Source organism: Castor canadensis, chromosome 14 (assembly GCF_047511655.1).
Source record: "Castor canadensis chromosome 14, mCasCan1.hap1v2, whole genome shotgun sequence".
NCBI lineage: Eukaryota > Metazoa > Chordata > Mammalia > Rodentia > Castoridae > Castor > Castor canadensis.
In genome coordinates this window covers 30,158,813-30,230,901 of record NC_133399.1, presented here as the reverse complement: position 1 = coordinate 30,230,901, position 72,089 = coordinate 30,158,813, and the positions used below count along the sequence as shown (strand labels likewise).

At 35.9% G+C, this 72,089-nt stretch overlaps 1 protein-coding gene and 5 pseudogenes across 1 annotated transcript; 3 read left to right on the top strand and 3 right to left on the bottom strand.

The window, feature by feature from the left end:
- Positions 1 to 3,138: 3,138 nt before the first annotated feature.
- On the bottom strand, positions 3,139 to 12,139 carry LOC109680853 (olfactory receptor 7D4-like). The gene is made up of 2 exons (XM_074053294.1): positions 12,027 to 12,139; positions 3,139 to 3,808 (listed from the first exon to the last, which is right to left on the bottom strand). The coding sequence occupies exons 1-2, from the start codon at positions 12,137 to 12,139 to the stop codon at positions 3,139 to 3,141; spliced, it is 783 nt and encodes a 260-aa protein (XP_073909395.1).
- A 52-nt stretch (positions 12,140 to 12,191) lies between these two features.
- Positions 12,192 to 14,566, top strand: LOC109680849 (olfactory receptor 7D4-like; annotated as a pseudogene).
- A 1,234-nt stretch (positions 14,567 to 15,800) lies between these two features.
- Positions 15,801 to 17,611, bottom strand: LOC109680854 (activity-dependent neuroprotector homeobox protein pseudogene; annotated as a pseudogene).
- A 21,725-nt stretch (positions 17,612 to 39,336) lies between these two features.
- LOC141416214 (olfactory receptor 7D11-like) lies at positions 39,337 to 45,623 on the bottom strand (annotated as a pseudogene).
- Positions 45,624 to 47,249: 1,626 nt separating this feature from the next.
- LOC141416213 (olfactory receptor 7D4-like) lies at positions 47,250 to 61,734 on the top strand (annotated as a pseudogene).
- A 2,765-nt stretch (positions 61,735 to 64,499) lies between these two features.
- LOC109703090 (transcription factor E2F3 pseudogene) lies at positions 64,500 to 65,766 on the top strand (annotated as a pseudogene).
- The last annotated feature ends 6,323 nt before the right edge of the window (positions 65,767 to 72,089 follow it).

Below are 72,089 nucleotides of genomic sequence, written 5' to 3'. Positions count from 1 at the left end.
GTCACGTGAAACAAATTTTAGGCTATTGGAGCAGAAAAAAGTTATGTTGTCTGCCGGTAAATGGATGGAACAGAACATTGTGTTAAGTGAAGTAAGCCATGTTGAAGATGTCAGAAGTCAAATGCTTTCATCATATGTTGAAAGTACATCATAACATATGTTTTATATACATATATAATATGGTATTGTATAATGTATAATATTTAACACACATATATACACATATGTATATGTATACATGTATACACATATATGTATATACATGTATATATTTTATATTAGTGCATCTGTTTGAGTGGAATATGGGATGTGGTAAAGAGAAAGCATTCCATCTGTATATGAATATGTATAATATAATCCACTCTAAGCTATTGAATAATAGGGGAACACAGTGATAAAGAGTAAATAATACAGGGATTAATCTGATAAAATCATGATTTACACATGTCTGAAATCCAAAGGTGATCACCCCTTGGATTATTAATAAACATTTCTTAAATGAGGGACAGAAAGATAAAATAGATCTTTTACACAAGTGGGTACCAGTAGGAGGAAGAATGGCATAAGGAAAGGGTGAATGATTGTGAACATGGTGATGTATTCTGTATTCAAATTTGCAAATAGAATAATTTAATGTGTTGAAATTGCTTTAATAAGAGAAGATAGGAGATGTGGATAAATGATGTACTGTTTAAGCAATTAAGATGTATTTAAGTACATATATAAATATCACAATGTATCCACCTTTATAACTATTATATGCAAATAAAATGAACAAAATATATAAAGTTATTCTAAGCAATATATTTCACAATACGTATTTACCCTGAAAGGTACTATTATACACTGGAGTGTGATTTTAAGTCTATATGTGAAATATGTATATCAGCTTCAAATGATTTTATTGATCCAGTGAATTACCTGAAGGAGTATCATAATTCAATTTCACACTTATATTCAAGAATATCTGTTCAAATTTCTGGTGCCTCTCTCCCTATCACTCAAGTTTTTATTTCATGTATTATTTGGGTAGAGGCAACTTAACTTCCAAGTGCTGAAGTATATTCGGTTTTACTAATGTGTCTTTGTTCCCATACATAAGCAGTCATTATGAACACATCAACTTCTTCATAATATATTTCAACTAAATACTCTTGTATTTTGTCTGTGGACCATTCTGTTATGACAAATTACCAAACTCTTGCATTACATAAGAATTAATATTTCTATTTGACTCAACTGTAGAAGATTTTATAGCATAGGAATGAGGAAATAAACATTTTTGTCATGGGTCATGGATTTGCTATAATATATAGAATTCCTGTAAAGCTGTCCAAGTCTCTCAGCTATACATCTACTGATACAAATAATGTGTACCTCCATAACCCACATGGCACATAAGTGATATTCTCTCACTACACTCATCTTATTTTTTATGGTCTTTTCATCTTCAAAATGGGATAATTTTATTTCATCCTTTGCTATTTGTGTTCACTTTATTTCTTTCTTCTGTCTTATTGTGAAAGTATTCACAAACCAATGTATGGAATCAGCCTATATACACAATTTAATGTATATTATTGATCCATAAAGAACACAACTATAATGTTTATAGAAAAATGAATGGAAATGGAAGTGGAAATCACAGTGTTAAGGGTATTATTTCAGTTTCAGTAGAACCAATATTGTGTGTTTGCTATCATACATGGAATCTAGAATTAAAAAAAAATGAAAGTGGTAAAAGGACTGTAATTGGTGAGGCAAACTGAAAGGTGCAAATGTAAGAAGAGAAGGTGATAGGAGCTGAACATGTTTGAAGAAAAATGTATACACATATTAAAATGTCATCATGAAATACATTAGGTCATGCAATTCATATATGTCCATAAAATGAAATGAAATAAATAATTATATTTCCCTCAAACTTTAAAAAGCATAAATAATGGCTTTTATCTAAATTCATATCAGTTGAAGAAGACATACAATTGCCAACAATGTTTGTGAGGCTTATGGAAAATAACTCAGCAACACTAATGAGTACAAGAATGTAAATTAACACCACAATGACGCATCATATCACAACTGTAAGAATGGCTCTTATCATAAAGAATAATGATAATGAAGGTTGATAAGCACTGGAACAAATGGCATCACCTAGCCCTAGTAGTAGGAATATATATCAGTGCAATAATATAGTGTGGTGTTTATTCAAAAGTTAAAAATGGAAACACTGTATGATACAGTAACCCCACTATTGCATGTATGTATAAATGATGTGAAATTTGTTTGTCAAAAGTACCTGTACTCCCATTTTTTGAGAAAATTACCCACAAAACTCAAGATAAAGAACCAAACTAATTGTCCGTCCTGAGAGTCATATACAAAAATATGGCAAAAAATATACTGTAGAAAACTACTCGGGCATAAAAAGAAAAGAATCCTGTCATTTACTTTAGAACATGAATTAACCTGTAAAAAAATTTGTTGAGACATGGGGCAGGAATAATAGAACAAACATCAACTGACATCAATTATATGGGAAATGTTATTAGTTAAAATCATTTCAACAGAATGTAAGATGGTGACTATCCAAGGCTCTGAAGTGATGTGTTAGTCATGAATATTGTACAAGAACAAAAAGTTTCAAATACACAAGTGCAATAACTTTAAGAGATGTACTGTGCTTGATGATGAGTGCAGGTAATGACAATGAATTGCGTACCTAAAAATAGAATTTATCATTCCAAATGGAGAAAATATTTGCAGCACACATATAGAAAGAGGCAAGTATACAGAATAAGTATAGTATTTCCTTCAGAGAAAACAAATATGCAATCAAATTAAGAAGAACATTAAGCAGTAAGTTTAGTGGAATCCTTGTCAGTATGCAATATAATTGATTTCTGCCAAGACAGAAATCTATGAAAGCTTGTATGAAATCTCACCAAAAGTGGAATTTTATTGGCAATTTATAAGGAAAATAATTTTAAAAGGAATTAATGAGGGAGTTATAGGGAAGAAATAAAAATAAGCACATGAAAATTCTTACAAATTGTGGTAATAGAGAAATTTAACCATGACTTTTAGGAAGTAAAAGACCCAGGATATTGAAATTCATAACATTTGCCTTACAAATACCTACCAAATATTCAGTTCGGAGGTAAGTGTTCTAAGACAAGAAGATGCTGTGCTGAGCAGTCTTCCCAGAGCTCCTTTCACCTCCTTGTTCCTCAGGCTGTTGATGAAGGGGTTCAGCATCAGGGTCACCACATTGTACATCACTGAGGCAATTGTGTTTCTCTGGGAAGAATGAACCAGAGTAGAACTGAGGCAAAAACCAATTCTTGTGCTAAAATACAAAGAAACTACACAGATGTTAGACCCACAAGTGGAAAATGCTTTGTACTTGCTTGCAATGGAGGTCATCTTCATTACAGCGGATACAATTTGAGAATAAGATATGAGGATCCCTGTTACAGGAAATACACCCAGCAGGACACTGATGGCATAAACAAAGATGTTATTGATGAGAGTATCAGACTTGGACACCTTGAGAAGCTGATCCAGTTCACAAAAGAAATGTAGAATTTCAGTGCCTAAGGAGAACATCAGTTGCCTCATCGGTAGAATATGAATGAGTGAGACCCACATTATGATGAACCAAGACATCAGGACCAGAAGGATACAGAGCCTGAGGTTCATGAAGACTGTGTAATTTAAGGGGTGGCAGATGGCCACAAAATGGTCACAGGCCATTATAGTCAGTAGAAAGTTGTCTATTCCAATTAAAAATAATGAAAAAATAAGCCTGAGTAATACAGTTCACATAAGAGATACCTTTGTTCTGTATCTGGATGTTCAGCTGCATCTTCGGCACTGTGGTGGAGGTGAAACAGATATCAACAAAGGACAGGCTGGAGAGGAAGAAGTACATGGGGGTGTGCAGGTGGGAGTCAGTGAAGGTGACCAGGATAATGAGTAGGTTCCCTAACATAGTGACCAGGTACATGGACATGAATACACTAAAGAGAAGGAGTTGCATTTCAGGATCATCTGAGAGGCCCAAGAGGATGAATTGTGATTGGCTTGTATGGTTTTTTTGTTTCCATGTTTATAATAGATCCATTGGGGAAGAAAGGAAAGTCAACATTCAAAACCAGTCAAATGGAACTTCTGTTACTTGATACTTAATATATTATTATCTTTTGTTTGACAAAGCCCACACTTTATCATTTCCTAAGTAGTTGATTCTTTTAGTTGAAATCCTGTTTCCCTTTTTAGGCATACAATCAATCAGAATTTTTTCCAGTTTTTATTATTGTACTGGTTGGGTGTCCGTTGTGACATTTACAAAAGTTCTTATAATAAATCAGATGTATCATATTTGAATTCACCCTCTCACCATTCTCTATGATTCCTCCTACCCTCATTACTGGAATAGTAGCAGGTATCATTTTTCTATTTCTATGCATGTGTACACAGTATTTGCACTATATATTCCCACATCCTTTCCCTACCTCCTCCCCCATAACACTGATATGAACCCTCCCAGGCATGACCTGTTCCACCCTCCGGTCCTCTCAGTTACTACAATTATCTTAAGTTTGTCATTACCTCTGCTGTAATTTGCCTTTGAAAACTTATTAATCATTTTTTCTTTGCTATAGCTCATCCCAAAGAATTGATTGTATTTCACATAATTTCCTTGGTAATCTATATAAACCTGATGAAACAGAGATATTTATTTCAAACAACTATAATTATGGGACTAGTCATTTAATATTGTTTTGTTTTTTTCATCTAAATGTGGTTTTACTTGTTACCTTAATTAGGAGGCTTAAAAATGATTTTGTATTCAGAAGGGGTTTCAGTTTTGGGTACTATTCATTACTATGACTGCAATTTTAAAATCTCTTGAATATTTTAAATATAAATCTTCCATTTATGCAGTATGTAGAGGTGTTTAAGAAATATAACTCTTGAATTAAACATTCTTTAGTAGTTATTCAACATCCTTGTGACCTTGGCAAGGTTATTTACCATCTGTCATTTACAAGTACATAATCATTAGAATAAGAACACTAAGAACTCAACAGTTAATATGACTGGAGGTTAAAGTTTACATTGGTGTACATTTTCTACTGTGGTTAGTATTTCATACAATTGGAAATAAAAAATGTGACATTCTGGTTTGTTTTCTATTTCTTTTGTGTTTGTTTGTTTCTGCAAGGGTCAATCTATGTAGTCCAGGCTGGCCTAAAACACATGACCATCTTGCCTTTATATTCTGAGTGTTTGAATTACAGATACAGACAACCACACCTGAAAATTTTCTGTTCTTACCATCTCAATACATCTGATATTTAATGTTACAACTTTGCAATAGTCCTGTTTAACTGGGGAGCTGTATTGGATAGTGTACTTAATAATACAAACACAATTCTGTTATCACTTTGGACTGCTATAGAGCATTTCTAAATACTGAGAACCCTATAGCTCCTTTGTTTGGAAAATGCTTATAAGGAAATCATCCCACCAGAGGAAAATGTACACAGAATACATGGACAAGAGGAGAAAAAAAACATACTCTCATCACAATCAAATATAAGGCACATAGGAGAGTGTATGCTTCTTTATCCACACACTTCATTGGAGTGTTAATGCACAAAATATATAACTGATTCATTTTTAACATATTCAGCAATTATATAAACAATCATCCTAGAGAAAGTAAAAAGCAAATTTAATGTTGAAAATAGAAAATTGTAATTCCATTAGAGAAAAAGCAGTATTATGAATGCCTAGAGCATAAACTGTTGTTCAAAACAGAAAATATCATTGATGACCAATTTATTCTGTGAAGTGGGTAGGGTAGTTTATTCAGAAATACAAATATTTAAAAAAAAGAAAGAAAGCATGCATCATTGTGGATCAGAGAACAAATGGAATGGAAAATATTCTACACTGAGAAAAGAGAATGTATGTTTGTCTACAGTGAACTTAGTAGAGGAAGTAATTTGAGAAGCCAGTAATGGGCTGCAGACAATGACAGTGAAGCTTCCTGTGTTTGTCCTTGATGGTCCTGTTACATTGCAAATGTATCTTCATTTGTGTGTCTGTGCTGTTACAGTCTATCTCATCATTTGTCTTCCCAGTGACTTATATTGTGACTACCACATTGTAGGGGCCAATCTCATACAAGTGTGTGATCTCTAATAATTACTGAGACAAAATGTGTACTACACCACAAAAGAAACATTTGTTAAATTATCATATATCCAAAAACAGTCACAGAATTGAATAGTGAAGTCCATTAAAATATATTTCTCTCTATTTAAGAGAATAATACAGGATTAACAGGAAAGTGGTTCTGCAAATGAAGGCCAATTTGAGAAATTTATGTTTTTTAATATTATTCTTCACAAATTTAGCTCTATAGACTGAAAATATACTATTTATTTCAAAAAATTAAGAGCGTTTTTTTAGTAGAAGATGAAGATGTGGCTGTGACTACATTGAGAAGTGAAGGAAACTTCACTAACCAAATAAACAATTGTTGTTTGCAAACCACATCCAACAAGGAATGTTAGAGTATCTGTTAAATTTGTGAACATGCTAAAAAAGTCTCCACCAACTTCAACAATTTTATATTTACATGGATAGCAAAAGGAATTGGTGGGCTTGGAATACCAATCAGTGAGACAATGCTCATCTAGTATACAGATAACCCTTGCTTCAATCCCTAGCATTAAAAAAGAATTAAATGAGAATAAAAAATAATAGATTGTTAGAAGAGAAAAGGAAGCTAGGCAATTAAGAACCTACATCATATTGAAACAGGCTCTAGAGTTCAGAGTGAGAGAAGAAACCGCAGGAACTGAAAGAGACAAGTCTCAGTGGAGATTAAAGCTCCTTCAAATTACTGGGACTTCACCTTAACAGTGACTGGACACATTTACACCTACTATGGCTGTAACCAACTGAAGCCTGTTATCCACACTGTGTCACTGGGAAACACACTTGAGTATTCAAAGGAACTGAGGTCAGAAAAGTAAAAATGAGAGGCAGATGGAGCATTATTAAATGCTTGACTGTCTCAGGGCTTGAATTCTCAAAGCTCCTAATTGAATAAATTGTCTATTTTATTTTCACTCTACAAATAATTCAGATCCTTGCAGTACAAATAATATAATAGAGTGGAAACTTTTACCTATGTAGGTAGAAGCATGGAAGACAAATTCATTTCCTCCAAGAAAAATATTTTTTTCCCTTGATTGGTTTTAAAAGATGTAAGGTATTCCTTATGATTAATTTATACAAGTAAAATATCTCAGAAGCCATCTCTCTCTGGTATGTCATCTTTAACAGTCTTTGGATATTTTAAAACTCATTTAAGATCTACAATGTTAAAATGGTGGTTAACAAAACACAAAGCAGGTATGAGGATATGGCTCAAGTGGCAAAGCACCTGCCTATCATGAATGAAGATTTGAGTTGAAAACCTCTGTACCACCAAATAAAATTACAATGGATAATTGTTCATAAATTTGTAGAGAAATTAGAATAGCTTAAACTGTTGGTGGGAATATAAATTAGTATAAACAATATAGAAAAACATATTAAGGCCCTTATATCAAGGTGAAAATTACATAATGTATGAGCCAGTTATTCCACTGGGGGACACATATCAAGTAAATAATATTAGTACATTGAAAATATATTTTGTCGCCCAGGTATTGAGCACTTTTCACAATACTAACAATATGGAATCAAATTAAGTGTTTATTAAAGGATAGGAAGATAAAGAAAACATGGAATATATACATAAAATACAATTTAGGCTTTAATAATAAGAAAATGCAACCACATGGTTCAAAATGGGGAACATGTCATTAAAATAAGCCGTGCAGAATCACAAACATCACCTAATTTTTCTCTGTGTAAATTCAATGATTTGACACCATAGAAGAAGACAAGAGATCTGTGGTCATCATAGAATGGGGACAGTAGTTGGTAGTTTGTGGGGAAATATTGCTCAAAGGATACAAAGTTACATTTATATAGGAGGAAAGTTTTCTTCAACTTTTTCTTCACATCATGGCAAGTAAAGTTAGGGTACATTTTGTTCTAGAAACATGTTAAGCCGATGTCAAATAGTCTCACCACAAAATGAGAATGGGATATTGAACTTGTCAAACAACCAAAAACAAAAGCAAAAATAAAGGTAGATTGGTTGTAGTGAAAGCTGTGGGTGGAAGCAGAAAGGAGTAGTTGATGGGTATTTATTATAACCATATTATAACCTATGCACCTATGGAAATTGCAAAATTAAAACAATCATTGTAAAGAAAGGGAAAAATGGAGAAGATGAAGAAAGAGTAATACATAGGGTGAAGGTGACCAAAGTACATTATATGCATGACTGGTAAAATTGCAATGAAGCCCTTTGTAAAGTAATGTACATTAACACATTGCTTGATAGGACAATGTTCTGAGATTGACTTATGTGGAAAAACTCATAGATGGTATAATGTACTATACTATTAATAATAGACACATTAATTTACACATCTATATTTAATTTTATCTGTCAATTTAATTATGCAAATAATTAAATGAATAGAGTAATAAATTTGTAGAATAAACTATTAAGGAAAATAACCATGACATATTTCCTCCGTATCAATGTTGAGCCGACATGAATTCTAAAATATACAAATACTATTAAACAAGCAAAACATATTCCGGGGTTTTAGCATCTGTTATTCTAGAAATTAAACTTCACTCAGGGGAAAATTTATGACATTTAAGTAAAAGCTCTATAAATGAGCTTTGCATTGGAAGAAAGAATTTCATATCCATCTTCCACTACATACTTAGCACAAAATTAACTAAAAATGTTTACTCTGCCTTTTCATTTGTATCCCAAGAGAGAAGAATGAGGTGGAGTGTGAAATGAAAAGAGAACAATTTACTTAATGGAAGATCTGAGAATTCAGAACTATAGAAATTCTCTGGTCATATTCTTTATTAAAAGAAATGTGAACTTTCTGGGATGTATTGATTAGGAGAGAAAGCTTCACTGATAACCACTGGAGAGATTTAGCATGTCTCGAGGGCTGGTGGAGTAAGAAGAAAAAGGTGATGGCCAGTGGATACTGGGCTTTACTTCTAAAATACCAAGTATGACAATTCTCATATTTATTTGGTTGATAAAGATGACCAAATATACTAAAGGACTTTAGTATTTGTAGAATGCTTTTATTTCCAGAGACTATTTTATTTTCTGCTCTCCCTCTCAGAAATCTTGAGCCTTACTCCAAAAACAGTTTTTTTCTGGAGTGTCTCCAAATTTTTTCCATTATTTCATATAAATTCTATAGTCCTGATAAGTGGCCTGCATCCAATTTTATTCTTTATTAACTGCAGTTCTATTATGCAGGAGGTATTTTTATGTTGCTTTTTACATTTGGGTGGACTTTTTTTGTCACCTAACTAATTGTGCTGACATATTTAAATTAATGATAGCCCTTCTTAATTGAATATTACTGTAGGTGTCATTTCACCTTAGAGTCCACAGTAGCTTCTCCCACTACTAATGACACTCAACAGTCCAATCTTCTATGATCACTTTATGTATTCCTTTAAATTTCAGAGAAAATAAGATTGAAATAGGAATAGAGTGCTTGGGCATGTTCTTTAATGTAACATAAATATAGTTTTGTATGAATGTAAAAAAACTCCTATTCACTAAGGTTTGAAAACCACTTATTTTTGTTTAGAAAAATATTCATGGATTATTTAATTATAGATGCAGTCTCAGGCCTGGCTATTGACTTGCGTAATGGCTATTACATTTTTTAAATGCAGCATGTATATTATGTTTATGGGTATAGTTTCTATACATTGACTTGATTTTGTGATAAAATACATTTTATTAGCATATAATAGTCATACAGGGGGGGATTCGTTGTGGCATTTACATATGTGCTTACAACATATCATACCTAGATTTACTCCCCTCTGTAATTCTCCCTCATTCTTCTTTCCCTACTTCTTAGAACAATTTCAACAGGGGTCATTGTCCTATTTTCATAAATGATTACAAACTTTATACATCATGTTCACCATCTTTCACCCTTTCTTATGCCCTCACCCTCCCACTGGTACCCACCCAAAAGAACCTCTTTTACATTCCTGTCTTTCATTTTATAAGTGTGTATTGGTAATTCAAAGGGGTTTCATCTTGGTATTTCAGATATGTATATATGGTGCTTTAATGAAATTTACTCCATTATAACTTACTCTCTTTTAAATATATTTTAAAATTTTTGTCCTATAATTGTTGTACTGGGGATACATTGTGACATTTACAAAAGTGCTTACATTAGATCTTAGTTGAATTCACCCTCTCTATCATTCTTCTTTATCCTCTCTCTCCCTATTCTTAAATAGTTTCAACATGTACCATTTTTCCATTCTCATACATGAGTTCATAATATTTCTACTATCTTTACCATCTAATACCCTTTCCTCAACTTACTCTTTTTCTATCACACTGTTACACTATTATTCAAGAGCTTTCAATGCATTGAGTTCTACAATTATGTGCCAATAATTTTCCATCTGTAAAATGGTCTTTCCCTTTCCCACCTCCCTGAAGTCCTCTCAGACAAACCCACTAATACAATCTTCGTACAAGATCCAATGCGATAAATTATGTTTTAAAATACATCATCATGATAAACTGATTTCCATTCCAAAAGTGGATAATACTTGTTTATTACATGCTTTGTATTTGAAACAATATTTGAGTGGATTTTACTTAACTTTAATATTACTGTTCTTTGCCTATGTTCACAGATATAAAAAGGTTGAAATTTTGTCTTCTGTGTTATAGAAAACATTTTTGTCTCAATCTTTATTGTACACTTACAACTTGTAGTTTTCAACACTTACAATGTGACAAGATCAAGGAATATCCTTGGCAAGACAAATGGTTAGAAAAACTGTCACAAGAGACCCACAGATGAATGTGAATTAAATAATGTGAGTTGGAAAAATTATAGTAAGCTCTGCATTGGACATGACAGATACTGGTCCTCCTGATACCATTCTCATATTTCCATGATCCTACTTTGTTTGTAATTAATACCATGATTTTCAACTATTCTCCCACAAGATGCTTACCATGGACAGCCACACATTCTGTTCTCTCAGACTAGAACATTTCTTCTCTTCTTACAATTAGCAATGGACGAATTTCTTTCCCTGAGTTGAAACATTTCTATTTCCCAAAAAACTTCTCTAACATTCACAGATCAATTTTTCTTCAGTGGTGTTTTTCTATCTTTAATAACATTCTCTTTCTAACAATAGATCTATTTTAAACATAGTAAGTGAAAACATCAACTGGTAAAAAATGTGTCTTGTCTAGGATGAGTGGGTTGGCATGAGTTTTAATGTCAAAAATGAAGATTATTTTTATTAAAGTTTATATCTAATCAACATTAGGGGGCTATCATGTAAAGAAGTATGGTGAATATCAAGTAAGGAAAAATATGTAATCAATTCTTCTGGAAAGACACTATCCAGAAAAAATTAGCTCATGCCCATAAATTTTAAAATGGTAATTGAGACTACGTAGGCAAAGATAAAGAGTTAGATTTCTGCTAATTTAAGGAATGTTTGAGTAAGTATGAAATTTAAAAGTGAGGACAGTTGTAACTTGACTGAACAAATGAGTTATTGGCAGGAATCAATACAGGAGGGAAGACACAAAATCAAAGTGATATTTAAAGTAATGACTAAGCGACAGTTTAATTTATGTTCCATTGAACACTTGTTTCTACCCTTCAGGTAACATGGAAGCTAAGAACCAGACAGGCATATCACAGTTTCTGCTCATGGAATTCTCATCTGATCCTGAATTACAGCCCTTTCTCTTTTGGCTATTCCTGTCTATGTATCTAGTCACAGTCCTTGGGAACCTTCTCATAATTGTGGCCACAAGCATGGATTCTCACCTCCATATGCCCATGTACTTCTTCTTGTGCAACCTGTCCTTCGTTGACATCTGTTTCACTTCTACCACAGTACTAAAGATGCTGGTGAACACCCAGACACAGGACAAAGGCATCTCCTACATAGAATGCTTTACTCAGATGTATTTTTTTATTACATTCCTTGGAATGGATAATTTCCTATTGACTGTGATGGCTTATGAACATTTTGTGGCTATCTGTAATCCCCTAAACTACCAAGTTGTTATGAATTCCTGGTTCTGTGTCTTCCTGGTCCTGATATCTTGGAGCATCATGTGCTCAGTCTCCATCATTCATATTCTACTGATGATGCTATTAACCTTTTCTAGAGGAACTGAGATCCCACATTTCTTCTGTGAAATAAGTCTGCTGATAAATGTGGCCAGTTCTCATACCCTCATCAATAACAACTTTGTATATCTGACAACTGCTTTGCTAGGTGCAATTCCTGCCATTGGGATCCTCTTTTCTTACTCTCAGATTCTATACACCTTACTGAGGATGTCATCCCTTGAAAGCAAGTATAAAGCATTTTCAACCTGTGGGACTCATCTCAGTGTGGTCTCTTTGTTCTATGGAACAGGACTTGGGGTTTACCTCAGTTCTGCTGTGGCCCATTCTCCCAAAAGCATGATCACCTCAGTTATGTACACCATGTTAACCCCATGCTGAACCCATTCATCTGCAGCCTGAGGAATAAGGATGTAAAGGGATCCCTGAGAAAACACTTCAGCAGAGCAGCCTCTCATTCTTAGAGACCACTGGACATAGAACAAATGGGACATGGTATCTACTTAATCAAATGGGGTAAATTTTGCTATACTGTCACATTCATTCCTAAAACATGTTTCACTTCATCTACAAATAACCATTTTTCTACTAGGTATTGTTGTATTTATTTTTCTTTAAACCTCCTCAGTAACCCTTTTTACTATTTCTTTTCTAAATATGATGCATAAATTTCAAGTTTGGTACATTTTCCTGCAGATATTTCTGTGATCTCCAATTTGACATAAATTAAGTAAATAACTACCATGGTTTCCTCAGAAGATATGGCTTGAAAATCAGTATCTGTACCAGGATTTGCTTATTTTATTGTTTTTCCAGTAAGAAATGGAATGAAAATTATTAAAGAAATGTAAAAACACGACTTTGATTATCACTTTATTTGTATAATTTTATTCAGTAAAATGTTTCTTGGACATGTTTACCTCATTTACAAAAGGAAATCATTGAGATGGGATTGACCACAAATGGATTGTGAGAATATCACACTATTGCTTTTGTTTTTCTGTTTGTAATATCAACATTGATTTGACTGATTCAGAAAACAGGAATCAATGTTTGACAGAGGGTGTTTTAATAGAATTCACAGTAATAAAATGTGCATCCTAACTCTGAGATGTTTCTTTTTCTGTGATACTTGCTCTTTTCCTTTATTTCCTCTTTTCTTTCCACTTTTCTTCCTTGCTTTTTCATTATGCCCTTGGTTTTCTCCAGCTTTATTTTCTGTCTTATGTTGGTCAACATTACCTATGTCTAATCTTTATACTTTTCACTGTAAATATGCACAGCATGCTCTTTATTCATTCATCCATTGAGGGACTTGTGGGTAATTTCCATTTTATCAATTGTTAATAATTTTGCTATTCACTTGTAAGTACACTTTTAGACAACAATTATGTGCTGCTTTAATAATGTTTTTTGTAAATAAAAGACTGAGTACATGATGGTTGTCTTGTAACCTTGAGTTCACTAATGATGGCATAGTCATGAATGTATATAGGAGTCTGCTCTAAGGCTTTTGCACAATGATAAACTGCTTAACAATAAGTTTTTGAAAACCTTATTGGTAAGCATCAAATAACTAAATTTTTATTGGTTGTTATATACATATATACTGACACTAATTTTCCAACATTGTTCAAATCTAGTGCTTGTGAAGAGAGAAAGAAAAAAGAGTGATTTTGAGTCTTTCACTTTGCTCTGCTAGGTGACAGAATCTTTTTGAATGCAGTTTTGGACAGTGATGCATTTGATGCATAATTTACTGTTGTGATTCCCATCTAAGTACATCAGCTTTTCTGAGTTGCTTTTTCACACTAAGAATCAAAGAAGTACCTGTGAAGCTGTAGTTCTTGAAACTGATTGAAATCAGGATTGTAATACAGATAGATAGATAGATTTAGTAATATCAATATAGATATAGATATAGAGATAAATGTAGAGGTAGAGGTAGGCACATATAGATAGAGATGTAGATGTAGATATACATATAGATACAGATACACATGGATATAGTTAGATATAGATGTAGATAGAGATAGAGATAGTGGTAGAGACAGAGGCAATGTCAATAAACATCAACATAGATATAGGTGGATATGAATCTGATATCTCATAATATGGGAATTGCATACTTACCCTTTTCGAATAACAACACTGTTTTTCATTGTATGTTGAAGTTTTTGTTGCATTTTAACACTTCAAATTTTGCAAATTTTCATGTTTCATGTCAGTGACCATGGACTTTGTACTTTCTAATGTATGAAGGTTCGCATATCATCACATCATTGAAAATCCATGCCATTTTCCAATTGTATAAAAATTACAGAATTCTATTAACCAAAAATTAGTATATATTTTGCTTTAGCCTCATATTTCTATGTAACTATCTGAACATCCTTTCAGACTTTTCTTTCAGGGAATGAATTTTCTGTGGAAAAACATAGTTTTCAAATGTTTGTTTATTTACCAATTATATGAATATTATTTTCCTTCTGATTTGTAAAAGTTCATTGTATCATCTGAATAATTGACCATAATCAGATGCTTGGTTTAAAAGTATGATGCAAATTCTGCATATTAATTTTATTTTGCTGAAATGTGAAATTTATTGTTATTAACTGTATTTCTTTTTTACATTAAACACAATACAACAATTTATTTAGATGCTTAAGGTGAATTCAAAGAGAAATAAAGAAAATAAAATAATATACACTGCAACAGTGTGACTTAAAGTAGATGATATAAAGGAAGCACGACAGTGCTGTTTAAAAATAAAACTCAATATCCAAAACACAGCATTCAACTGTGCTTGCTGCTTCAACACAACACACTTTTACACGGATCTAAAAGTTGTCAAATACAGTAGCTACAATGTCAATTCTTGTATGTGACTTTAGCTTAAATATTTTCAGAAACATCTAATGTTTTGTTTTTTAAAGGTGTAATATCAAGAATACATAGGACAAGAAAACTTCTATGATACGAGAGTCCAGAAATATCTCTTATGTGGCTGGACTCTGTTGCAAGATTGTATAAGGCTATCTGTAAAAAACTAAGCTTGACTTAAGATCCAAAGTAGCTCATTTTCAAGCTTCTGCTAGGTAAGCTACATATAGCATTTATTGCACAGCAAGACAACACTAAAAAGGAAACAAATCTATGATGGGGAACACAATAAAATATTGTAAGCATCATTTGAATAGGTCTAAAAGACTGTATAAGTATACATTTCAACTGTTCAGAATGAATATGGGAAACCAGGTTGATTTTCCCAGAGTCTACTATACCCATTAAACTGGTTGCTTATGTTTTTGACCCTAGACTACCTACCATGTAAATCAGGGTAATACTTCTCACAGAAATCCAATCAAATATTTTAAAGAGGGAATGAAAAGCTGAAAAGACAGACATGATTAACCTCTGCTTTTCCCTGTGTGCATTCGTGAGAAAGCAGCTTACTGGTTTTTCTCATTTACTGACTGCCAGAGAAGGGTCCTTTATGATTGAAAAGCAAAGTGGGCAAAGGGTTTTTCCAACATCTTTTTTATAGGGCACTGATGGCTGAGATGAACTTTTAAGAGGGGTGTCTGCTGTCTCTTGAACTTCTGATTGTGGCTTCGGAGGAACTGTAGGGTTATTCTGATCATAGTAAGCAACAGATAAGCTGGGGCATTCCATAGATTGTACATGATAACCAGGAGATGAATTGTCATTGATCTGAACCACTTGCATGTGTGCAGCCATCTTTTCCATGTTATTGAAAGTTGAAAGACAATATGAAAGTTGAAAGACCATGAACTAATGTGTGGTTAAGCAATGTATCTGTGGGCAAATAGTGATTATAGTACAGGAATTTGCTTGTAAAATTGTGGATTTTCATAATGTAGTTGGCGACTGCTGGGATTTTCTCAGCTTTATGTTCTTTTTCAAAGTGCATGCTATAGACATTTTCAAGGAAAAGCTCATAACAGGTTGTATATATTTTCCACTTTTGGGTTGCAAAAGTGTTGGGTTGGGGAAGGCCTGTGACAGCTGATGGAGGTTTGTAGCTGGACTGACTTAATACTCTGGATGTCTGTGACTAGGAGAGGGATGGAGACTAACTGGCCTGATGGGAGGAAAGAGGAATTAGGAGCTTGAAAGTAGTATATGGCTCTGCTTGGTCCCAAGCCGGTGTAACCTTCCATTTCTACTTGGAAGTAACTGCTTCACAGAATGAAAGCAAATGCATTTCCACCAAGACCAAGTCTCATTGGCTGACCAACATTGTAGAAGTGACCCACAGACATGACTCCATAGCTGTTCTGCTTCAGGTAAACATTAGACATCATGTTGACTACTGTGGAATTTAAGCTAGGTTTTAGTGTTGACAGTCAATTCACCATCTGCTGTGATGGTAAAGACTGGACATTTTGGGGAAGCAAGAGAACCAATTCTTGGGAGTCCCATGACCTTCTTCTCTTGAGGGTTAATCAGCATCAAGGGTTTGGAATGGGGAACCTTTATATTTTTGCTCCTGATCATGGCATTTACCTGATCACCTATGCATTCATGGTCTGTATAACATGCTATTTCCAGGCTTCAGAGGACTATGGCATGAGAAGGCATTAATTCCTGTGAATATTACATTCTTCCCCACGAACTTTCACACAAGGGAACAGTACCATTGAGTGATATTTCTTATGTCTTTGCTAAGTGAGGTGATAGGACAGGCTGAAAATGTTTCTTTTAACTATGCTTCCTAACTATTTTCTAAAGAACATCTCAGTAAGTATACTTCTTACAGTAAGAAACCGCTTGCTCTACACTATCAGCCTGATTGGATTTAAGGCTATCATTCTTGTTTTTATCTTTGAAAGTGCTAAGACTGCTACTGGGTGTGCTGGCATTTGAAATATGAAATGTTTTGCTGTTTTTCCAAATTCATTTTGTCTGCATTGAAGGAACAGTAGGGACAATTAGGAGAATCCTATTCTCAAAGTCTTCACTATGCACATTCAGGAAATGACTTGTAGAAAGAGAAGAATTTTGAGAAAAATTGACAAGCATTGCAGCAAAAACGTTCTGTTCCATAGTACTGATTTTTTTTGTAAGTGCAGGGACCCATAGTACGACATCCTCCTGTGTAGTGTTTTTAAAATAAAAGTGATTAGATTAAACCTGTTTAAAGTCTTCTACATGCTCTTTACAGTATTCCAACCCAATGTCACTAAGTATTATTTGATAATTTTCTAGTACTTTCTTAAATGTCCAGAATGGTTGACAGGAAGTTGGAACATAGTTTATCCAAGTTAAAGCACCAGAACTTCAATACAAAATGTCAAAATAGCCTTAAACAGAAAATCTCAGTCAAATCAGCATAAAAGGTGAGGCAAAGATTAAAAATCTGAATGCATGTAAGGTCTGCCAGGTGATCCTATCACATATATCAGATTTGGGGAGTGTGGGATGGGTAGTATGTCCCATTTTACCTCATTTTAAATAGATATCTTTGCAGTGTTCCATAGGCTTAAGGACTCTTGCTGTCAGTGGAAGAGGACAAATGGTATGAATTGAGAATGTAATCCAAAGAACAAGGCAGGAAAAGGAGTCCAGATCCTTAAAATAGCAGAACAGGGCATAACCACTAGGCAAACTATCTGTTCAGAACAAAAGAACAAACTTGCCCATGAAGTTGGGGCTTAGGTTCAGCACTGTTCATTTCACACCCTGAATCAGCCCCTAGATGTGGCAGCAAGGACAATCATGGGGAGGAAGCGCTCAGGGCCTCTCACCCTCTGAATTCACCTTCATGAGCTCCTGCTAGCACCACAGCCACTGCAGGGATGCATGGGGACACAGCAGGACTCCCTCCGATCAATCTGTTGTTAAATGTATTTCTTATGACATATAAAATTCTCTGTTTTTAGAGACAGGGTCTCACTATGTTGACCAGGCTATTCTAAAAATCATTATTACCCAACCTCAGGCTCCTGACTTGCTTGGATTACAAAAGTTATAGTTATGCATGGATGACACACGTAGGAATTTCAGATACGCAGGGTTCTTAAGCCTGCTCTGAGAATGAAAGCACAGGCAGACTCCAACAGCAGAGGTCGGAAAGATTTTATTTGTAGAGAATTTAGTTGGAGAAAAGAGAAGAGAAAGACTGCATATTGGAGAATGCAGGGGAACCTGGAAACTGGTGATCCCCTGGGCCTGGGTGGGGAGTGGGGTTTTATAGCCTATTTGCATTGCCTGAGGGTGGAGATGCCTTTCAAATGCAAACAGGCATTTCTTAGGGAGGAGAAGTGTCTCCTTGACCACTTATTGCCCTTTTGGGACTTCCTGCAGTTTGTCCTTCAGTCCTTCACACCCCCCTCTCAATGGTAGCCCTAACTGCTGTTAGGGATTGGGAGGAGGAAGTCTGTTCAGTAACTGCTTCCTGCTGACAGGGGGCGATAAAGGGGCCCACAGCATCAGGACTGACCACGAGAGGGGTTGTCAAGGGGACCACAGTAGTAGGTCGTTTTCATCTCCACCAGAGGCATTTGTATTTTGATGGATTCTAGGCGAGAAGAAACAAACTTGACAAGTAAGTTTAAAATGCAAGACCCAAACACAAGCAAGAGGCCCCAGAAAGGGTAGGAACCAAGTCCTGGAGGGGAGCCAGGATTTTATTTGGTCCCATACCTGAGTAGAAACCTGAGTTTCAAGAGATTGCTCCTGGAGCCATTTAGCCTGTTAGAGAATATAATCTGCATGTTCCTCTACAATGCCTGAAGTGTTTATGTATGTGCAACAGGAGGTATTGGCAATGGCATATACCCTCCCTTGCTTGGCCAAAAGAAAATTTACGGCCAGGCGTTGGTCCATACAGGCAAGAGACAACAAAGACCTTTGAATGTCCTTAACTGCAAGGCCTACCTGGTCTGAGGTGTCCTCTACCACTTTGGTTAGGTTTTTTTGCAGTTACATGATTGACAATCACCCCATAGCTGATTTCAGCAAGGGCTGCAACTAATGCAGTTATCCCTAAAACTATTAAAGTAACCTCCCTTTTATCCCTATGGGTGAAGAGGAAGATAGCCTTGAAACAGGTTTGCAAAACATGGTAAACTGTCAATTAAAAGCTGTAACCTCGGACAGAGCTGTGAGGAATTGCCCATTAGAGCCATGCAAAAGTTTGGGACCAAGATGAAAGGCACCATGCAGGTATAAGCACCCATTCCTGCCTTCCTTTGTCTCCACTTGTGAATAAACTTTCCAAAGCAGGCCTCCCCCACTGCTCTTATCTAAACCTTAGGTCTCTAACCCACTTCTACCCCTACTTTATGGGAGAGCACATTCCTTGTAACCTGATACCCTGGACTGCCTTTTAAATATCCTGTGAATCCTTTGTTTGGGGCTCAGACACAGGAACACGTCTGGGCCCGCTAGCGTAAAAATTAAAATCTGAGTTCTCCACTCCTCCGAGTGTTGCTTGGTTTCTCCTCTGACAATATTGCCACAACAAATGGAGGCCCCAGTGAGATTCCAACCAACTGGCCCCTTGTGCCACCAGCTGGTGGCTGGGCTGCAACGGAGTAGGGAGGGACACAGGACTGAATGAGGTGGCGTGCCACACGATGGTATTCCGGGTTCTCCTTCACCCTGGTGCCCCAACTCTCTGAGCAGTCTTGACCCGGCTTGGACTCCGAGGAGAAGTGGACCAACTCATCTGGCAGTCTTGTCCGGACTTGGTAAGCACCAGCCCCGGGAAATCAGTCCTAAGTCAGGTCCTGTCCCACTGGACGGAAGGGCAGCTTGATCCACTCCCAGGAACCTCCAAGAGGAGTTCCACAGGTCTGCAGTCAGGTCCCGTCCTTCTGGATGGAAGGGGAGCTTAATCCACTCCCAGGAACCTCCAAGAGGAGTTCCACAGGTCAGGCACTTCTCCCAGAGGGGGGGAAGGAAGGTGTTATAACTTTGGTGTGAATGTGTGTGTGTGTGTGTGTGTGTGTGTGTGTGTGTGTATGTGAATTTGTTTAAAGCATGGGCAAAATTTAATTTGCTTCTGGAATTCCAGCTCATTTTATGCGCGCTTTAATTGACAGTTTTTCTGGCATGCTTAATTTATAAAACTTTTTGTGTGTGCATGTAAACATCTTAAAAATGGTTCTTAAATTGATACTATAAGGTTAATATGATATTCAAGGAACAAAACAGGATATTTGTTTTAAAGATCTTTGTTATAAACTGCTTAGACTTTTACATTTAAATATGTAAACACCTTAAGGACGATTCTTATTGTAGAGTAAATGTAAAAGTTATTACTCTGTTCTACTGCTACCTTAAACAACAACAACAACAAAAAAAAAACAAGCTTTCAAACTTATTTCAGTCAGGCCTCACTAGGATGCAGACACTCAGGAGTTAACACTCTGGCTTAGCTAGAAAGGAAAAAAAAGAGGCTACAGTCTGCAACAAAGTCTTGGAATTTAGGTAGTTAAAATGACCTTAGCCTGTTTCATTCTGTCATAAATAAAATCTGGGATTTAATTCTCTCTTATAATATATGGGTCTGTTAACAAATGAGTTTTCTATAAATTGCTTTTATACAAAAAAATAATTTCAGAGTTGCTTTCTTTCTTGTTTTTTTTTTCATAAATATATAAGGCTCTAAGTTAAAAGATTTCATGAGTTATTTTCAACAAGTAACAAAATATATAAAAGGTATTAAGGATATGGTTTTTTTTCAAAATAAATAAAGGGTTAAAAAATACTTTTAGATAAAAAAAGAGGATAAAGACCAGCTCCCCAGAGGATACAAAACAAATTGTCACAAAGATACAGAGTAAATTGTCATAAAATGATACAGCTTATAGATGGTATATAACTAGTTAAAGTTAACTAAAATCCAGTTACATTAAAGGTTTTATAACTTCAAAGTTTAATGTACTGATGTTAAACTAAAATTTAATTCTCTAAGCTCATAACAACAAGGCTACCTTAAAAATATTATATTGGTCTAGAAAACATTTACAAAAATTGTCTTATAATTGTTTTGTTTTGTCAAGATAACTCAAAATTTTTGATACTCCAGGTTAATCCATAAATTTGTCAAGATAACAAGAGTTTATTAAAACACAGAGAGACAAGAGGCAGCTGAACACAGGGAGTACTGCTGCACTGATATGAGGGTTAAGACAGATTTACTTATGTAAAGCCAAAGTGCACCTTCCAGATAGGATAAAAATAAATAAATAAATAAGTAAAAACTCCAAGAGGAGCACTACACTGGAAGTCAAGATCTCCAGTTTTTATTAGATGTAACAGAGTAGAGATGTTAGTCCTACTCCTTCCACATGGCAGGTGGAGGAAATTTTTCCCTGAGATGACCAGATTGGGGCTGTTATTTTAGGGGGGTTCCATTGACTGCAGATGATGAGATTCTGCTATATGTCAAGAGCCATCTGTTAATGTCAACAATCTGGGATATGATTTCTTATCAACATCTGAGCCATGGTTCTTGGCCACTATGTTTCCTAACTTCACGCTTAGTCCCCATAAATATTTACCTGTGTTCTCTGGTGATTTTTGTCAGGGTTTTAACTACTAAGGTAACTGAGTCATGTTCATTTAAGAGTTGGTTTATGTTGGGGTTAACAATGAGTACAGCCATGTTAGGACTAGACCCCCCCCTTGCAGCTGGCTCACCTTTGTCATCCTGGATATATGCCAGGGACAGCTGGGCAGACAGTGACTTTCCTGGTACTTTTCCACTAGCCCCCTATGTCTAGCCCAAGCCTGTATATGGCAATGGGCTCTTGCTGTCTTGCTGGGGTCCCCCTCCACAAGGCTCCTGCCTAAATAATAAACCCTGTACCAGTGTTTCAGCTGTCTGTGCCTATTCCATGCCTCTTATTTTCTAACAGTTATATAAAACTTTCTAGATGACCTCATGGTTAAACAACTGTTGTCTTAGATGATTCTAATACAGTTTGTACCATATGCTAGTTTGTGACTGGGCTGTTTGGGTTTGCTAAAACTGTTCTTTCCCCCTACAACTGATAAAAATCTAAAGTTTTATTTCAAGAGCAACAACTAAATTAATATGTGTATTAACCTCTATAGAGTTGTGATGCTGTTGCTGGTTCCTGTGTATTAAGTATATTTGTATTTTCAAGTATATCAAGTCTTCTACAATACAAAATTTAGATAAACATGGTAACAAAAAGCTAGTGGTACTGATGTACTGTCCTGTTGGTTGCTAAATTGTCCATCAAAATTTTAACCATGGCTCTTTTAAGTTTTTGTCATTTCAGTTTTGATCCTCCTGGGACATTTATAATCAATTCCATAAAAATGACTAATGAGTGCCTATGTGTCAACCTAGGTAACTACTTAGACATCTTCTTTTGTTAGATTTTGTTTTGTATTGTCCTTGTCTAAAAGTGCACTGCCTAAGAGCCATTCCTTCTAAGCCTCTTTGTTGCTTAAATTTGGCCAAAAGGGTCTAGTTGGCACTGACTCCCACCTGATCTGCTCATTATTCCCTCCCAACGTGGGACTGAAACCAAACAAACAAAATCCAGGAAAAAGCAGCCAATCAAGAAAGATCTTCAGTCTGCAGTCATACCACCCTGAATGCACCCGATCTTGTCTGATCTTGGAAGCTAAACAGGGTCAGGCCTGGTTAGTACTTGGATGGAAGACAGATCTTCAGAAGAGACTGTTCGGAGACTAACAATTTGGAGACAAAGGGGGAATGCCATCAAAGTTCCAATGGAGTCATTGGTGCCAGACCTCTCAAAGATAACCAAGGCCAAGAGGATTAAAGAAATGGTTCTTATGCATGTGTGGCTATCTGACATTAAAGCTTTTCCAGACACAAACTCACATTTTTAGACAGGGTCTTCTACTTAAATAGAGACAAAATAACTATTTTTACTGGATCTAAACATGTCCTTTAATACTTAAAGATGGTGTTTTTAACTTTAAAAAAAAAGTTTTCTTGGACATATATACTGACAGTATATTGTTGCCAAGGTAATTCTACTCAGTTAAAAAAAAAAAGGAGAAATTTGATATATAAAAAAATTTAAAAAAACTACTCCAACCCAGTTGTATGGGTCCCCATCTAGTAATGTTGGCAGCTCTTAGGACTGTTGAAGTTACAGGAGTCACTCCCGGGACTCATCACTCCTGAATAAAAGGACAGCCGCCCCTGCAGAGCCCAACGTCTGACAGGCTCTCCATGATTCAACTAATACCCCTCAGATTAAGGTTCCAGAGAACTTCAAAACAGCATGCCATCACTGTTGAGATCTCCAGCTCTGCCCCAGCCACATCCTGGAAGCTGGTTGGTCAACGCACGGCAGAAGCCTGAGGATTCATTCACCAGGACACAGTTGTATCCTCTTCTCTGTCACCCATACCTTATCCTGCTGATTAGCATTGTGCAATCTGTTTACATGAGGACTGGCTGTCACTGCTCCCCAAGATTGAAATGTAAGCCAGAGATTACTGCTGGCCTTCTGTTACCTCCTCATAGTAGGAAGCCTTACTGCTGTTTGGTGTCGTCTGTAGCCCAGACTCCAGTCTCAGGCATGAGGTCTCTGATGTGTTATTGCCTTCTGACTCTGCTACATTTTGAGGTTGTCCAATTGGGAGGCTGGGATGACTGCTCGGCCTGCATAAGGCCACCTTCCTTCCAGGGAAAACTGAGGTATGCCTTCACCTTTTATCAGTATCTGTCACCCGTGTGCAGCATATCAATCTCTGAATGCACCAGGACAGGGATGATTTACTATAAAAAAAGCTGATAGCCTAACTGGGTTACAAAAAAAACAAAGGCATTATAGGGCATATGGATTGCTGGGAGAAAGACAGGGACACCTTAAAGTCATAAAACAGTGGAGGAAATAAACCTCCTTGTGCCACCCTACCCTTCTACCCCACTCCCATATCAGTTTACTAAAGGGAGAGCCACAGATCTAGAGAGGCCACCCAGAGGTGATTACCTAGGTGGACCTGGGCCAATAAAAGACATTAATCTGCCACCACCATGACCCCCGTTAAGGCTTCCTTCTAGGACAGGAAACCTTAACTTGGAATCTCAACTGTACAGCTACCGTCATTCGATGTACAGTTGACAGGCTATGGTGCACCAGCCTGGGATTCTTCCTTGTCTGAGGGACCCTTGCTTACCAGTACTTGCCAGCTGACTGGAAGGGCATTTGCACATTAGCATTCCTCACCCCAGATAAACATAGTGCCTAACAATCAGACACCCCCACCTTTAATGGCTCATGTGCGGTTGAAGAGAGCTACCCAATTCGTACCTTTATTAATCAGACTGGGGATAATGACTGGGAAAGGAACAGGCATAGGAGGGACTGCCTCATCAGCCGCCTACTATAATCAATTATCTGTGGACCTAACAAATGACATAAAACAAGTGGCTAGGTCTATAGTAACCATGCAGGACCAGCTAAACTCTCTAACATCAGTGATCCTCCAAAACGAGAGTGGGTTGGATTTACTCACTGCCAAGAAGGGCTTTGACTTTTCTTAAACACAAAGTGTTGTTTTATGTAAAGCAGATAGAAAGTCAGAGATACAGCTGACTCCATTATCTGGCCCTCTCCTTATGCTTCCACTGGCACTTATGTTTGGTATGTGCCTTCTTAACGCCATAACTAACTTCATTAGCTCGCAATTGGAGGTAATAAAGTTACAGCTCCTGGTAACACAATATAGGTCTTTGGGATAAAAAAAAAAACCTTATAAGATTTCTAAAGTCTAGTGTTGATGCTTGTCCACAAGTGGAAAAAGCATCAAAAGGGGGGAATGAAGAGGAAGATAGCCTTGAAACAGGTTTGTAAAACATGGTAAATTGTCAATTAAAAGCTGTAACCTCGGACAGAGCTGTGAGGAATTGCCCATTAGAGCCATGCAAAAGTTTGGGACCAAGATGAAAGGCACCATGCAGATATAAGCACCCATTCCTGCCTTCCTTTGTCTCCACTTGTAAATAAACTTTCCAAAGCAGGCCTCCCCCACTGCTCTTATCTAAACCCTAGGTCTCTAACCGACTTCTAGCCCTACTTTATGGGAGAGCACATTCCTTGTAACCTGATACCCTGGACTGCCTTTTAAATATCCTGTGAATCCTTTGTTTGGGGCTCAGACACAGGAACACATCTGGGCCCGCTAGCGTAAATATTAAAATCTGAGTTCTCCACTCCTCCGAGTGTTGCTTGGTTTCTCCTCTGACAATATTGCCACAACATGGGAAGCTGTTCCTGTTGTTGTTAGCATTTCTCTTTCCTTCCAGATGGCTGCATGACCATGCAGGATCAGGAAGGTATACTTAGAATCTGTATAGATGTTGACTCTGTTCTTTTGACAGTCTTAGGGCTTCTGTTAGGGCCACTAATTCTGCCAGTTGAGCACTTATATTAGGAGGAAGAGGACCTGATTTGAGGATGCCAAATTCTGTCACCACTGCAAACCCTGCATGTCTGACACCATTCTTGACAAAGGAACTGTCATCAGTGTATAATTCTAGGTCTGGGTTTTTTAAGGGCTGATCAATTTAGTCAAGTTGGGCAGCATAATTCAGCATAATTCAGGATTTCCCTCTGCCTCTGGTAAAAGGGATGTAGGATTTAGGCTCTGACACGTCCTTAAAGTTATTTCTGTTCCTCCCAGAAGCTGGGCCTGATATTTAAGTAGACAGCTGTCAGATAGCCAAAGTCCTCCTTTTGAGTTTAAAATTCCCCCTAGGTCGTGTGGGTTATAAACCGTTAGGGGGCGGTTTAGGATAAGTTTCTGAGCTTCAAGCACTAGAAGGCTTACTGAGGCCATTGCTCTGAGGCATCCTGGCAATCCCTTGGCTACCTGATCTAACTCTTTGCTTAAGTAATCTACTGGCTTGGGAGTGATGCCCCGGAGCTGAGTCACCACGCCCAAGGCCAGTCCTCCCTTTTCATAGACATATAATTGAAACTTGTCTTATATTGGGAGACCCAGGGCAGGAGCTCTCATAAGAGCCTTCTTTAACTTGTGGAATGTATTTTTTGACTTGTCATCTCATTTAATAAAGGGCTGGGTATCCTTCTGTGTTTCCTTAAGGATTTGATATAAGGGCCTGGCTATATCTGCATATCCCACGATCCAAATTCTACAGTATCCAGTGACACCCAAAAAGGCCCTCAATTGTTTTACAGTTTTAGGTAGAGGAAATGTCAGGATTGGACGGATTCTGTCTTCTCCTAGAGACCTCATTTCTTTCTCCAGGACAAGACCTAAAGATGTAACCCTAGACTGACACAATTGGGCTTTTTCTTCAGAGAACTTATAACCTCTATCTGCCAAGAAGTTTAGTAAGGACTCAGTGGCTCATGAAATGACAGGCTCATTTGGTCCACAGAGCAGGAGGTCATCTACATATTGAAGCAGAGTAGCTTGTGGGTATTGCCATTCTGCCAAGCCTTGGGTTAGTGCTAACACAAAGAGGTGGGGGCTGTCTCTGAATCCCTGGGGGAGGACAGTCCAAGTGACCTGTCCAGACTTCCTTGTGGGGTCCTCAAAGGCAAAGATAGGTTGACTTTTAGGGTGTAAGGGAATGCAAGAGAAGGCATCTTTTAAATCCAGGACAGAGTAGTAAGTAGTACCCTGAGGTATTTGGGCTAAAAGCATATAGGGATTTGGAACTACAGGAGAGGCACTACTGCTTTGTTGATCAGGCAGAGATCCTGGTCTAGCCTCCATTTGTTAGGTCCCTTCCTAACACCAAGAATAGGAGTATTATATGGGCTGGAACATTCTATTAGCAGTCCCTATCTCTTTAAGTCTTTGATTATGGGAATTTGCCCCTCCTTAACTTCTGGCTTTAAAGGATATTGTTTTTGATGGGGAAACCAGGAGGGGTCCTTGAGATGAATTAGGACTGGGGCAGCTGTTCGTGCCCATCCCACAGTGTGTCCATCCGTCCACACCGTGGGGTCTACTTGTTCCTCTATTAGGCGCAAGCAAAAGTATTCTCCTGGGGGTAAAAGTAGCTGTACCCCCAATTTAGATAGAAGGTCTCACCCTAGCAGAGAATTAAAAAGGAGTGACAGAAATGGAAATCTCCCCAGGAGCAGGCTAAAGGCTGAGTGAAATAACGTTCTAGAGGCTGGCCTGATATGCCTCGAACAGTAATTTTCTTGGAGGACCTGGGTCCGGGAGAGAAAGGAATAGCTGAGATGCTGGCTCCAATATCAATAAGGAGGCTGACCTTGTGCTTTTCAATTGTGAGTAAAACCCAGGGCTTCCCTGTTTTTATGGTGGTCAGAGAAGCCTGTATGCGAGGCCCTGGGTGGGATGCTCTGACCTCGTTTCCCCTGGGAACCGGGGACAGTGTGCCTTCCAATGTTTTCCCTGACAAATGGGGCAGGGTCCCAGAGGTAGCTTTCTCTGGGGGCACTCCCTCCTAAAATGGCCTGCCTGTCCACATTGAAAACATGTCCTCAGGTTTGGACTTTGCCCTGGGGGAGCCTCTCAGAGCACTGCAATCAGAGCCTCCTGCTGCTTATGCTTTCTCTTTTCCCTTTCCAGGTCCATCCTTTCTTTTTCTAAGTCCCTGTTGTAGTATACAGATGTGGCTACACAGACCAATTGGTCCAGATATCTGCTCCCTTCAGCCACCATTTTCTGAAGCTTTTTACAGATATCTGGTGCTGACTGTGTTAGGAATTTATCTTTTAGGATGATTTCCTCTTCCTGTGTCTCTGGTATAATGTTGGTATGCTTTTGTAAAGCATCCTTAAGTCTCTGTAGGAAAGCTACTGGAGTTTCTAAGGGTCCTTGCTGTACAGCTGTGACTTGGGAGTAATTAAGAGGTTTTACCTTGGCTCTCCTTAGTCCCTCAAGAATGCAGTGGATGAAATGGTTATGACTCCATTCATCCTTGTCATTTTCAGGGTCCCACTTAGGGTCATACTTAGGCACTGCCTGATCTCCTGTTGGAATTGGGAATTGAGGCTCCCTTCTAGGTATCCAATGTCTTTGTCTTTCTTCTCCCTCCCCCTCCTCCTCCTATGAAGGCCCAGTAGAAGACAGGCCTGTAGGGCTGCTTTTATCTAAGTGCTAATTGTCTCCAGCTGTGACTGCCTGATCTAGAACCCGCTGTTTCTCCAGAGAAGTGAGGGTCTGAGATAGCAATAGCGTTACATCTTTCCAGCTCAGTTCAAAGTTTTGGCTGACTTCTCTAAATGCCTGGATGTACTGATATGGATTTTCTGTGTAATTTCCTAAATCCTTTTTTATTTCTTTAAGTTCACTCACTCTAAAAGGAACATGAGCTCTGTCCCCTCCAGCAATTAACTGGAGGGGGTAGAGTCCTGTGAGACAGTGTCTAGTGTGTGAGGTAGCTGGGTAAGGGGGAAGAGGGGATGCTGATGGAGCATTGGATGGGTTTTTTTTGCTCAAGGGAGTTTGGGGGCTTTTTGCAAAGGGTTACCATGGTCTGGGTATCTAGCCTGCATTTGTTTAGCCATTCTAAGTGGTCTCTTAGGAAAAAAGAACAATTAAACATGGAACTTCAGTCCACTTTCCCTCCTTTTTACAGAACATATCTAATTGAAGAATGGTATTATAATTAATGCTCCCTTCTTCTAGCCATCTTTCCTCATCTCCCAGAGGATACTGTGGCCAAGCCTGGGTGCAGTAAAACTTGAGTCGCTTTTGCTGAAGACTTTTTGGATCAAGATCTTTCCAATGTTTTAATAAGCAGGCAAGGGGGGATCCTTCCTGGATCCTTGAGGCTTGATTTCCCATCTAAAAAGGGACACAAGGGAAAATTGGTCACCTTAACAGAGGTTTCTCCTTTTATCTAAGCGTTCCCAGATGAGGAGAAACTCTAGTGGGAGAGGGCGTCCTGCTCTCCCTTGCTCCTTCCACTGCCACTCATGGGTAGAGTCATGGAGGATTTACAGATAGATATCTCAGTTGCACCCACCCCCCTGAGATGATCTTTGACCAATCTCTCATCTATTTTGACTTGCCTGTTTGCCCTGCAACCCAAGTAGGCCTAGTTCTCCTCTATCAGCTGAAAGCTTGTAATTAAAAAGTAACTCTATCAAAGTAACCAAGAGGGCTTGCATGGCCAGAAGGAGGACCCCTTCAGAGGCATAGATGGGGACTCTTGATGAAGTAGACTTTTGTTCTCCTATATATCCTGTGAGGCATATATGCTTTCTATGAAAGGAGAGAGAGCATCTGGAGGCTTTTGCTCTGATAAGGGGTAAAAAACAGAGACCTGAGGTTTTTGCCTTTTAACTGTTTTTTTTTCCTTTCCCTTAGGGCAGGCTGCGGAACCTCTTTAACCAGTTAATCTGATGCTTGACAAAGACAGTCAAGCCTAAATTGGAGACTAGCACTTTCTGATGCCTGTAGGGATTTTCCCAAACTCCCTGAAGAAAAAAGCTCACTGATATATACAGCAAAGGCGGGGAGGGGGACACTCATCCTGAACTGCCTGGGAAAGGGGAAGGAGAGGCTGAGGGTTGAGGAAAAAGAGAGTTTCCAGGCTCAAGGCATGAGGGATTACTGATCATCCCTGCTGTCCAGGTCTATCCTGCCCAAAGGCAGTACTGGAGCACTGGAAGCAAGAGGTGACCTCCACTCTCAGGCCACGGAAACCATGAAGAAAGCATGAGAGATCTGATTGTCTGTTTGCCATGGACATGGCTGGAGAGGTTCAAGACTTAGCTGCCTTTGGGGCCTCAGGACAGGTCAGGAAGTTGCATCTCTAGCCTTTGGGTGACACTGGGGAGTGCCCCAGCCAGAACATCTTTTGTGGCTTGAAGACAAGCTTTCCTTTCCACCGGCTGTTTTCAGACCTCCCCTTAAGCTGGTCAGATCTTGAAAGAGAGTGTTAGCGTTTAAGGAGAGGAAAAAAGAAAAAGCCTTGGTGCACTGAAGTCGAGTTCCGCCCACGTAGCATTGGCAGTGCAGTACAAGCCCCTGCCTCACCTCTGAGTTTCCTCAGATTCCCTGCCACACAGCTGTAGTGGGCTCAGACCTTTTCCTCAGTTTCCCAAGGAAGAAACCCTCCTTAACAAGACAGAGAGAGAGGGAGAAAAGGTCAACCTGAGAGTTCCACCATAGCTAGGCCATGGTGGGGGGTCTCTCCTGGAAAACAGACTCCACTGTAGTGCCAGACACTCATGGTCACATTCTTAGGCAGTCTTTCCCAGTTTGGCACAACCTATACCGACCTCAGGTGAAGGCTGGTCCCTTCGTGCATCGCCAAATATGATGCACGGATGACACGCACAGGAATTTAAGATGCTCAGGGTTCTTGAGCCTGCTCTGAGAATGAAAGCAAAGGCAGACTCCAACAGCAAAGGTTGGAAAGATTTTATTTGTAGAGAATTTAGTTGGAGAAAAGAGAAGAAAAAGACTGCATATTGGAGAAATGCAGGGGGACCCGGAAACCGGTGATCCCCTGGGCCTGGGTGGGGCGTGGGGTTTTATACCCTATTTGCATTGCCTGAGGTTGGAGATGCCTTTCAAATGCAAACAGGCATTTCTTAGGGAGGAGAAGTGTCTCCTTGACCACTTATTGCCCTTTTGGGACTTCCTGCAGTCTGTCCTTCAGTCCTTCAATATGGCTAAAATGAAATCTCTGGAAGTCATTTCCACATAACAGAAATTATGTGCCATTTAACCAGCACCTAATTAATTCACAACCACACATTTTTTTTGTCAGTCACCATTTCACACTGTCTCTGTGAGTTCTGCTTTTTGCATACATATATAAGTGAGCTCAAATGATGTTTATCTTTTTAGTCTGACTTCATGGTGTACAGATTTTCCATGTTGTAGAAAGCAACAGGATTATTTTATTTTTGTTACTAATCAGAGGGCTACTGGGAATATTATTACTTATCTTCATCTATTCATCTGATCATGAACAATGTGGCTATTGTGAATAGTGCTGGTATGATAATTATATGCACATATGTCTTGCACACGTATCACAAGCTTTGAGATTATTGGATATTATGTTAGTCCTACTGTTATGACTTTATAATATTTATTTTGCATTGAGCAATTTATTTTGGCAAAAACAAACCAACATGAGATAAAATAACATTAATTTGTTACATTAATCTTATTTTAATTTTGTGAGGAAACTAATTATTGTTTTCCATATTTACTACACAAATTTATATGGTCAACAAAGGCATTCATGAGTCACTTTTCTTCATATCTTCATGAAAATTTATTGTCTTCTGCTACTATTTTAATAATTGTCCTTCAAACAGATATGAAGTGATATTTGATTGTGTTTTAAGTTATCATTGCCCCTTGTTGATTTGTATGGTAGAGCATGTTTTCTTATTGCTTTGGGCCATATCTCCAGTATGCACAATTTTTTGAATAAGAACTATAAGTTATAGTCTTCAAAGATAAAATAAACAAAATATTTGAATCACATCAAAGTACAAATCTTATGAACATTAAGGCAAGGAAAAACACTTAGAAGAGTAACAGACAATAGTAAACCTATGGAAAGAGGAGTTATTAAGTGAAAGGTATAAAGTAGCTGTGAGCTTAATATACTAAAAATAATGAGCAATTTAATAACAATGAAACAAATAGCCTAACCAAAAGTGGGCCTAAACCCTAACCTGATATTCTAAGAAGAATAGAAATTACCAAAAATTATAAGTAATTAAATATCACTTGTCTTTACAGCAAAGCAAATAAACCAAAATAATGTACAAATTCAAATCTATTACAATGCTATTACAATGGATATTATCAAAGCAAAAGAAAATTGTTCCTGAGGGTGTAGGGGCATGGAAAACCTTTCACAATGTGAATCGGAATGCATAGTATTTCAAACTGTATAGAAAACAACACAAATTGCTCTGACACTTAAAGAGCTAGTACATGATGCCTCAAGCTCCCTACTACACAGATATGCAAGAAGAAAAATCATCATTTCAGATATTGGATTAATATATTTTATCCACTTTGAATTGGTGCTGTTACAAAGTGAAGGAATCAAACTTCAGTCTTCTGCATTTAGAAATCCAGTTTTCTCAGTAATATTAGTTGAAGAGGCTTTCTTTTCTCCAACACGTTTTAGGCTACTTTGTTGAAAAGTAGATGACTGTAGCTGAGCAAGTTTGTGTCACAGTTTTCTATTCTATTCCTTTGCTCTTCATGTCTTTCCAGAGGTCTTAGCTCAGGTGCATCTCAGGTCAATTTTAAAACTCTCTTCAGTTTCCCATGTAGGCATGAAAACAAGGACTGACTTGATGTGTCCCTTTGAGACTCACTGAACTGATGACAAAACAAAGATGAGGGTATATCTGCAAATGTTTCCTAGAGATAGAGAAACAGCTATGTTGAGTTATTTGGTGCCCAAGTTTCCTGCCATATTTTTATTATTTACACCGATCCTTGCTATACTGGACTCTGCCAGAAGAATGAATGCTCTTCCCTGTGATCTAAAAAGAACAGTAGAAGGAACACAGGCTCTCTCCTTGAAGTGACAGAAATTACAATGACTAGTTGGCTTGTCAATGGAAGAAGTAGAAGTGAAACTCCAAACAGAAGACCTCTGCCCTTAATGACCACAACTCAAACACTGCTTTACTCATTTTTCCTAAGATCCTTGTTAAAATTGCATAAACATAACTTTATCACTTTCTCTAAACTAAAAAATGTGGAGACATATATATAGAGGAAGTAGTCTTCCTCTACTATATGGACTATAACTAATTCATCTACAGATGAAGTACCTACACTACTTAAAATACCAAGCCCAGAGCATTGCATTTAAGTTATCAATAAATCTTCAACTCTATGCTTATCTTTGCCTTTATATTCCCCTGGGAGAGCTGAAGAAATAGTTAGGAGGTATGCATTTTCTTTTAACATGGTTAATATTTTTATTGAAAGTAGAACTAATGTGTATGGAAAGGTAAGGATAAGATTTCTTATAACCTCCTAAGAAGTAAACCATAACATCACAGCCCTCATAACTAAAATATTATATGTTGGTTCTCTCCCATCCTGCTACCAACACTGCCATATCATTCCTTAATATGAGAAAACAATGTTTCTGCTGGTCCTTCCTCCTTTCAATGTCTCCCTCAGATCTTACTGTTTTGCATTTCTTCTCTTCTGTGTCAATAAATGGGTAAATGAACTGAACAGACAATTATCAAAGGAAGAATGACAAATGGCCAATAAAAAATGAAAAAAATTGCTCAACATAGTTGTCCATCAAGTAAATGTAGATTGACACAACATTGAGAATCCACATCACTCCACCCAAAATGGCTATCATCAATACAACAAAGACCACCAAATGTTAGCGAGGATGTGGGGAAAATGGGACATTTCTCCAGTTTTGGTGGAAATGTATAGTAATGTAGCTGCTATGTAAAGCAGTATGGAATTTCCTCAAAAAACTAAAATGTTTTACATATGTTGAATCATTCTTGCATCTCTGGAATGGAGCTGACTTGGTCATGGTGTATGATCTTTTTGATGTGTTATTGAATTCTGTTTGCCAGTACTTTGTTGAGAATACTTGTACCTATATTCATTAAAGATGTTGGTCTGTAATTCTCTTTTCTGGTTGCATATTTATTGGGTTTTGGAATGAGTGTAATGCTGGATTTATAGAATGAGTTTGTTGCTGTTCCTTCCCTTTCTATTCCATTGAAATGTTTGAGACATATTGGCATTAGTTCTTTTTCAAGGTTTATTTAATTTAGCCATTAATCCATCATTTCCAGGTCTCTTACTGTGGGGAGACTCTTTACTTATTGCTTCATTTTCATTGCCAGTAGTAGTTATATTTATGTGGTTAGTATCCTTTTGTTTTTACTTCTTTCTCACTTACTTGTCTGTTTGGTCAAAAGGGTTTATTCTTTCTTGGGTCTTCCTGTCTCACTCTAGTTTCTTCTTCTGTGTATAAAAGTCCTTTTAATATTTTCTACAGTGCTGGCATGATAGTCATGAATTTCTTCAGCTTTTCCTAGTTGAAGAAGGTTCACTTTGTCCTTCTGTTAGGAAAGATAGTTTTACTGAATAATACTCCTTCTGTGAAAGTGCTAAAAGAAACAATAGAGTCAATTGCACAACCATGTGAATTGCAGCACTATTCCCAATAGACAAGCTATTAAAAGTGGCCAAATGCCACCCAAATGATAATTGAATTAAAAATGTGGTATATATACATAATAGTGTTTTATTCAACCATAAAGATGAACAAAATTATGTTGTTGAAGACCTAAGACAAGGGAAAGAAGACTAAAAACTTGAGAGAAAAATAGACACACATTACTTCAAAGAAGCAAAAATGAAATCAACAGCTGATATTCAACAGAAATGAGTAAAGACAGAAGGCAATGTATTAACATCTTTAAATTGCTGAAAGAATATAACTGACAACCTCAAACTGTGGAGCTATACATACAAATTGTAAAAAAGAAGGAAAAATACAGACATTTTCAAACAAATCAAGACTTAGTGAATTGTTTTCATACACCCTACATAAAGAGATGGGAAAAAAGATTCAAACCATAACATGGACGTGAAGAAGGAAGTAAACACTATAAAAGATAAATCTATGTATATGCCTAAACTAATGCATACATAACATGATTAAAATATTTTGGAAAATGTAATTGATGCATGTAAAATTTATACACATGACAGCATGATATAAAGGTATGTCATGTGAAATACAAATTTTATGCTACTTGAGCAGAAAAAAGTTATGTTGTCTGCAGGTAAATGGATGGAACTGAAGAACATTGTGTTAAGTGAAGTAAGCCATGTTGAAGATGTCAGAGGTCAAATGCATTCCCTCATATGTTGAAGGTAAATCATAATATATGTTTTATATACATATATAATATGTTTTATATACATATATAATGTATAATATTTAACATACATATATACACATATGTATATGTATACATGTATACACATATATGTATATACATGCATATATTTTATATTAGTGGATCCGTTTGAGTGGAGTATGGGATGTGGTAAAGGAAAGCATTCCATCTGTATATAAATATGTGTAATACATTCCTCTCTAAGCTATTGAATAATAGGGGACCACAGTGATAGGGAAAGAGTAAATAATGCAGGGGTTAATCTGATAAAAGCATGACATACACATGTCTGAAATCCAAAGGTGATCACTCCTTGGATTATTAATAAACATTTTTTAAATGAGGGACAGAAAGATAAAATAGATGTTTTACACAAGTGGGTACCAGTAGGTTGAAGAATGGCATAAGGAAAGGGTGAATGATTGTGAACATGGTGATGTATTTTGTATTCATATTTGCAAATAGAATAATTTAATGTGCTGAAATTGCTTTAATAAGAGAAGATAGGAGATGTGGGTAAATGATGCACTGTTTAAGCAATTAAGATGTATTCAAGTACATATATAAATATCACAATGTATCCACCTTTATAACTATTATATGAAATAAAATGAACAAAATATAAAAAGTTATTCTAAGCAATATATTTCACAATACGTATTTACCCTGAAAGGTACTATTATACACTGGAGTGTGATTTTAAGTCTATATGTGAAATGTGTATTTTAGCTTCAAATGATTTTACTGATCCAGTGAATTACCTGAGGGAGTATCATAATTCAATTTCACACGTATATTCAAGAATAACTGTTCAAAATTCTGGTGCCTATCTCCCTATCACTCAAGTTTTTATTTCGTGTATTATTTGGGTAGAGGCAACTTAAGTTCCAAGTGCTGAGGTGTATTCAGTTTTACTAGTGTGTCTTTGTTCCCATACATAAGCAGTCATTAGGAACACATCAACTTCTTCATAATATATTTCAGCTAAATACTCTTGTGTTTTGTCTCTGGACCATTCTGTTGCGACAAATCACCAAGTTCTTGTATCACATAAAAATGAATATTTCTATTTCACTCAATTGTAGAAGATTTTCTAGGACAGAAATGAGGAAATAAACATTTTTGTCATGGATCATGGATTTGCTGTAATATATAGAATGCCTTTAAATCTGTCCAAGTCTCTCAGCTATACATCTACTGATACAGAGTAACGTGTGCCTCCATAACCCAGATGGCACATAAGTGATATTCTCTCACTACACTCATCTTATTTTTTATGGTCTTTTCATATTCAAAATGGGATAATTTTATTTAATCCATTGCTATTTGTGTTCACTTTATTTCTTTCTCCTGCCTTATTGTGAAGGTATTCACAAACAAATATATGGAATCAGCCTATATATACAATTTAATGTATATTTTTGATCCATAAAGAGCACAAGTATAATGTTTATAGAAAAATGAATGGAAATGGAAGTGGAAATCACAGTGTTAAGAGTATTATTTCAGTTTCAGTAGAACCAATACTATGTGTTTGCTATCATACATGGAATCTAGAATTTAAAAAAAAAAACATGAAAGTGGTAAAAGGACCATAATTGGTGAGGCAAACTGAAAGGTGCAAATGTAAGAAGACAAGGTGATAGGAGCTGAACAAGTTTGAAGAAAAATGTGTACACATATTAGAATGTCATCATGAACTACATTATTTCATGCAATTCATATATGTCCATAAAATCAAATGAAATAAATAATTATATTTCCTTCAAACTTTAAAAAGCATAAATAATGTCTTGTATCTAAATTCATATCAATTGAAGAAGACATACAATTGCCAAAAATGTATGTGATGCCTATGGAAAATAACTCAGCAACACTAATGAGTAGAAGAATGTAAATTAACACCACAATGATGTATCATATCACAACTGTAAGAATGGCTCTTATCATAAAGAATAATGATAACAAATGTTGATAAACATTGGATCAAATGGCATCACCTAGCCCTAGTAGTAGGAATACATATCAGTGCAGTAATACAGTATGGTGTTTATTCAAAAGTTAAAAATGGAAACACTGTATGATACAGTAATCCCACTATTGCATGTATGTATAAAGGATATGAAATTTGTTTGTCAAAAGTACCTGCACTCCCATTTTTTGGGAGAATTACCCACAAAACTCAAGATAAAGAACCAAACTAATTATCCATCGTGAGAGTCATTACAAAAATATGGCAAAAAATATACTGTAGAAAACTACTCGGGCATAAAAAGAAAAGAATCCTGTCATTTACTTTAGAACATGAATTAACTTGTAAAACATTTTGTTGAGACATGGGGCATGAATAATAGAACAAACATCAACTGACATCAATTATATGGGAAATGTTATTAGTTAAAATCATTTCAACAGAAAGTAAGATGGTGACTATCCAAGGCTCTGAAGTGATGTGTTAGTCATGAATATTGTACAAGAACAAAAAATTTCAAATTTTTTGAAATTTTAAAGTGCAATAACTTTAAGAGATGTACTGTGCTTGATGATGAGTCCAGGTAATAACTATTAATTGCATACCTAAAAATAGAATTTATCATTCCAAATGGAAAAAAATATTTGCAACACACATATTGAAAGAGTCAAGTATACAGAATAAGTAATTTTCACAAGTAGTTACAAAGGTATAATCTAATGACTACAATCTAAGCATAAACTTAAAAAGACATTTATACATCATAGATAAAGACGCTATGAACATATACCTGAAAAGATGCTCAGTTTGTTAAAGAGAAATTCCAGTAGAAAATGCCACAAGACACCAATTCACACCCAGTGGAGGCTATTTCTTTCTTAAAATTTAAAATTAAAAATTATTGGAAAGTTTGTGAGCATATTAGTATCCTCGTTAGCATCTAAAATGAGCAAGATACTATGAAAAACAATTTGGCTAGTCCTAAAACCACTAAAAATAAAATTGTCATTTTAACAGGCAGCATCACTTATATACAAATATGTAACTGAATATATATTCAGATATTTTTCAGTGACAGGAATGTGTTCTTACTAATGCATCAGTATCTGATTATACTAATGCATGAACAGAATAGATCATGTTTCAACATACTGAGATTAGCTGTGATGTCACTAGGTAATATAATCATATAGGGCCACTTTCATAAAATAGTCCATAATTGACTAAAATGACATTATCTGATACATGGCCATATTAAAAGAATAAACATGCACACATTTGCATGCATCAAAATCACAGTATCCAAAAGAAGTATATTACTCAAATGCCCATCAGTAGATTACCAGATAAACAAAAAATGTATACACATAGAGTAGAATATTATTCATCAGTTAGAAGAAATGGAGCAACTAATGAATCAACAGAAAGGCAGGAAGAGAGAAATGAAGTGAGAATGATGGCAGGTAGGAATGAAGGAGGAACAGGAGGAAACAAAGAAATTGGAATGATCACAAGAAGGAAAACAAAAATTTTATAGTCATCATATCAGTATACATCATGCAACAAACCTGCATCCAAAGGTACATTCCAAGTTTCAGATGACTCTTACAAAAGGTTATGTGGCAAAATTTAGCAAAATTAGCCCAAATTCAGGTAATTGTTTACTATAATCTCCCTTTTCATTTGAAAAAAGTGTGAATGATAGGAAATACCTGAACAAAATGATCTTATCATCAAAGTCACTCTTCATAAAGTGACTAGGCCACACAATTATAAGCACAGTGCTTTTGATTATTGATTTCCATACTATTTCCTTCAGAGAAAACAAATATGCAATCAAATTAAGAAGAACATTAAGCAGTAAGTTTAGTGGAATCCTTGTCAGTATGCAACATAATTGATTTCTGCCAAGACAGAAATCTATGAAGGCCTGTATGAAATCTCACCAGGAATAGAATTTTATTGGCAATTTATAAGGAAAATAATTTTAAAAGGAATTAATGAGGGAGTTATAGGGAAGAAATAAAAATAAGCACATGAAAATTCTTACAAATTGTGGTAATAGAGAAATTTAACCATGACCTTTAGGAAAGTAAGAGATCCAGGATATTGAAATTCATAACATTTGCCTTACAAATAGCTAACAAATATTCAGTTCGGAGGTAAGAGTTCTAAGACAAGAAGATGCTCTGCAAAGTAGTCTTCCCAGAGCTCCTTTCACATCCTTGTTCCTCAGGCTGTCGATGAAGGGGTTCAACATTGGGGTCACCACAGTGTACATCACTGAGGCAATTTTGTTTCTCTGGAAAGAATGAACCACAGTAGAACTGAGGTAAAAAACAATTCCTGTGCCAAAATACAAAAAAACTACACAGATATGAAACCCGCAAGTGGAAAATGCTTTGTACTTGCTTGCAAGGGAGGTCATCTTCATTACAGCGGATACAATTTGAGAATAAGATATGAGGATCCCTGTTACAGGAAGCACACCCAGCAGGGCACTGATGGCATAAACAAAGATGTTATTGATGAGAGTATCAGACTTGGACACCTTGAAACGCTGATCCAGTTCACAAAAGAAATGTAGAATTTTAGTGCCTAAGGAGAACATCAGTCACCTCATCAGTAGAATATGAGTGAGTGAGACCCACATTATAATGAACCATGACATCAGGACCAGAAGGATACAGAGCCTGAGGTTCATGATGACTGTGTAATTTAAGGGGTGGCAGATGGCCACAAAATGGTCACAGGCCATTATAGTCAATAGAAAGTTGTCCATTCCAATAAAAATAATGAAAAAATAAGCCTGAGTAATATAGTCCACGTAAGAGATACCTTTGTTCTATATCTGGGTGTTCAGCTGCATCTTCGGCACCGTAGTGGAGGTAAAACAGATATCAGCAAAGGACAGGCTGGAGAGTAAGAAGTACATGGGGGTGTGCAGGTGGGAGTCAGTGAAGGTGACCAGGATAATGAGTAGGTTCCTAACAGAGTGACCAGGTCCATGGACATGAATACACCAAAAAGAAGGAGCTGCACTTCAGGATTATCTGAGGGGCCCAAGAGGATGAATTGTGATAGATTCGTATGGTTCTTTGTTTCAATGTTTATAATGGATTCTTCGGGGAAGAAAGGCAAGTCAACATTCAAAACCAGTCAAATGGAACTTCTGTTACTTGTTACTTAATATACTATTATCTTTTGTTTGACAAAGCCCACACTTTGTCATTTCCTAAGTAATTGATTCTTTTAGTTGAAATCCTGTTTCCCTTTTTAGGCATACAATCAATTAGAAGTTTTTCCAGTTTTCATTATTGTACTGGTTCGGGTTCCATTGTGACATTTACAAAAGTTCTTATAATAAATAAGATGTATCATATTTGAATTCACCCTCTCACCATTCTCTATGATTCCTCCTACCCTCATTACTGGAATAGTAACAGGTATCATTTTTCTATTTCTATGCATGTGTACACAGTATTTGCACTATATATTACCACACCCTTTCCCTACCTCCTCCCCCATAACACTGATATGAACCCTCCCAGGCAGTACCTGTTCCACCCTCCGGTCCTCTCAGTTACTACAAATATCATATGTTTGTCATTAATTCTGCTGTAATTTGCCTTTGAAAACTTATTAATCATTTTTTCTTTGCTATAGCTCATCCTAAAGAATTGATTGTATTTCACATAATTTCCTTGGTAATCTATATAAACCTGATGAAACAGAGATATTTATTTCAAACAACTATAATTATGGGACTAATCATTTTATATTGTTTTATTTTTTTCATCTAAATGTGGTTTTACTTGTTACCTTAATTAGGAGGCTTAAAATGATTTTGTACTCAAAGGGTTTCAGTTTTGGGTACTATTCATTACTATGATTGCAATTTTAAAAACTCTTGAATAATATTTTAGTATAAATCTTCCATTTATACAGTATGTAGAGGTGTTTAAGAAATATAACTCTTGAATTAAACATTCGTTAGTAGTTTTATCAACATCCTTGTGACCTTGGCAAGGTTATTTACCATCTGTCATTTAGAAGTACATAATCATTAGAATAAGAACACTAAGAACTCAGCAGTTAATATGACTGGAGGCTAAAGTTAAATTACATTGGTTTACATTTTCTACTGTGGTTAGTATTTCATACAATTGGAATTCACAAAAGTGACCTGGTTTGTTTTCTGTTTCTTTTGTGTTTGTTTATTTCTTCAAGGGTCTATCTATGTAGTCCAGGCTGGCCTCAAACTCATGACCATCTTGCCTTCATATTCTGAGTGTTTGAATTACAGATACAGACAACCACACCTGAAAATTTTCTGTTCTTACCATCTCAATACCTCTGATATTTAATGTTACAACTTTGCAATAGTCTTCTTTAACTGGGGAGCTGTACTGGATAGTGTACTTAATAATAAAAACACAATTCTGTTATCACTTTGGACTGCTATAGAGCATTTCTAATTACTGACAGCCCTATAGATCCTTTGTTTGGAAAATGCTTATGAGGAAATCATCACACCAAAGGGAAAAGTACACAGAATACATGGATAAGAAGAGAAAAAAAATCATAATATCATCACAATCAAGTATAAGGCATATAGGAGAGTGTATGCTTCTTTATCCACACACTTCATTGGAGTGTTAATGCACAAAATATATAACTGATTCATTTTTAACGTATTCAGCAATTATATAAATGATCATCCTAGAGAAAGTAAAAAACAAATTTAATGTTGAAAATAGAAAATTATAATTCCATTAGAGAAAAAACAGTATTATGAATGCCTAGAGCATAAACTGTTGTTCAAAACAGAAAATATCATTGATGACCAATTTATTCTGTGAAGTGGGTAGGGGAGTTTATTCAGAAATACAAATTTTTGAAAAAAAGAAAGAAAGCATGCATCATTGTGGATCAGAGAACAAATGGAATGGAAAATATTCTACACTGAGAAAAGAGAATGTATGTTTGTCTACAGTGAACGTAGTAGAGGAAGCAATTTGAGAAGCCAGTAATGGGCTGCAGACAATGACAGTGAAGCTTCCTGTGTTTGTCCTTGATGGTCCTGTTACATTGCAAATGTATCTTCATTTGTGTGTCTGTGCTGTTACAGTCTATCTCATCATTTGTCTTCCCAGTGACTTATATTGTGACTACCACATTGTAGGGGCCAATCTCATACAAGTGTGTGATCTCTAATAATCACTGAGACAAAATGTGTACTACACCACAAAAGAAACATTTGTTAAATTACCATATATCCAAAAAGAGGCACAGAATTGAATAGTGAAGTCCATTAAAATATATTCCTCTCTATTTAAGAGAATAATACAGGATTAACAGGAAAGTGGTTCTGAAAATGAAGGCCAATTTGAGAAATTTATGTTTTACAATATTATTCTTCACAAATTTAGCTCAATAGACACAAAATATACTATATATTTAAAAAAATTAAGAGCTTTTTTTTAGTAGAAGATGAAGATGTGGCTGTGAATACATTGAGAAGTGAAGGAAACTTCCCTAACCAAATAAACAATTTTTGTTTGCAAGCCACATCCAACAGGAAATGTTAGAGTATCTGTTAAATTTGTGAACATGTTAAAAAAGTCTCCTCCAACTTCAAGAATTTGATATTTACCTGGATAGCAAGAGGAATTCGTGGGCTTGGGATACCAATCAGTGAGACAATATTCTTCTAGTGTATAGATAACACTTGCTTCAATCCCCAGCATTAAAAAAGAATTAAATGAGAATAAAAAATAATAGATTGTTAGAAGAGAAAAGGAAGCTAGGCAATTAAGAACCTACATCGTATTGAAACAGGCTCTAGAGTTCAGAGTGAGAGAAGAAACTGCAGGAACTGAAAGAGACAAGTGTCAGTGGAGATTAAAGCTCCTTCAAATTACTGGGACTTCACCTTAACAGAATAAAGGAATACCAGAATTTGTCATTCTCATTATTTTAGAGGAAAAGCACAGTACTAACTCCCTCTCTTCCTTTTCTTCTTATTCTGCTAGTCCTTGACTAGACACATTGACACCTAATATGGCTGTAACCAACTGAAGCCTGTTATCCACACTGTGTCACTGGGAAACACACTTGAGTATTCAAAGGAACTGAGATCAGAAAAGTAAAAATGAGAGGCAGATGGAGCATTATTAAATGCTTGACTGTCTCAGGGCTTGAATTCTCAGAGCTCGTAATTAAATAAATTGTCTATTTTACTTTCACTATACAAATAATTCAGATCCTTGCAGTACAAATAATATAGTAGAGTGAAAACTTTTACCTATGTAGGTAGAAGCATGGAAGACAAATTCATTTCCTCCAAGAAAAATATATTTTTCCCTTGATTGGTTTTAAAAGATGTAAGGTATCCCTTATGATTAATTTATACAAGTAAAATATCTAAGAAGCCTTCTCTCTCTGGTATGCCATCTTTAACAGTCTTTGGATATTTTAAAACTTATTTAAGATCTACAATGTTATACAGTAACTATTTATTTATGTTGATTGACTAATTATACATACACGCTGTGTACAATGTAAATCTATAAGTATTTTGCATTGTTGTATAATGTTTAAATCTGAAAATTAACATTTGCCTTTTCCCACTACCTATCCCTTTTGCAGTGAAAATACTTCACATTAGCTTAAAATTTCTTAGGAACTTAATTTATCATCAATAAACATAGATGTTCACAGTGGTGTAGAGGAAAGGAAGGAAACATTTTCACAATGTGGGCAGGAATATTTATGGTTACTATAATTACCATAGTTACAAAACATCTCTTGAAAATATTCTATCTCTCTAAATGGGACCTTGTGCCCTTTGAGGAGCACAACCTCTACATCTTTCCCACAAGTAATCCACTATTAAGTATCCACCATGTTGGCCTCTATTTCTTGTTGAAAGACACTTAAGTCCATATCTTGGCTGTTGTGAATACATCTTTAGACATTGGACAACAGGTTTCTTCTTGACATACCACATTGTCCTCCTTAAATACCTAACCAGTGTTGGTATTGAAGGATATGATATCATATGAATATATATGTATATATATATATATATATTTATATATGTATATAATATGTATATATTTATATATGTATATTTATATATATATATTTATATATGTATATAATATGTATATATTTATATATGTATATTTATATATATTTATATATGTATATATCCTTCAATAATTTTTAAAGCAACTTTATATTGTTTTCTACTCAGTTTATACTAATTCCTACCAATGCTACACAGCAAGCAAAAATATGAAGTTTTCTCACTAGGCAGGCCACCCCATGCACAAAGCAAGACTCCACCATTAAAAAAAAAACTAAAGCACCAAGTGCTGTGAATCTTGCTTAAATGGAAGAATACCAGCCTAAAAACTCAAGGTCTTGAGTTCAAACTCCCGTAATACCATCAAGAAAAAAAGGAAAAATGTGGTAGTGAAGTTTGAATTCATGACCTTGAGTTTGTTAGTTTGGTGCCCTAAAACCTAGTCACACCTCTTGGCCATTTTTGCTTAATTTTTTTTTTGAGGTAGTATCTCTCATTTTTGTTTATGGCTTGTCTGGACTGCAGTCTTACTTCCTATGTCCTCCTGCATAGCTGGAATCACAGGTATGTTTCATCACGTCCAATGTACTGAAATTAAGTCTCACAAAACTTTAACAAGGTTGGCCTGAAAGCATGATCTTCCCAATCTCAGACTCCCAAGCAACTATTATTACAGATGTGACTGACTCACCTGATACATCAGAAAGTTTTAGGAAGAAGTATAGAGTTTTAAATAATAATTACATCTTAAATTTTATCCAGTTTTGAGTGTAAAATCCTGAATATGTCTCCTTTTGGTTTTGAGTAGGATGGTTATAATATTTGAGAACAATGTTCACAGTTTCATGGATATCCTGAAGTAGGGCCAAGAGATAGATTGACATATACACATCATGAAATCTTTCCTGTGATCTATAGCTGCTCTTCCTACAGTTGATACAGAGGTAAAAACCAATGTTGTCCTAGTGATCTATCAGGAAGCCTAACAACAAAAATCCAGGGTGATTTAGGAGTCTCTTTCTGGAGAGATATGGAAGTGAAACCATTCTTAGATTCTCAAGATGGAAGCCTTCCAATATTCTCTTAGCAAAATGCCATGTCTATAATCACAAAGACCACGCAAACATGATTTCTTATTTTCTATTAAATGACTTAGTATTAGATAAATAAAATAGGCTTTCTTCCTTTTCTAATAACAGTATTAGAGCTTATAATAGAAAAGATTGTGTTGATGAACTTAGACAAGTTATCTAGAACACATATCAATAATGCTGGTATTTAAAAACCCAAAATATATTCATTATTCTCACCCTCATACTTACCTTCCACATCATCTTCAAATTGTTTCTGAAGTGCAGAGCACCTTCTACTTTATAAAGACTCACATACTGCTATCAAGGGTGAGATGTCGAAGGGAAGAAGAATGAGTGTGGGATAAAACAACACTTTGAATGAGACTCTTGGGAACCCAGAACAACCAAATATATAACATTCACAGAACTCATATCTCTAATTGCATATTAGAATCTTCTCTACTCACTAAAAAACTTTAGTGTTTGTACTTGGAAAGGAAACCAATGGCTCTGATAGTTCTTTCCTTATCCATCATCTGCCTTAGAATTTAAGGGCTTACACTTTTACTGGTGAGTTAAGATCATGAAAGTAAGTAACAAAATTGCCCCCATGACGAGTATCAAATGATAGGTAGGGATTCAGATTAGTAATAGATTTAAATACTACATCAGATAAATGAATCCTGATGCAAAAAATGTATGTTAGGAAGAGATACAGGGATCAGGTCTAAGACACTAGAACCAACATCCATCAAAATCGCTGGGCAGCCTGAATATTTATTTATATGACCTCAGAGCTCAGTACAAGCAGCATATAAATAGTAAGATTAGTCCAACTTATCTCAATTTCACTTGACTTCATATTAGAGGAAGAAGAAAAAAGGAAAACAAATCTCTAAAATATGTTGAGTTTTTCCATTACTCAGAAGAAGTTCATGTCTACTATTCACTTTTTGTTGTTTTCTTCTTATGATCATTCTAATTTTACATAATAATTTGCTGTTGTGAAATATACATAACAAAATAGTTACCATTTTGACCATAATAAATTAAACATATCAATGGCATTAATTCTATTCATGTTGTTGTGTAGCCATCACCATCTTCTATCTCCAGCAATCTTTCAACCTCTCAATCTATAACTTTCTATTTGTAAAGAAATTTCCACTTTTACCTCCCCAAGACCTGTCAATGAAATTATAAAACATTATGAGAAACTGAAGACACTAACTACATACTAATTGACTAAGGAGACAGAATTTCTTAATGTATAGATGTTTATTTTTGTTGACATTTCCAACTGACATTCTATATGGAAGACCCAGAACAGGTTCTATTGTAGAGGATCCTCAGGGCACTTCTTATATCCCTGTTCCTCAGGCTGTAGATGAAGGGATTCAGCATAGGGGTGACTACCTTGTAAATCACAAATGCTACTGCACTTTCTCTGGGGAAAGATGACACATCTGAAAAAAGGTACGTTCCAAGGCTGGTTCCATAAAATAAGCAAACAACTAACAGGTGATTCCCACAGGTGAAGAAAGCTTTATACTTTCCTCTTGTTGATGGCATTTTGAGAATTGAAGAAATGATTTCATAGTAAGACCAAAGGATCCCTGAGATAGGAAGAAACCCAAATATGGTGCCAGTGAAATACATGATTATGTTATTAGCAAACATATAAGGACAGGCCAGATTAATGATTTGAGATGGATCACAGAAGAAGTTTGAAATCTCAACATCCTTGAAGAAGGAAGCATTTAAGATAAATAAGTTATGCAATTGGGAGTCGAGAAGACTAAATAAGAAATATAATAGTACTAAAAAGGCACAGTGTTGAGTGTTCATGATGACTGTATAATTCAAAAGGTAACAGATAGCCACATAATGGTCATAGGCCATCACAGTCAGAAGAAGATCATCCATACATGCAAAAATGGCAAAAAAGGACATTTGTGTCACACAGCTTTCATAGGAGATGACTCTCTTGTGAGTTTGAATGTTTACAATCATATTTGGGACAGTGGTAGAGATGAAACAGATATCAGTGAAAGACAGATTAGAGAGAAAGAGGTACATGGGGGTGTGGAGGTGAGAGACACAGCTTATGGTCAGGATTATGAGCAGATTCCCAAGCACTGTTATGAGGTACATGGACAGGAACAGTCCAAAAAGGATAGTTTGTAGGTCTGTATCTTCTGAGAGTACCTTGAGATGGAATTTTGATACTAGTGTTGGATTTTGGAGTTCTACATTGTCTGGACACCATTTGAAATGAAAAAAGTCAGAAAATCAATTAAGCAGGAATCCACATTGTATGTGTTTTTAACTCCCATAATTCCATGTATATTCCATTCACATTAATGTCCATATACCTTCAGATATATTTCTCATTCATGATGAACTCAAAATTATTAGACCCATTTCCTTCTGATGTCTGTGTTTTACTCCTCCTCCTATGAACACCTGCTTTAGGGATATTCAGCCAAAATATATTGCCAAACCAAGACAGAGGCATCAAGTCCAGGAACATAAGGAAGTACATCATATTCATTTAAAATAACATAAAGAATAATATATATATTACCATATTTAAGAAAATTTTCATTGCATGTAAAGGTGTATTCAAATATTCCTTATTTTAATTCTTTCTTGGGCAAAATGAAAGCACAAAAACTACAGGAACAAAACCAAAGCAATCTATCAATTTCTACATCTGTGAAATTAGTATCACAATTGTGTACCTTATAGGCTGTGACAAGAAAGGATTTTAAGAAGATTTTTGAATTTCATAAGAATGCTGATACTGTCTCATATATCAATGTATTTAAATCTGGTTATTTTAGAATGTGAAGATAAGTAGCACCAGACAAGACAAGTTAAATCAAAGAAACTATATATCATGTTCTCTTTCATCAATCTGTAAATAATAGTTGAGAAAAACTGCCTTAGAATATTTGCTGGCATTACAAAATGGTCCATTAGTATTAATTAGTTCTTACTTGTACTGATATCCATAAGTGATATAAGAATATAACCACTTAATGATATTTGCTCTATAATTACTATGTGACTATTATGAAGTCACTTTTCATCTATGAAATTTGTGTGCTCACTATCCCTACACGAATCCATTCTCCTGCCCACCTATCTTCCAAAGACAAATACTGTTATGAATTTCCTGGTAAAATTTTCTCTTATATAATTTTTTCAAAGCTTATCTTATAGTATTTTAGGTCATTTAAGTAGTAAACCACATGACACCTATTTCACTGAGAAGTACTGGTTTACATTTATATCATTGTAATTGACTGAGACGTATGTATATCAACGCCAAATATTTTAACTGATTATCAGCATTACCTGAGGAATTAATGCTACCTAATGTGTCAGTTCATTATTATGACATTATTTTTCAATTCTTATGCCTCCCCTCCACATACCTAAGTTACAACTTCCATTTTACCCATGTGGCAGTTGCTTGAATTACCATATGTGATACATGGTAACTTACTATTCATCACCTAAGTTTCTTGACCCAATATAAATCAGTTATTTCCTATATATTGTCTTTAAATTACACTATAATAATTATATTTAAAATCTGTCTAGGAATAATTCCTCCAGTGTAACTCAAAATGGAATTTAATTTTGCATAAAGAGTATTTTTCCTCAAACAAAAGAGACCCTGGCATGAAGTTCAAGAAATGAATATTTTAGACTCATGTCACTATCTAAAGTATTTGGTTAAATCTTCCCATTTCTCTGTACAACTGCATAGTGGAAAATGGGAGAAAAATGCTCATCTGCACATTTTTATCATCTGCAACATGTTTATAAGTATCTTTCTACCTATGTAAATTATCTTTCAATGTATGTATCTTACCTATCTATATTATTCATATTTATTTATGTATCTATATAAATATTTATCTATCCACAATTGAATTATCATTGTATTGGGGTTTTCTGTTGAAACTGGCATAAGAACTTGGGACCTTTTACTTGAGCCATGCGTCCAAACCTAGAATGAGTTTTCTTAAAGATCAAAAGATATTTCTCATTTTTGCTTTACTTTCTTTTTCAATAAAGGTGCTGTACATTAGTTCAGATTAGTATGAGATTTCAATATCCCTACACCCTCCTCCCACCTAGCTGGGATCACAGCTGTGCACCACCATGTGTAGCATGTTTTTGTATGTACAATCTTGCTAAATTTGGCATGAGCTTGCTTCAATATATGATCCTATCTACAGCTCTCATGTGTCTGGAATTACAGGTGTGTGCCATCCTGCCTGATCACTGTGCTGTTTTCAACCAAAAAGTCTATCATGCATTTATTGATGAATATAGTTCTCAATGGGTACTGGATTCTTGAATGATGTGAATTCTAAAATGTTTCTCACCCAAAGTCTTTATGTTTACCTACATACTTTTCTTTGTGCATCTTTTCTCTTTGTCCTGTCCATGCCAATGTCTTCTATTTTCTGAATAATTGAATGGTGTAGATGCCTTTAAATGGAATTATAATTCCTCTTTGCCCATGACATCAGCAAAAATCAGAGACATTTTGTATTTTTTTCTAGTTCTATGATGCATTCCTAAAATTGAAGAAATTGAATATAGGAAAGCAAGAGTGGAGACAATATCAAACTGATAATGCCAATTTTGTGATTAAAGAGAAATTTTTTCTTCCTTCTCATTTTACTTTTTGGTGTTGGGGATTGAACCTAGGGTTTCCCACATGATTGGCAGGAACTGTATCCTAAACTGCACTCCTAGACATCTCTTTTGTAATATTATGCTTCATTTATATATGAGCTCAAGAGAATCAGTAGTCAAAAAAGTACTCCTTTCTCTCCAATTATACTGAATGAAATTATACAGATAAAGAAAGTTCTGGAACAGAAGGAGAAAGATGGTAAAGTTTGCTAAAAGTACATTTGGTTAGAATGATATCAAAATCAACATTAATCACATAGTTTAGCTCTGGGACACTGATACACTAATGCATATTTTTTAAAAATATGGATGTTGCTATGTAGCTCAAGATGGTTTTGAACTTGTGATCCTCCTGCCTTAGTCTCCTTAGAACTCCAGTCTGGGCCACAGTAAACAGTATTTAATCTTAATCATTACTTCCACATCATCAGAGAGTTTTAAGGGAAATTCCAGAGGTCTCAGTCCCAAGCGCATATGAGGTTTTCTTAAAAACTCTTTCCATTCTCCTCTCTAGACACAAAATCAAGACCTGACTTTATGTGTCCATTTGAGACTCAGTGGACTAGTGATAAGATGAAAGGGAAAAGGTGCATTTGCAATTGTTTTCTAGAGAAGGAAAGAGATTTCTGTTGCATGGTTCTGTGCCAATGTTGTCTTCACATTTTGGTGATTTATACCTACCCATGCTATATTGCATTCTACCAGAAAAAATAACGCTATGCCCTACGATCTACAAGGAACACCCCAAAAGATAAAACAGAATGATGATGGAGTCTCTCTTTGGAGTTACAGAAATTGTTGGGTTTTCAAGGGAACAAGCAGTACATATTTTCCAAACAGATAACCTGTGCTCATAATCAGATAACACATTTCAAACACACCCTTACTCATTTTTCCTGATAGTCTAATTAATGTTACATAAATATATTATAATCTTTAATTCTCTCTAAGAAATGTAAATGTAGGCACTTATAGGTAGAGGAAGTAGTCTTCCTCTACTCCATCTCTACAAAGTCCTCATCTACACAGGAAGTACATAAACTTCCTGTTTATAATGCCAAGCTCAGCGTCTGGCATTTAGGAAGCCGTCAATATCACTTCACAATTTTGTACTCACTGTCATCCTCCACATGCTTGGCATCACCTTCACAATCCCCTTGGAACACTGGGGAAACTTTTGTAGAGACACATTTTCTGCTAACATGAGCATATATCTATTGGAATTAGAACAATGTACATGGTAGTCTAAGTAAGAATACGATTTCTGACATGCTCACTGCAACCAAGAATATGAAGTCACAGTCCTCATAATTGAAATTTTGCACATTAGTTCTCTCCTATATGGCTACCCACACTGTCATATTATTCCTAATAATGAGGAAATAATATTTCTTGTGGACTTTTCTCCATTAACTATCTCCCTCAGTACTTACTGGTGTAGGTTCCTTCTATACTGTGCCATACTAAAAAAATTGTGATCCAAAGTAGATCTCTTATTAGGTATCAAATGAATGCTCAGATCTGTTTTCAGGGCTGATATTAGTAAATTAGAGGAGCTTTTTGATGCACTTAACCAGGCAAAGAGCTGAAACATACATGGAGCTTATTGGACAAAACCAACTAAATGCAAGGCTGTCATTACAGGCTGATTATTGACCACTGTAGGACCTTGGAGGATCGAGGTGCCAAATTGGTCCATATTATCCTGCTCTCTAAGGACTTTCTCACATTATTGGAGAAAGTTGACATAATGAGTGGCCCCTAAAGTTTATGGTGTCTTCCTCATTATGGCAAGACACTATTGTGTATTGCTCAGTTTTTTAACTTATTTTTTTGTAAAAATAACTCATCTGCATTTTCTTTCCATTTTTATGGTAAAATATGTATAAGAAAAAGTTCTTCTCACATCTTCTGTGCTTACTGTTTTGAAGTATAAATAACATGCATGTTGCTGTTCAAAACCCACCACAATCCATTCGTGGAATTTTTACATACTTCTAAGCTTCAAATTGGAACACACTTTCAAAACTCCCCATTCAGCCTCCCCTAACTCTGGCAACTGCCATAGTATTAAGCAACATCACTAAAAGGCATTCAACAAAAATATTTTCAGCAAGGAGGCAAAATTTACATGAGCGAATGTTTCCTTTTGCTACTTTTCATAGTTACATTCCAAATGTCATGGGTTACTAAGATTAGAATATTCTGCTGGGAGTCTTTCTTAGGACACTATAAAGGCTCCTAATGCACAGACTGTAGATGAAAAAATACACCATAGCAGTGACCATTGAGTACATCATACAAGCCACAGCACACTCTTGAAGAAAGAGATCTTCAAAAAGTAGACTGAAATGTTTATTCCTAAAAGGAATAAATGAAGTACAGTGTTGAGAAGGATTTACACTTCCAAATGAAGAATACGTTTTCAAAATGGAGGAGAAATGTTAGTGTATGATTAAAAGAAAACATCCCGGAGATATGAATAAGACCAAATATGGCACCTAATTCATAAATAAGATATTGATTGAATTGTCAGAATAGACAAGAAGAATCTGAGAGAGGTGACTGATAGAAAATAATTAGAATTTTCCTTGAAACAGGCAGGTTGTAAGACAATCAAATCAGTCCAAAAGGCTAAAATATAAGGTGATATAAGGTGTAACAAGTGGCAAAACAATGTCTAAAGGCCTTGACAGTAGCAACAAATGATCCAACACTCCAAAATAATAAAAAGGGACATCTATGTTAGTCAAAAAATGTAGAAGATGCATCTTCTGTGAGATTGAATGTTAAAAATCATCTTTGTGAATGTGGTTGAGAGGAGACAGATGTCATCCAAGGACATATTGGAGAGGAAGAAGTACATGAGTTGTGGAAGTGGAAGTCACAGCTGATGGCCATGATAATAAGCATGTTCCAAACCATAATAAGAGCATAAACTGTATTAAGAGCAAACCATAAGAGCAGTCCTGTATTATCTGAGATTCCCATGTGTTAGAATTCTGTGAATCGTATTAAAATCTAAATTATACATATATAATATATAATTATATTATGAAACCTTTGAACTAACAAAAGTGTGTTGGAGAAATGCAACAAATGAGCAGAAATCCAGTAGTATATCTATCTATCTATCTATCTATCTATCTATCTATCTATCTATCTGTTTATCTATCTATCTATCTATATTAACATTAACATATGAACACATGCACACATGTTGTCTCTTTATGTGGCACAGACTGGCCTTTTATTTGTGGGCTCAAGGAGTTCTTCCGCTTCACAGTTGACCATTGTGTTTTACCACAACAAGCTTTCTTTAGTTATTTGTAATGAAATATTCACATTTTGTTCAACAAACATTCAACAAAATTTCTCTGCTGTGAAAACATTGTCTTCAGGGTTTTCTTTCATTATTGTCCCCTGTTTTATTCACTTTGTCCTATGCACTCTGAAATTTGGGACATACTGAACAGTGTTAGAAGACTAGGAATATAATATAGAAGAAGACATCAGTGAGCACATGTAAAGATAGCTCAGTAATCTAGAAAAAATAGAGAATATGAAATGTCCTAAACCGAGGAGAAAATGCTTTCTTCATGGAGAAAAACGTATTCTCATTAAGATAATGTAGGAACTTTACTAATTTAATTTATTGTAATCTAAGAAAAACTATAGAACTCCATTCTTAAAAATGTTTGTGTATACTCAGTCAGACATAGGACTACCAGATCTGAATACTACGTTAAAATGAATGGCTTATAATCAGAAAATATAATTATGTGACCATATCTCCTAATTTGTCATTATTTTGTTTTCTGATAATTATCTTTTCTCAGCATAAATATTCAACTTTGATTTAAAAAATATTTAATATATAATTCCTATCTCTGTCTGTCCTGCCTTTTAAATTTTGACAGAAAAATTATTCCATTGAAGTCACATAAATACATTATGCTAGTAACACATGACCCAGAAACATGGAAATAGTGACATTAACACAGTCCATAATTAAGTAATAAAGAAATAAGAAAATTCTTGGAAAATAATTTTTAACTTTTCTATGTTTTGTTAAAGCACATATTATCAAAGTAAGGTATCTCATACAAAGACTGTTCTTTTTCCACATTTTTCCTCTCTTTGTCCTGTATTCTATAATGTTACATTTGTATTAATTTGGAATCACACTAATTTCTTTTTATTTTAATATATATCATGGGTATTATTAATGGTGCATACTGGTTATATTATTAAATGCCAGGAAATATTCTATGATAGCTGTCCTAAGTTTTGCTGTAGAAAGGAATAAGCAAAAGCTTCACATATAGATGACGTTATTGTTTAGGGTAAGGGGAGAGAATTTGCAATTAAAAATGTTCACAGGTAAATATATTAAAAAAGGAGAATAAGAACTACCATTGTACATAATTTTAATGACAGTATGGGTATAGTTTCAACTGCTGTGGGAATTTAAATTAGTACACACAATATAGAAAAGAACATGAAGCCCCTCAAAAAATGGTAAAATCATACAATTATGTGATCCAGCTTTTCCATTCTTCTGCATATATCCAAGTAAATATAATTATGTGGAAAATACAAATCATCACCTTGGTTTTGAGCATCACTCACAATAGTCAGAATAATAAATCAACTTATGTGTCTAGTGAAAGATAGGTGAATAAAGGAAACATGAAATACATGCATAAAATGCCAGTTAGGCATGAAGACGCAGGATGTACTATCATTTACAAGCAGATGGATGAACATGAAGAATATTATATTAAACTATGCACACCATAAATATCACATAATTTCACTCTGTGTGGAGATTCAAAAATGGGATACTGTAGAAATAGTGAAGAGAATAGTGGTCACCAGAAGTTGCAGGTAGTAATGAGGGAAATGTTGATCAAAGGATACAACTTTACATTTACATAGGAGGACAATATTCCTCAATTTTTTGGCAACATGGCAACTATAGCTATGGGAGAAATATTTTGTTCTTGAAAAATGGTGAACTGATGTCAATTGTTATCACCACAAAATGCTAATGAATTAATGAACTTGACACTGAAAAAAGTGAGACTGGTTAGGTAGAAACTAGTGGTAAGAGGTAGGAAGCACAGGTTGATGGGGGAAGAATATAATTGAATTATATCATATGCATGTATGAAAATTACAAAATTAATTAAAACTCAAGAATTGAAAGAAAAGGGAAAGAAGAAAGTAAGAGTGATAGTGAGAGTGAATGTGATCAAATTACATTATATGCATGAGTTATCACAATGAAATACTTTGTACAAGTAACATACACTAATAATTTTGCGATGCATACAATGTGCTGAGAATCAACTGAGGACAAATTTACAAATTGCAAAATATAAAATAGCCCTAGATATATTATTTTACACAATACATATGTTCAATTTTATCTTTAAATTCAATTACATGAATAAATAGATAAATAGGTCAATAAATTTGAAAACTAAAGTGTAAGGAAAATAGAAAAGAAATGACATTTTTCCCTACATAACAATGTAGATCTGAAATGAATTTTATAATAACCAAAACTGTTAAAGATAGCAAACCATAGTGATGGGGGGGTTGGTATCTGTTTTGTAGAAATCAATCTTTTCTAAAGGGCCAATTTATCACATTTATATCACATTTGATATAAATCACATAAAAACACATGTAAATAACATAAAAATTATTTCTTTGGAAAAAATAATTTAATCTCCGTCTATCATTACCTACATAGCCTGAAATTGAATGAAAAAAGTATACTGTGTCTTTTTCTTTGTACCCCAAGGGAGATGAATTGTTTGGAGACTGGAGTGAAAACAGAACAATTTATTTAATGAGGAGATTCAAGAATTCTGACATAGAGAAATTTTCTGGTCACATTCTCTATTAAAACCAATGTGGGCTTTCTGGGGACATATTGTGGAGGAGAGAAAGCTTCACTGGTAAACATAGGAGAGATTTAGTTTGTCTTAGTGAGGGCTGAGGGAGCAAGAAGAAGAAAAAGATAACAAGTGTGTACTAGGCCTTACCTCTAGGATACTAAGTATGACAAATTTCTATGTTTCTTTGAGCTATGAAGGTGAAATCCTCTTATACTAAAGGACTTTAGTTTCCATAGAACCCATTCATCTTCAGAGCTTATTTTATTTTTTTCCCCACTATCAGGAATCCTGAGCCTTACTACAGCAAGAATTATTTTATGGAGTGTCTACAACTCTTCTTCAATATTTCATATAAATTCTAGGTGACAGTTGAATGACCTGCATCCAATTTTATTGATTATTCACTGAAGATCTATTACACAGGAGGTATTGTGCATATTGTTTTACATTTGTTTGGACTTTTTTTCTTGACCTCGTAACTAATTGTGCTGGCATATTAAACTTAATATTAGTCCTTCTTAGTGAAATATTGCTGTAAATAACGTTTCAAGTTAGAATCCACAGTATCTTCTCCCATCCCTTTAAATTTCAGGGAAAATATCAAAAGATTGAAAAGGGAGGAGATTGCCTTGGGATACTCTAAAATTCAGCAAAAATATTTCTCATTCCTAGTCCAGGCTGCTTACTTCTGTAATGGCATTAAAATTTCACCAATTCAATATATTTATTATGTTTATGGTTATGATTTATTTTTATTGAGTTTGTTTTTATTAAAAATATTTTTATTATTATATAATATTTTACAAGAGTTATGCCTTGTTACATTTACATATGTGCTTACAATATATATTAATTAGATTCATACCCTCTATCATTCATCCTCATCCTTCTTCCTTTCCTTCTTAAAATCATTTCAGCAGCATTCATTGTTCTTTTTTCATATGCAAATACAAAAGATATCCAAAATATTTGCCCTCCTCCATTCTTTCCTAATGCTGCCCTTCTTCAAACTATTACCTACATCTAAAGTATCTGTTTTACTTCCCTGTGCTAAATTTTTAAGTGAATATTAATTGTTCAAAGTGGTTTCCCCTTGGTATTTCAGACATGTATATATATCATGCTTTCATTAGATTAATTACCCATTCCTAATTCTTTTTTTTATCTCTACATTATCTATTATTCAACACTAACAATGCATGGTGTTATATTATCTTAATGTACTGGTATAATGTTTCAATATTTCTCACTCTCTAACATTTCTTTCCTTCTTATACCTCCCAGTAGTCCTCACAGACAAACTCAGTTACAATCTTCATAAACAGATGCAATGTGGTAAATTATGTTTAAAATATTTTTATTATATTTATTTATTTCTATTCCAAAAGTATTACTTATTTATTATATGCAATTCATTGAAAAGACACGTGAAGGAATTTTATTAACACTAATGTAGATTTTTGGTCTATATTCATACATATGATAAGGTTGAAGTTTTGTCTTATATGTTGTAGCAAGCATTTTGTTTCCATCATAATTATATATCTATATCTTGGGGGTTTTCAGCACTTACAATGTGACAAGATCGAGGAATATACTTGGTAAAGAATATGATTAGTAAAACTGTCACAATCTCCAACACACAGATTACTGTGAATTTAATAATGTGTGATGGATATTAGGGAAGACTACAGGAAGCTCTGGTTTGAATATCATACATACTGAAACTGATCCCTCTTGACCCCATCCCCAGATTTCCATGGATCTTTTTTGTTAATGATTTTACCCTCATTAGGATTCAAATACCATCCCACAATCTCACCTAGACAACCACAATTTCTGTTATCTCAGCCTAGAATATGTCAACTCTCAGTTTAGTTAACAATAGTTGATTCTTCCTCTGTCAGTTCCAGCATTTCTACTTCAAAAAAGACACTTCTTCTCACTTTCAGAGATTAATTTTTCTTCAATGGTGTTTTTCAGTATTTAAAATCATTCTGTAGGCCATTTTCATGATGGACCTTGTTTTCTGAGCTATCAAAGAATAAATTTATTTATCTATTTTTCAATTTGTTATTACAATATATTCATTACGCAGGAGGAGATTCATAATAACAATTCTGATTAGCATTATATTGCATATTAGTTTCATTGCCCCCATCTTCTCTCCCACTACCTCCCTCCCTGACCCATTTAAAACAATTTCAGGAGGTTTTTTGTTCTATCACATAGGTATGTGAAATCTATCAACCATATATCATCACCTTAATTTCTTTCATGCCTCCTCCCCCCTCCCATTTGTACCCTCCCACACATATATACACTGTACCTATTTTACAGTCCTGTTTTCATTATTAATATTTTAGTTAATGTTCAAAGGGCTTTCTCAATGTATCAATGCTATTGGTATGCTTTATTCTGGGCCATTCAACTCCTTCCACTGCTGTCCCTTACCCCTTTACCTCCCACCCACCATTTGCAACAGCTTTCAGTACACATCCTTATATTCCCTACCTTTTATATCATTGAAAATGTAAACATCCACTGAAAATAAAATTGTACCATTTGAATATTTTTAACAAACTCATCATTTATATATTTTAGTAATTAATTCAAGTGATTTTAGTATATCAAATGCTCTTTAATAGCATGGACACATGAGATCACATAATTAACCATCATGTTTGTTTTTGTTGGTGGAGTGTTGAATTTTCCTTACTAACTATGTAATCCACATTATTTTTCTGCTTCTTAGAAGTATGTACTAAACTGGCATTCTTGGAATGAAGGGATCATAGGGATATTTTTAATCACAAGGGTTATTTGACTATCAAAATATGGTACAGAGCTCTTGAATCTATGTTACTAAGAATTCCACCTCTGAAATTTGGCACAGTTGAAGGGGAATGTGGAGAATTTATAGCAACATAAAACAGATATTCAGAATTTAAGCTCACATTTATTAAAATCTCATTGTATGTTACAGGAATGATAGCATAAATAGTATATTATCTCATTTAATTGAACTATTCTATTCAGACACGTAATGTATACTGATTGCTTCTATTGCAGACATCAGATATTTGGAAATAATATGGTATATTTATAAGATAAACTAGGAGTTTAAAAAGTATTAAAACAATTTATAGTTCAAATTAAATAACTAAAAATATTGTGAATGGGGAAGGAAAAGAGAGAAAACACTAAGATAGGGAAGAGGAGCATATATGTGGAATGAAAGTATAAGTAACGAAGGAAAGCACAATGAAATAAGTAAAGATAAAGAAAAAATAGTAAAATATAAGCAGTTATAAATTCTTCCTTTCTGAGGAGATGATGACGGATTTCTTTTCTAAAAGTTTTCCTTAGTGTATGTTGGAGACAGCAATTTTTCTATCTGAAATCCAAAGAACTCAACCAAGAAAGGACTATTTTAGGACTAAGTTGTACTTTCCCTGATGGTTTGAATACCTCTACAGGAGCCGTCCTCAAACTGCTCCCACCTGCTTCACCTGAGGACTTCTGGAGTTGGAAGATTCTCACAAGGAGAGGAACTCTGTCCATGTGGATTTGACATGCAAAATTCTGAATCAGTGACTGACTTACTCCCATCTTTCTGTCAAATCAAAGTAGTCAAATCAAAGTACACTGCAGTAGCCCTGCAAGGCACAGTCTCTGGTTGGTCCTGCATGCACTGGACTTATAGTTCTCTATCCTAGCAGCCCCAGGGATATTCACAGACACACGTGATCTCTTTCCTGTTACCACGTTTCAGGTTGTAGTTCCACTAATGTTGTCACCATTGACTTCTCACTTTTGGTGCCATGGTTTAACTTCACATTCAAGGAGATCCAACAAACTGTGTGAGACACAGTCAGCTTCCTTGGTCCATGTGATACTCAGGGTGGTTGTGCACATAGCCAATGGACAGGCAGAGACATTTAGAATATGGGGGAATTAAATACAGAGCCTTTTGCTTTACTAGGCCAAGCAGTTTCCCTGTATGACTTCTCATAAGATGGTTTCTGCCCACACCAGCAGGGAGGAAACTATAAAGAACACGGACAAGTTCTATGCCATCTGCTTTCTGCATCCCTTATAGATCACTCATAAGAACATTATTTTGGTTATTTAATCTGGTTTCATTTCAAAAAGTAAGATCTTCTCTGCTAATTACATAAAAAACCTTTCTGGAATTTTATACTTAACAAACTTTATTTAAATTAGTGTACATGAGTGCTATTATTTACTGAGGCTCCTACTGAGCACAAACACATTTTATACTTCACAAAAAAGGTAATATCAATATCAAATGTTTAAAAATAAGTAATCACTAAGAGTGAATGAATCTATCACAAAATATCATGTTAATTAATGAAAGTAATTTCTCCTTAAAATCTATATTTAATCAACATTGAGGGGCTATTGTGTAAAGAAGTATGGAGAATATTAACTGATGATAAAAAGTTACTTCAATTCTTCTGGGAGGATTCTATAAAGAAACAAAATTAGTGCGTGCTCAAGGATGATTGAGACTAGTGGGGTAATGGTAAAGTGGTAGATTTTGGCTAATATAAGACATTTGAGTAAATATAATATAGAAGTGAAGAGATCTACCACTTGGTTGAATGAATGACTTATTGGCAAGAATAAATACAGGAAGAAAGACACCTTGCCAAAGGTGGTATTTAAAGTAATCAGTAAGTTAGAGTCCTATTTACTGTCCATTGAACAATTATTTTTACCTTGCAATAGACATAGCAGCTACAAGAATGCAAGGAACCATACAGGCATACCATAGTTCTTGCTCCAGGGATTCTCAGATGATCCTGAGTTACAGCCCTTGCTCTTTGGGCTGTTTCTGTCTATGTACCTGCTCACAGTACTTGGGAATCTGCTTATTATTCTGGCTACATGCACTGACACTCACCTCCACACACCCATGTACTTCTTCCTCTGCAATCTGTCCTTTATTGATATTTGTTTCACCTCTACCACAGTCCCAAAGATGCTGGTCAACATCCAGACAGAGAGCAAAAACATCTCCTACATAGAATGCCTTACTCAGGTTTATTTTTTTATTACTTTTCTTGGAATGGATAATTTCCTACTTACTGTGATGGCTTACGACCATTTTGTGGCCATCTGTCATCCCCTTAAGTACACAGTCAGTATGAATTACTGGCTCTGTGGTTTTTTGGTCCTGATATCTTGGATTATAATGTGCTCAGTCATTATAATGACTCATTCACATTCTACTGATGAAGCTATTAACTTTCTTTATAGGAACTCAGATCCCACATTTCTTCTGTGAATTAGCTCTTCTCCTCAATGTGGCCAATTCTCCCCCCCTCATGAATAACATCTTTTTATATGTGTCAACTACCTTGCTAGGTGCAATTCCAGCTACTGGGATCCTTTTTTCTTACTCTCAGATTCTATACACCTTACTGAGGATGTCATCCCTTAAAAGCAAGTATAAAGCATTTTCGACCTGTGTGTCTCACCTCAGTGTGGTTTCCTTGTTCTATGGAACAGGGCTTGGGGTTTACCTCAGTTCTGGTGTGAACCTTTCTCCCAAGAGAAGCATGATCATCTCAGTGATGTACACAGTGGTCACCCCCATGCTGAACCCCTTCATATACAGCCTAAGGAACAAGGATGTGAAGGGGACCCTGGGAAGACTCCTCAGCAAGCAACCTGTCATTTGTAGAAACCACCAGACTCAAAACAAATAAGACATTTTGTTTCCTTACTCAAATCTTGTGACTTTTGACCTACTGTCTCCCTTACATTCCTAAAACATTTAACTTTGTCTATGCACTGCTGTTTTGCTTTTATATATTGTTATAATTATTTTTTCCTATATGCCCTCTGTAAGTCATTAAAAAAGCTATTTTCCCTATAAGTGAATCCTGAGATATCCAATTTGAGATAAATAAAATACAGCAAGAGCTTCCATGGTTTCCTTTGAAGCTAGTGCTTGAAAATTAGTATTTTTTTCCTGAATTTGTTAGTATTATTGTTTTCCCCATAATAAATGGAAGAAAATCACTCAGTAAACTTACTTACTATAAAAATACAGTTATGGTCACTTTTATGTATGATTTTACCCAGCAAAATATTTCTTAGACAAGTTTGCTCTCATTTACATCATTTATAAAGGGAATTGGTAGAGATGGATTTTCTACAAATGGATTGTGTCAATAGAACATACTCCTACCTTCATTATTCTGCTTTTATATCTCTTGTTAGACAACTTCTGCAAGTTCGATTCTATGTCTGATTTTCATAGAATTCACAGTGGTAAAATGTCTGTCATAACTCTGAGATTCTCCTTTTTTCCCTCTGTCATTCCCTCTCTTATTCTTTCAGTTATTCCTCCTATCTTTTCTGTCTTGTGTGGGTCAATATTTATACTGTCTCCAATCTTGATACTTATTCATTCTATATATTTATCAGAGGGTGTTCATCCTTTCATCAGTTGATGGACTTGTGGGTAATTTTCACCTTTTACCTATTGTTAATATTATTGCTATGCACCTTTAAGTATGTTTTTGGAAAATGGTCATGTGCTCAATGAAAAATAAACAAAAGTCTGAATGCATGATGGTAGTCTCATAATCTCAAATTAACTGACGATTTCACAGTCATGTGAATGTATGGAAATATGCTGTAAGACATTTCCACAATGACATACTACCTAATGATGAATTTTTCTGAACCATTCCTAATTGGTAAGCAGTATATGACTAGGTTTTTCTCAATTGTCTTCAATAAATTTAGATTCTTATTTTTAATCATGTTTCATATTTAATGCTTGTGAATAGAGAAAGGAATAGCAGTTATTTTGAGTCTTTTCACTTCCCTATGCTTGGTAACTAAATACTTCTCAAAGGCAGAGTTGGAAAGTGCTGTTGTTTGATGTGCAGATATGTTATTGTGATTCTCATCTACAATACATCAGCTAGAACCAATGAAATACATACAAAGCTACAATTCATGACCCTAATTTCAATCAGGCTTTTAAAGATAGAGAGATTGATAGATAGATAGGTAAGTAGATAGAAAGATAGATAGGTGATGGATGAATAAAGTTAGATAGATGATAGATAGGTACTTGATAAATATACATACAGATAAAGATGTAGATAGATATAGATACAGATACAGACATCAATACAGATACAGATATAGAGTAGAGACAGAGATATATGAATATCTTCAAAATCATGAGGCTCTTACCTCAAACTCCAGAGTTCCTGAGATTACAGAAGTGTACCACCTCAGCTGGATAACCACAGATATCTGAAAGTCATCTCCTTTGAACAGAAACTATGTGTGTTTTTCCAACATTTAATTAATTCTTCATCACACATCTTCTGTTAGTCACAATTTCTCTCTTTTCTTTTTTTCTGATTTTTTTACTTCCATATAAATATGAGCCCATATTTTAACTTGTTTGAGATAAATGTAGCTACACAGGGAGTTTCCTTGTGGTTTATCTTCTCTAATTTTCCTCATTCTACCTTAGTCCCTTTCTTATGGTAGTTTCAGACAGTGTAAGATTTCTGTATTCATTCTTGTATAGAGTATATTTCAGCCATATTCAAGTGCTTAGTTTCCCCACCCTTCCCATACATGACTATCCTTTAGTATGACCAGTCTTTCATAATATTGCTGTTTCCTTTTTTTCTCCTACAAAGTCAGAGAACAGAAGGGTTAAAGGGGTCCTTTCCAGAGTGGGAGGGTTGCCACCATCGGAAAGGGGGAGATGATGGCTAAAGGGGGTAGGAGGCTGAATACAGTGTAAAAATTAGTACACATGTATGTAAATGCAAAAATGATACCTGCTGAAAATAGTCTAGTAACTGGGGGAGTGGGAAATAAAAGAACAGTAGAGGGGGAGATTCAAGTATGATATAGTTGATATACTGTAAGAACCTAAGTAAATGGCACAATGTACCATCCAGCACAAAAATAAATAAATAAATAAATAAATAAATAAATAAATAAATAAGAGCTTACATGGTGTTTGTGAATGGCCTGATGAAATGTCATCTAGGTTTTCCACGTTGTAGAAATCACCAGGAGAAAGCCGGCGGGAAATCCGAGTTTCCCGGGAGGACCTTGGCACTTAAACCATACCCCTTCACTCATTGTCAGCAGCAGCTTCCTGGAGCCATTTTTCAGTTGCCGGCCGCAGCACCCGGGCTGCAGCCACCGCCTCGCAATCCGTTACATTGGCTGCCCCTGACTCCTCCATCCTCCCTCGGGGTCTGATATCCTTGCGGCCGGGACCCTCCTCTCTCCAGAGCCCTGATTATTTTTGGCTTCCAGGACTTGTGCTGGGCAGAAAAATAAAAGGAGAGAAAGGGGGCTCGGAAGCGCCGGGCAGGGAGGAGAGAAGGAGGAGAGACTTGGAAACTCCGACTGCAAATAATAAAGAAATTGAAAGCAATAAATTAATATACCGTAACACTAAAAAAAGCAGGAGCAAGAGATGAGAAAGGGGATCCAGCCCGCCCTGGAGCAGTACCTGGTGACCACCGGGGGTGGGGAGGGGGCGGCTGTCGTCGCCGCTGCCGCTGCAGCCTCCATGGACAAAAGGGCACTGCTAGCCAGCCCTGGCATTGCCGCTGCAGCTGCCGCTGCCCCGGGCGCATACATTCAGACCCTCACCAGGAACACTTCCACCATCTCCTGTTCCTCCTCCCTCCAAAGCGGCGCCCTCTCCGCCAGCTCCCTACTCCCCTGTGTCCCTGGCGTGGAGCCCTCCGCTGGCAGCCTCCTCTACACCACGCCACAGGGACCCTCCAGCAGAGCCAGGCTGCTGCAGCAGCCACACCAGCGCCTGGACGCAGCAGCAGCAGTGGCGGCCCTCCAGCAAAGTGAAGGCTGGGGCTGGGTGAAAGCGGCCACCAGTACCTCTCAGATGGTTTGAAAACCCGATGGGGTCTTGGATTTGAACAAGGCGGCAGAGGTGCTGAAAGGGCAGAAGAGAAGGATTTACGATATCACTAATGTGCTGGAATGCATCCACCTCATCAAAAAAAAGTCTAAGAACAACGTCCAGTGGATCGCCTGCAGTCTGTCTGAGGATGGGGTCATGCTGGCCCAGTGTCAATGCCTGTCAAAAGAAGTGACTAAGCTTAGTCAGGAAGAGAAGAAGTTAGATGAACTGATCTGAAGCTGCACCCTGGACCTCAAACTGTTAACTGAGGATTCAGAGAATCAAAGGTTAGCTTATGTTACATATCAAGATATTCGAAAAATTAGTGGCCTTAAAGACCAAACTGTTATAGTTGTGAAAGCCCCTCCAGAAACAAGACTTGAAGTGCCTGACTCAATATAGAGCCTACAAATACATTTGGCAAGTACCCAAGGACCCATTGAGGTTTACCAGTGTCCAGAAGAGGCTGAAACACACAGTCGGATGAAAACCAACCAAGACCACAGTGGGAATATCTCTAAACCTGCTTCCAAAGACTTGGCTTCAAACAACTCAGGACATAGTGATTGCTCAATTTCTATGGCAAACCTTTCTCCTTTGGCCTTCCCGCCAACCTTTTGCAGCAGATTGAGGACCAAATTCCTTTCAACCTAGAAGGACCATTTGTGAACTTACTGCCTCCCCTGCTCCAAGAGGACTACCTGCTGAGCCTAGGGGAGGAAGAAGGCATCAATGGTCTCTTTGACGCTTATGATTTGGAAAAGCTGCCACTGGTGGAAGACTTTATGTGTAGTTGATTGTGCTTCATGTGAACTCTCCTTATAAATTAATATTTTTTTATCATGGAACTATAACATCTATCATGCAGTGTTGTCCCTACCTTCTTCCTCCAAGAGAGTATCATGAAGTAAACTACAAACTTCAGAACAAAACTGACATTTTAATGAATTTAAAAAAAATTGTCTAAACGCACAGTCACAGGCTCCCTTGGGAAAGCCCTGCCTTATCCCAGGCTCCAAAACCTCCTGGATGAGTCAGCAAGTGAGAAAATGTGCAATCAGGTGTTTCTCACCTGTCCTTTTCCTTCCCCAACTCCCTCCCTTCTTCCCTCTCTCCCAGATTGGCTTGCTGTGCCTGGACTGTAGAATGGGGTCTGGCCACCTGGCCCACTGGAAAACAGCAATCTTCCTTAATAGCATTTAAAGCCGTGCCTTCTCTGCAGAATGCATGTCTTTGGGGTCTACTAATATGGAATGGAACTGCAGCAAATGCAAACTTGAAGTCATGCAACAGTATGAAATGGATTTCTTCAGCACTTCTTAAGAATATTTAAATTACTGTCATAATTCAATTTAAGCTACGGACTGTGTGTCCCACTTGGAAGTCGAGAAGACCTCCACAGACTTTCAGATGAAGAACCTGTTTTTAAGTACTTGTTGCAGATACAGATTGGTAGAGTTCTGCCACTCCAAGCTGTTGTGGATTTGCCTGTCACCATAAACCACTCCCACTTCCCTGTCCTCAACGTATTTGTGAGTTTCCAGTTGATTTGTAGCAAATGCCTACTTAGGAGTTCCTTGTGGATTGTTTTTAGACTTTACTGTTTTAGCTGCCATTTAAGCATTCCTGTGGCACCCATCACCATTTCAGTTGTTTATTTTAAAGCAGTTTTTACAAATTCATATTATTTTAGCAGAGGGAGAGAACCTCTACTGATCAGAGCATCTAAACCTGTGTGACCTAAGGTCTACCAGCCTCTGCAAGAAACATTGTTCCATCTTGCTTTCTTTCCCAGAAAGGGAGCTTGTAGTGAGTCAGCTCTGGAGGTCGCTGACATGGGTGGCCCATTGGGAAAGAGAACAGGTCAGATGACAAAGCAGTCCCAAGGAGTAGCTAGGCATGGACAGACCCCTCCATCCTTGGGCTTCCTGGGCCCCTGTGACCGGGGGAAAGGGCTCTTAGCCACACTCAGGGAGACCACTTCTCAGGATGGGTTCAGATAGAGAGGCCTCTAGGGAGAAAGACATGCCATTATGTGAATGGCATTCTATCAGGGGCACTTCCTTAAGCTAGAAAGAACAGAGAGCTCCCACTCTGTTGGGGGTGGAAGAGTCTTGGCCAGAACCCATTCCCTTCCACTATGAAGGAGTGAGTAGGATTATAGGAAGTCAGGAGGTGGAACATGAAGTGATGGAATGCCAGGGCATCTCCCTCTTTACTCTGCAGGAATGGTGTCCCACGTTGGAGGCTTTTTGTAGCTGCAAGTCCTACCAGTTACATCCAAGAATGGCATTCCCATTGGCAGGTGACAATGGCCAACTCCTCCTGGGAATATGGCATAGTACCTCAAATCCATTCCTTGGATGCTAAGGGCTGTGGAAATGAGGGAGTCATGAAAAACAAATCTCCAAATGAACAGTTGAATTGAAATACTATGTGCCTGGCCTATCAGGAGAAACATAGTTGGCACTCAACTCATTAAATTGAAAATATCCCTTAGGAAAAAAATTTTTAATAAACCACAAGAACCCCGGCCAGTTTACTCTAGATAGATTTCCACAATATGCAAAGTGGTGGTGGGGTTGAAACATGACACCAGCACTTTAAACTCTGTGTGTGGGTATGCATGGTGTATGTTTGGGAAGAAAAACAAAGGTGCAGTTATGCATGGTGTATTTTTGGGAAGAAAAACAAAGGTGCAGACTATCTTCCTCTCTCTTCTTCAGCCTCCATCCCCAGACTCCTCCCCTCATACACACTGGACTTGGTACAAAATATCCGTGTGGTCCGAGATGAAGCATTGTGGTGAAGGAGGGAGGGGGAGCTTTGTGTTAAGTGCCTACTGGAAATGTACTGTGGGGATTTTTCCTGTATGGGAAACCATTTATGCCAAGCTTTCCCCCATTTCCCATATTTATCTCATTTGGTTAGCTGCCTCTGCTTCCAGCTTTATGTAATTCTCTTTGCCAGCTGCACAGAGCTGATTTTTTTCCAAAGTCTAAAGACTGAGCTCACCTGGCTAGGTTGTTGTGTGTTTTGTTGACTTTCTCGAACCTTTTTGTAATATAATACCATATTTATTGTTTTAAGAAATGAAAGGAATACTAATAAGTCTTAAAAGTTACTTCATGCATAAGATTTTTTTCCAGTTAATGCCTTTAACTGGTGTACATTAATTAGATATCCATGCTGTGGTCTGTTTGCTTTAGGCATTTTTCTTTTCACATAATATCTGGCACACAAAGTGGATTAGTACTACAGTATTTGTGTTACTTTAAGTACTAAGTATGCAGGTTTCCTGGTACCATTGAGTTGCTGCTATCAGAGCTCACACATGAAGTGGCTAAAAGTTACAAGTGTGCGAATTATGACTGCACGAGCCTTAGAATATGACATGTATAAAGGGCAACACATGAACTGTCAAACAGTGTTAGGTGTGCACTTATATGTACAGAATTGTGCATAGCTATTGTTCTATTTAAGATGACATGTAGTTTACTCACATTTTCATTATTTAGCAATTTTGTACAAAAATAGCAATTAATTTATTTGTAAACAGTGCCAGAATATTTTCTAGCTGATTTGCAATTTTTTAAGAGAGTTACCTTGTTTTTGTTTTCAGTTGTGATTCTTGTTTTCATTTTTGTCCTATATGTAGATCTGTAAATAGAACTGCAGTATTTAAAGCTTTAGCTTTCAGGAAAAAGGAAGTAAGAACCCAGTGTGTGCATGACAACTTGGGTGTATGAGGAGGAGGATTTGAAGGAAGATGCCTTGCAGAGTAAGTTCCGGGTGGCAATTGTCAGGGTGTGGGAATTTCTTTTCCTATGGGGTACATGGTTTTGTAAAAAAAAGGAAGTATTTCTCCCAAGATTGGGAGTAGGCAAACTACTAATCAGTTTAGCTTTGTGTTGTATGCTAGTTTAAAAAAAGAAAATAATGTAATATAATGTAAAACAAACGAACAAACAAAAAAGCTTTTATGATGGATTTTGTAAATAGATTTGTCACAGGTTGACCTGTTCTCTAGCTGTGATCTTACCACTTCAAATGGATGTAATTTGAATAAATTTTGTATGGTAAAGGATCAATAAAAAGATTTTTTTAAGAAAAAAAAATCACCAGAATTATCTTACTTTTGTGACTGATTAGTGCTCCATTGTGTATATATATCATATTAGCATATCTATTCATTTGATAATAAGCATTTAGTAGTAATTCAATGCCTTTGTTATTCTGAATAATGCTGGCGTGATAATTAGGTGCAAATATGTCCTGCATTCTTCTTTCACATGCTTTGTAAAGACAGGAAGTAATGTCATTGATGTATCTTATAATAATACAATTTTAATCTTGTGGTGAACCTGAGTATCATTTTCCATGCTTCCTACACTACATTACATTGCCAAAGCATTAAATTGTCACATTTTTCCATATTATCAGGCACATTTATTATTGCTCTTCAAGCAGATGTGAGGTGCTATCTCATTTTGGTTTTAATTTACATTACTCTCTTGATTAGTGTTGTAGAAAATGTTTTCTTTTGTCTGTGGCCATAATATCCATCTGGGCAATGTTTTCTCTTGTTGGTGGTAGTAGTATGTTTTTCGTTCTTTGTTTCTTTTCTTCCTTCCTTCCTTCCTTTCTTCCTTCTTCTCTTCTCTTCTTTCTTTCTTTCTTTCTTTTTCTCTCTCTCTCTCTCTTTCTTTCTTTCTTTCTTTTTGTATATGACCTCTAAGTCTTGGACTGCAAAAGTAAAAGAAGAAAAACAGAATTACATCATACTAAAATACTTATGAACAGCAAAGAAAAGAAAAACTGTCAACAGAGTAAGTATGAATTTTTTAAAAAACCTATAAAAGGAGTATCTTGTATGCAAAGTATAAATTTGATGTTCTTTTATACACTAAAAATTAATGTAGATCATTTAAAGATTAAAAATAAAACCTAAAAAAACTTGGAATAAGCCTATATAGGTATTTCTGAAAAGGATACAAATGGTAAAATGTTGCTCAACATCAATCCTCATTAGGGAAAAATCAAATAAACACTATTATATGATATGTATTCATATGTATTACAATGGTTACTATGAAAAGTGTGGAGGGAATGGGACCCTTTCACTATATTGTTAGGAATTAGTACAAATTGCATAGAAAACAATATAAAGATACTTTAAAAATTAAAGAACTACTATATGATCACTTGATAATACTACTAGAGAGATAATCAAACATATCTTTAATATATTTAAAAGATAACTGTTTCTAAGACTTGCAGGACTTTTCACAATAACCAAGATCTGAACTCTACCTAAGTGTGTGTCAAGAGTCACTGGATGAAGAAAATGTGGTATGAAAACAGTGCAATACAATTTGGGCATAAAATGGAAGGAAATTCTGTCATTAATAACAGCATGTTACATAAGATTAACTGAAATAAGACAGTTCAATAAGGTAAATATCATTTGATTTCACTCAAGTGTGAAATTTCAAAAAGCTGATATCATAGAAACAGAGAGAAGTATGGAGGTTACCAGATAGTGGTTTAGTTGTGGAAATGTTTAGAAAGTATTGCAAAGGCTACTATGAAAAGTGTGGAGGGAATGGGATCCTTTCACTATATTGTTAAGAATTAGTACAAATTGCTAGAAAACAATATAAAGATGCTTTAAAATTAAAGAAATACTATATGAGCACTTGATAATACTACTAGAGAGATAATCAAACATATCTTTAATATGTTTAAAAGATAACTGCTTTCTGAGACTTGCAGGACTTTTCACAATAACCAACATCTGAACTCTACCTAAGTGTCTGTCAAGAGTCACTGGATGAAGAAAATGTGGTATGAAAACAGTGCAATATAATTTGGGCATAAAATGGAAGGAAATTCTGTCATTAATAACAGCAGGTGTGAACCTGGAGTACATAAGATTAATTTAAATAAGACAGTTTCAATAAGGTAAATATCATTTGATTTCACTCAAGTGTGAAATTTCAAAAGGCTGATATCATAGAAACAGAGAGAAGTATGGAGGTTACCAGATAGGGGTTTAGTTGTGAGAATGTTGTTTAGAAAGTGCTAGTCAAAGGATACAAGGTTTCATTTAGACAGAAAAATAAGTTCCAGTCATCTATTGTACCATATAGTAGCTATAGTTAGAGATGTTATATTTAGTTCCTGAAGAATTTTGAGCTGATGTTATTTATGTATTTTCAGCATGAAAAGGATAACTAATGGAATAAGTTAAGAATTAATTTTTAGATTTAAATAATATGCAATAAAACTATTTCTAACATCATTTTGAATACAATAAATATGTGTAATCTATCAGTCAATGTAATTAAATAGCAAAAGTATTTGATAATAGAAAAAAAGAAACTACTTATTTTCATCTATAACATTATGGATTTGGAAAAGTTTTCAAAATACCCAGAATGTTAAGGATGGCATACCAGAGAGAGCTGGTATCTAAGATATTTTACTTGCAGAAATTAATCATAATTTAGTGGACACCTTATGATGTTTAAATCTAATCTAAAGAATAAAGTTTTTTTCTTGGTGAAAATAAATTCAACTCCTTTGACTCTGCCTACTAAGTTAAAAACACCCTGAAAATATCTACTCTAAAATCTTGTTTGTACCCCCAGGAAACTGAATTATTTGGTGAGTCAAAATAAAATGGAGCAATTTGTTTAACACAGAGCTCTGAGTATACAGGCCTTGAGATGGAAGAACATTTAATAATGTTTATGATGCTACTGATTTGTACTTTTCTGATATCAGCTCCTGTGAATAAGGAGGTGTGTTCCCTGGAGACACAGTGTGGAGAAGAGGCTTTAGTCATAGCCATATGAAGAATCAGGCTATCCAGGCAGGAGTTGGCAGAGTAAGAACAAAGGTAAGGTACTTGATTTTACCTATAAAATAATGAGAAAGACAAATTCTGATATTTCAATATTTTGTTAAGGTGAAGTAAGTGTAATTTAAAGGGGCTTCAGGATCCATTAAGTCTCATCTCTTCTAGCTTTTCCTGTGTTCTCTTCTTTCACTTTTTGCAATCTAAAACCTGTTTCACTAAGATGTAAACTCTTAAGAGGCTACATGTCTTCTCCACACTTTCCTATCTATGAGAAG

What these genes read in the sequence shown, in the direction of transcription:
- LOC109680853 (XM_074053294.1), bottom strand. Translation starts at nt 12,139, where the DNA reads ATGCCTTTGTCCTGTGTCTGGGTGTTCACCAGCATCTTTAGTACTGTG. An exon ending in AAGTACATGGGCATATGGAG is followed by an intron (nt 3,809 to 12,026) that starts GTGAGAATCCAT and finishes TGTATTACTCAG; the next exon opens with GCTTATTTTTTCATTATTTT.